The sequence below is a fragment of the Paralichthys olivaceus genome, chromosome 13 (genome assembly GCF_024713975.1).
Source record: "Paralichthys olivaceus isolate ysfri-2021 chromosome 13, ASM2471397v2, whole genome shotgun sequence".
Lineage (NCBI taxonomy): Eukaryota > Metazoa > Chordata > Actinopteri > Pleuronectiformes > Paralichthyidae > Paralichthys > Paralichthys olivaceus.
This window is the reverse complement of record NC_091105.1, coordinates 18,850,655-18,911,602: the sequence shown is the minus strand read 5'-3', so window position 1 is coordinate 18,911,602 and position 60,948 is coordinate 18,850,655. Positions and strand designations below refer to the sequence as shown.

Below are 60,948 nucleotides of genomic sequence, written 5' to 3'. Positions count from 1 at the left end.
TTTCATATAGATGAGTCAGTTCCAGGGCTTTGTATTGTGCATGTCACTGAAATGGTTCTAAAACAGAGTGTTGATATTCACACCTGTGCTTTTTATTACAGACAGGCCACAATATCTGCAGTAAATGGATCACATACTGTTTGATTCTGTTTGTAACATGTTTCACTTCACCAGCATTAAAACACTTACGCTGCCAAATCCTGACCCGGTGCACATGTGCCTTTATTGTGAAGTCAGAGAACTTGTCCTTGAATCCTCTTAGCAGATTAGCCTCTCAGAAGCAAACCCTTCAGTTGCCGTGATGGGAGAGAGACGAACACTGTTTTACACTGTAACTAAAAACTACATCCAGGCTGAGTGAGATGCCTTGTTTGCACAATGTCAGATGAAAACCAGAGAGATTCAGAGGAGGACGACGATGCTGACAGTGACAGTTACTCAAGAAGAAACAGTTCATCTTTCACCGCTTCACTCAGCAGATTCATTTCAGGTGGGAACATCTTTCATGTTTGTTTAAATTAAATTCCTGAGGGACAGCATCACTATTAATGATGGATTTGCTCACTTTAGGTGACTCAATAGACCCTCTTCATCGCAGCAGCCATGTTACATTGTCATGATTGTAAGAACCCATGAGGATCAGAAGCAAAAGCTTCCGTCATTCTTTATGGCAGACCAAGTCTTAAGTGTAGTGAAGAAAGTAAAATATCTGGGTGACACCAGTGGAGATGATTTATGTAATAATGACGATTATCACATAAATCTGCAGTTTAAAGCCTCAGAGCTGTAAACTGCCCAAGCCAACATGTCAGCATTCATTTCTTATTCTCTCACTGTACAGATGATGTTAAAATAGCACTGTTTACAACATACTGTAGAAACCACTGTACTCCACTTTACACAGCACACTCATGGAGCAGCTACAGTCATACACAACTGAAAAAGCATCAGGTGGCAAATATGTTATGATGCTTTTGAAATTTTGCAAGCCGCATGTTTGTGGCTATAGAACTTCCACATTTCATGCCACTGACTCAACAAACATGATCATACGGGCCTCGAGTAAAACAACACTAAGATATGCACTCAGCATGTTATTGGAAACACTGGAACAAAGCCATATGTGTAGTAATCCTCTATGTAATTGTAAAGGGTGATGACTGTGTTCTATGTTTTTGTACTGTACTTTGTGTTTTTGTTCTGTTTTTATCCTGGTTTGAACTCATGAGTCTGACAACAAGCTCAACTAACTAACTATTTATGTAGAGTGCATTTACTACTATGATCTGAGTATATTTATACTGGGGCATACAGGGACAGGCAGAGGTGAATGTAATTAAGCGGCCATTATTACTGTTAACACAACATATGTGCCTCTCTGAAACCTATTGAATATCCAATTCATGTTCTACCTAACGCTCCATGATGAAGTCACATTAATTTACTCATGTTTTGAATCTAATGATCGTTTGTAATGTATCAGTGATGGAACCAAGACGGAGAGGTGGCGGTGCAGCGTCGCAAGATGATGACACAATTTGTTGACGATGACCTCAGACTGCGCGACAGTTGTTGTAGTCCTCACGGAGGCGGAAGCTCTAACGCTGGACGCAGCTCTGCATTTATCTCTGGACTCTACGGAACGAGCGGAGTCTGCTTGTTTATGATCGAACTGACGCTCTAGATATGAACTTTCATCAAAATGTAACATGGCGATGCTTAATTAGCTGTTACAAGTACGGTTGCTCGTTAGCCTAGCTTAGATTAGCCTCCTAGCTAAGCAGCATTGCTAAACACAGTTTTGAAAGTTATGTGTGACATCACAAAGGACGTCTGCGGCAGGAGCTCCTAGCAGCCGGTGTGACTACAGGGTGTCGTTCATGTGTTGCTGTGGTAAACTGGTTAAATAGGGTTTCTCCGACACTGGGACTGTCTCCGAAGCGTTTCCAACATGTTGAACATCCCGACCCAGTCCTTCCCTGCGCCGAGCTCCCAGCAGCGGGTCTCAGCCGCCGGTCAGTCCGGGAGGAGCAAGGTACCCCCACCACAGCAGATTGACATATTCTTACCACACTAACCTGACATATCTGCTATTGAAGACATGAGAATGAAAAGTGACTCTGTCTTTACCTGATCAGGTGGCATTAAAGCCCGGCCACAGTCTCATGGACTGGATCCGGTTTGCCAAGAGTGGGAAAGATCTGACCGGGCTCCGAGGACGTCTGATTGAAGTTACCCAGGAAGAGCTTCTGAAACACAACACGAGAAACGACTGCTGGACGTGCATACGAGGTGAGAACGGGTGGCTCCCACTCTGGAAGACACTTAATGTCAGTGGAATGATCCTTGACGTAGTGTAGAGTGGTGTATTCCAGACAAGATGGCCCATTATTAATGACAGCTAGACAAAACCACTGACTGCACCCTCACAGACTTACACCTCCTTCAGTGTGCAACTGGACTCTGGGATGAACCGATTGAAATGTTTGTGTTTCAAGGTCATAACCTAAATCATAGGATTTACGCTTCATACCTTTTATTGAATTCCTGAAAAATCTTCTTGACAGGAGTTCAGACAAACATGGATGTTAATCATACTGAAGTGGTTGGCAGAGGCATTAAACCCTGAGGCGGTGATTCCCTGTGTTTTCAGGTATGGTGTACAACATCACCCCCTACATGGACTACCACCCTGGTGGAGAAGAGGAGCTTATGAAGGCAGCTGGGATCGATGGCACCGACCTCTTTGATCAGGTATGTAAAGTCAATCAATCAAATTTTCTTTGTATAGCCCATGTTCACAAATCACAATCTTCCTCTTAGGGCTTAACATGCTTAACATTATTCAGTGTGACATCTGCTGTCCTTAACCCTCAACAAGAGTGAGGAAAAACTACCCAAAAAACAGTTTTAACAGAAAAACCAAAAACAGAAATCTCAGAGAGAGTCAGTGATTGATCCCTCCCCCAGGACTGACAGAAGTGTTATAGATGACAAATTCAATAAAGAAAGTTAATCACAAATTTTACTTTTCCAAGTTCAAGGTGCAGTCCTACATCTCCAGGTATTACAGTCACAATTAAAATGACCTTGATGATTGAAATAGATTAACAGTTTATACAGCACTGTAATTAATTGGTATTTATCAAAAGCATTTTGACATATTTTTTTAACTGAGAAAAAGGTAATATCATTAGGTTACAAATATTTCTTTTTGCTCTTTATTGCTCACTGTGGCCAGAGGATGCCTGTAGAAGCAGCGACTATAACATGTTCCTGAAACAGAGTGTAAACAAGACCCAGGACCTTGGGAGGACTGGGACAGGTTTTGTTTTGGTGGCCTTGTGAGTGCTGCCAAGTTTGATGTAGTTCTATAACTTTTTTCTGTAACTCATGGATTACGCGTGTTGCTATAATAATGTGTATGCTTGCTACACAGGTCCATCGTTGGGTGAATTATGAGTCCATGCTGAAAGAGTGCCTGGTGGGCAGGATGGCCACTAAAACAACAACTGCAATTAAAGGTATGTATAGACACACACAAACACACACATATTTACCTTTCATCTAAACTAGTCCTAAAAACACTTGTATCTCAGAAACCATTTTCAGTCATGTCCTGCAGTGTAATATTTAGTCGTAGAAGTGTGACAGTGAGTCTATCCCTAATCTGAACTTAAATCTTTGTTATAGTGATGTTTTCTGTTCTTCTTCTCAGCTATCATGCCTCCTCCACCACTGACTGGCCTCGCCCCACCTATATCAGTGGCCCCTCCCCCTGACAAAGACTCCCGACCTCGGTATAAACACAGTAAATATTATTCACACATTTATACATAAGGACATGATCACATTCATACATGAACTTGATTATTGTCTCCTGTCTGTTGATGTAGGTACGACTGGTTCCAAACTGACACAACTGTTCATCTAGTCATTTATGCCAAAAGAAAGGTAACTACTCCTACACACAACCATGAGGCATCCAGCAAGTAACTGATCACATGAACTGCTTTCTTACCAGCACTGAACTCTGAACAATCTCCTGAAATAGAAATGCCTGAGTCAGTTGCTGCCGAAATTCTCCAGAATTTCTCAAGCCAACCCCTGGTACACTCTGGATAATGTCTGAGTGAGTCCATGTGAGAACACATCAGGAGATTATCCAGACGATTCACTGGGAGGGACTCAGTGTATTGATGACATTTAAACATGTAACAGATGCAAAACTGAAAAACCCCCAAAAAGAATACAAATATCTCAGGGTGAGAAGAGGTGCTATACACGTAGATGACACCAACAAAGATGGCAACTTAGAAAGACAACAAGATTCAGGACTAGACCCCAGTGTGGACATTTTCCAGTGTTCATTTCTGAAAATGGCTGAATGAAGATCTTGTGTTTGGAAACTACAGAACTCACAAATGATCTGTATCCAGGCTAAATCACAAATCAGGTTTAAAGACCCCTCTTGATCTTCACCTTTGTCTCTGCATATGACAGTTGGTAGCACTGAGGGGGAAATAATTGGGCTTCCTTTTTTTTACTATTTATTAAATATTATTCATCAGGATAGTACATCAGACTTTCTAATTTAAGCTTTAAAGTCTGTAACTGTTTCACATCTAGTTTTAATTTACAGAGGTTTGAAGGATCAATTAGTCAAAGATGTGCCTTAGTTAATTGTAAAGGTGACAAATTTATGCATATTGTTTCTGTTCCGTTCCGTCAGATCCCCAGCTCAGGCTGCACTACTGTTGACCTCAAGGCGGCTGTTCTACGACTGGAAGTACTGCTGGGCAAAATGTCCTACATGATACATTTACGTGAGTAGAGATGTGACTTTCTACATTTTGTTTTGTTGTCTTCAGTTACAACATAACTGAGACACAGTGAGGCTCAGCACAACAGTGTGCTCCCTGTGTCTCTTCTCTTTCTCTGCTGAAGCCCTTTGTAACATCTGTTTGTGAAAAAAGGCCACAAGTGATGTATAATCAAAATGAACTTGTTTGTTTGTTACTGCCAGTATTAGCTATTGTTTTAGAAGGTGGTCATTCTGTAGAGTGTGGTTAATAACATACAATTACATTTGTGTATTCCTATTGAGGACAACAGAACAAGTACAGTACATGTGTACAATGAAGTAAATCACATTTCAGAGTTGAAAGCTTTATTACGACCATAGTTGTGACAAACACGATGTGCTATATTGAGGAACATGTGTTCAACAAACATGAACAACTGCTGTTCCGTTAAGATACTATGCAAAACAGTGTGACCAGAAAATTCAAAACTCCTGAGCACTGTAATGTAACTCATGGTTTTCAGTTGTTTACTGAGGTGTCAGTTTGAGCCAGAGGTTGCTTTAAGTAAAAGTACAACTACTTGTGTAAAAAAGACTCTGGTAAAAGTAGAAGTACTGATTCAACTCCTTTGCTCAAGTAAACGTAAGAAAGTACAGGCTCTGAAATGTACTTAAGAACAAAAGTAAAACTGAATTTTTATCTTCAATGATACACGATGCCTCTTATGATAACTCGGCAAAATGAAAAAAGTTGTAGGCAAACAAAATAGCATAGTAGCAATAGCATTTCCTCTTTTGTTAACATCCTGGTACAGAGAGAAAAAAATAACAAAGTATTTGTACTTCGTTATTTCCCACCTCTGGTTGAAGCTCTTTGACATTGTTGTTTCTTGTGTTTATGTTAAAGGTATGACATCAGACGAGGTACTGGCAACAGAGTGATTAAACATGGACACAGACGTGATGTTCAGAATTTGTACATAAAGTTATTGTTTGTTTTCCTCCTCGTTCAGGTCTCACTGATGAAGTAGAGGAAAATGCGTCTGGTAAGACAACAGCTTTACTCTGTTTAACAAAAAAGGTTTGAAAATCTGTGTTGAAGTTCATTTTTAATCTTTACTTTTTTTCAACAGTCCACACTGCTTTCTCAGTGGGAAAGATCCAGGTCACGTTACGTAAACAGGCTAAAGGAAAATGGACAAGTCTCGGTCAATCACTTGAATTCCACAACTCATTTCTATACAAAAAAGACAGAGGTGAGATTCCAAATCAAACAAATCAGAAAGACCGTGTAGGGAGTGGGAGGCAATTCCTCCTTCATGCTCTGTATCTTTTTCAAAGCTAGGGTTATCAGGAACCCAATAAAAAAAGTACAAACTACAACACTGATCTTTTTTCAGCTCCCTTCTATCGGGATTGTGTGTTGGTGTCTAAAACGGAGGTGAACCACAACACCCATGTGTTCAGACTGCAACTCCCACGTGGGACTGTCATGCATGTGCCTGTTGGAAAACATGTCTACCTCAAAGCCCTCATTCAAGGTAAGAACTCAAGTAAACAGGCTACATACACTCTTCTGGATACAATGACAGGAGGTCTGCAATGTCTATCCAACTGTTCACTGAACCATCGGAAAAAAGACCAAACTGCATTACACACAGAGCTTTTTCTGTTATTTATTCGACCATCGTTGATTTTATTTTTGAGATTTTGATCAGTTCACGTCAATAAAACACATTTTTAAACTCTTTGGAATTTGCCGAGTTTATATCTGAAAACATCATCCAATCTTCACATCATCTACATTTATGAACAGAATTTTAATAAAAACACAAATCATCGCTTATGCTCATGAGTTATCGATTTGCATAAAGCTGGAAAGGGTTCAAGGGTCATCTCATAAAGTTTAGATTTTCATCAGTCCACAGACACACACACTGTCTCTACTCAGACTGGACTGGACCTAAGATATTTTACACACTTTTATTTACTATAAAATTTTATTTTTTATTTTTGTCCGTATCCAGACAGCGAGGTGGTGAGGCCGTACACTCCAGTAGATGAGAACCTGGCAGCAGCCTCCCAGCGCTCCTCACAGGAAACCGATCTCTACCTCATGATCAAGGTTTACCCTGATGGAGTGTTTACACAACACCTCAACAACATGCACACTGGTGAGTCACAGCCGGCCGTCACATGACTGTTAGTAGCACTTTATTAGGAACACATGTTACACTAAAAGCTATTGACCTTTTGTATTTTTGGTATTAATGCAATAGAGGGTTTTAAAATGACATAAAACACAATCAGAATATAGCCTGTAAAGAAATATTGATCGTTTTGCATGGTTTGGTTTATGAGTCACTGAAATAACAAGATCAATTCAGCCAAACTATAATAATGTTACAATAACATTACATTTACTGAGCTGCTGTAAAATGATTTGGAAGTGAATTGTGTGTTGAGTTCAGGTGTAATGATATAACTATCCACATCCATTCTTTGTAGGTGTGTTCATTGTTGCTCTTTCACTGGTCATGAATGTGTTTATATTTTTGGATCCATACGTTTGATTGGACTGAGTTTTTGTGTTGCTCTTTGTTTTTGGCCCCTGACATTTCTTTAGTAAAAAGGTTGATTCAGAGTTTCCCATCACATCCTTTTTTAATGTCTTTTGTTAAAAACTATTTACAGCTGCTCTACACATGTTCTCTGTAGCAACATATTTTCTCTTACTACCTGGTAAATTCAAATAGCAAGGCTAACCAGGTTAGCTTTTAAAGGAGATTATTAAAAGTACAAACATTTTGAATCATGCGTCTTGTGCTGTGACCTTTCTGTATCTCTTAAACTTTCCAAAGTGGATTTGGACTCACTTTAAACAGAGCCGTACATCCTCTGAGATTATTCACAAAAAGAAACTGATGCTCTCAAGAGGGAAACTCCCTGCTGGGGTAGTTTTAGATGTCAAGAGGAAATGACCTTGTGTTTTGATGTCATATCTAAAGAGCGTGTTCTGTATCGGCTAAATAAAATAAATCACTTATTCTCAAAGAAGATGCAACATTTGGGACAAACCAAAACAGCATTGTCTCTTCTTTTTCAAACCTTTGAACATAATGTAATGTTTTCACTGTGTCTCTAGGTTTTAACTTTGTGGGGTCTATTGGATTATGTATGGGTTGTTATTCACTTGTGTGTTGTTACTCTGTAGGAGACCATTTATCTATCAGTGGTCCAGAGGGTACCTTCACTGTCCGCCCCCTCCGTGATGTCACACACCTCTACCTGTTAGCAGCAGGCACAGGATTCACACCGATGGCCCGCCTCATCCAACTGGCCCAGGACTTCGACACCATCAGGTGGGAACTGTCAGAAAACTCTGGAGGCAAAACTCTCATAATTGGCGCATTCATAATAACTGTATTTTTAATATTGTTATCACCATTTTAAATATTATATCTTGGTTTTACAATGGTAAAACCACAACTCATGTCTCGTTTGAAAAAAGTATTGCACTTGTACTTGTATTATCGAATCCACAGCACAGTTTAGAGGGAACGGCGGTTGTGTGTTCTGTTTAACTGATCCAAGGCGTTGTTTGATATTCATGTTTGTGTTCTCAGAAAAACCAAGCTTCTCTTTTTTAACCGACGGGAGGATGACATCTTCTGGCGCCGTGAACTGGATGAACTGGCTGCTAACAATGAGAGGTACTGCAGCAGTGTGATTGTGTTTAAAGTCTTCTCATGCTTTTCCCTGTTACAACTTGATATTTCATTAATTAGCATTCAAATAAGTGAGGGGGTGGAGTGCGTAACAAAGTGTGGACTGAGAGAATGATGAGAGGGAAGCTGAAGAGAACTTGCAGAGTTGTGTAAAAGGATAAATTGTGACTCGCTGAGGGACCTGGATGAGTTTCAGTGTGATTGGTTCATACATGTGTGTTTTGTGTGTCAGGTTTCAGGTGGAGTACGTCCTCTCTGATCCCTGTGAGAGCTGGTCTGGCAGGACGGGTCGAGTTGATGAGTCCATGCTTCAGGATTTCCTCAACAGGCCCGATGGCTCCAAAAGCTACGTGTGTGTGTGTGGCCCCTCTGCCTTCACAGAACTCACAATAGGGTGTGTATCATGACCTTTTGACATTATTGAAACAAAGGCAGACATCAGACTGGAGCCTGACCAGACATGTTGTAAAGAAAATAAACTTTATGTTGAAACTATTTTTATTGGAGGAGTTTGATTTAGTTCAGTCCAACAGAAGTTTGATAGCACTTTGACCCCCTGTCCTTTTTGTTCTTCTTCCAGGTTGTTGAAGCAGCAGGGCTTCAGTGAAGCGGAGCTCCACGCCTTCTGCGGCTGATGTGCTCCACCCTGCAAAGACTGTGTGTGTGCCTGTGAGGGAGAAAGAGAGAGATTTAATTTTAATTTATAAACTTGTGTTGAGAGATCTATGCACCAAGGATGTGATGATGCTGACTGAAGTCAAACAGCACTGCCTGGGTTATGTTCGCCTGTAAAGAAAACCTGTCTGAAGCAGTTCATAGATTTCATTACATGAGTGGAAACATTGTAAATATCATTGTAGTAATAAAAGCAGGAGCACAGACAGAAAGAGAAATGAATGGGATCATGTAAATTGGTGATGTGCTGTATATGCAAAGAAAATGAACATGAGCCTGTTTGAGATGCGGACACAGTTACAAACATGCAGTTACAGTTAACACCACTGCAGTGCAATAAAAAAAGTGACATTTTGACTAAGTTTGGTTTCCTATTTGTTCAAACTTTTTATTGAGTTCAATTTTGAATCATCTAAAGTTCAATTAAAAAAGAGTTGTTTTGTTTTATTTTTTTACTACAGGTGTTACACGTGTTTTTCCAATGTTAGCATTAACAGCAGTTTAAATGCCGTTCTAAAAGAAATGTTGTGAGATCATCATCAACATCTCAGCTTCTCCAGCATAAAGAAATATCAACACTTGTTATTTTGTTTTAATCTCTTCTTTGGGGAATTTCTGCATATTTTCTGGGAGGGAGTGCAAATGTGTGAGTATCCAGACTTTTCCCTGACCTAGTAAGAAGTCTGGACATTGTGTTAGAACTGCAGGAGATCCTCCACAGGATTCCCCGCTAGCAAGTGGGTGTGTTGATGACGTTTCTGATGACAAATGCAAAAATGAAAACAACAACAATAATACAAATGTCTCCGGATGAAAATGCGGTGCCATACATGAGGATGAGACCGGCAAAGTTGTCCCAGGTTCTTTGTTTTATAGGGGCCAGTGTTGATGTGCTGTAAACAAAAACCTGTGATCTATGCAGAAGAATTAAAACATAACATCCTGTGGCCCCACGAGTCCGAGCAGAGAGGCAAACCCCCGGAGAAAGTCTGGACCCAACCGTGCCAACACCCTGTCTGTGTGACAGTGGCTTTAGTATTCTGAAGAAGTACCACTGATGCACTGAAAACATCCCATGATAATCATGAGTCTGGATGTTTAGTAATAGAGAGGTTACAGATTTCAGTTTGGATTTTTTTAAATAAATGATATTGCTAAATGTTTTCATTTTGTCATCATGGGTTATTGTGTTTTGAGGTACAGTTTTATCCATTTACAACGAAAATTAATAATAAAACAATAAAATGCAACGGCATGTCGTTTCTGTGTGTTTATGTTAATAAGGCTGTGCAGTCCCGGGTGCAGGATTGGGCCCAACGGTTGGAGGCGTGGCCTGCTTTTACTCAGAAGCACCTGCCGGCGTTTCCGGTCCCTCCTCCTGATTGGCGGATCCCCAGACCGCCGCACCAATCAGCAGAGAGCATCAGCCCTATATAAGCTCCAGCTGCAGCGTCACTCAGGGCTGCTGATTAGCAGCAGGTCATAGAGTGTGTGTGTTGTGTCAGGCATTAGATGTGAATTGATTGTGTGAGTGTTGAAGTGTTTGTGTATCCCTCACTTGTCTCCATGGTGTTGTTTACTTTGTGTTTTAGTCTTTATTAGATGAGTTGATCTTTCAATAAGCATCATTAGCTCCTTCTCTTTTGGTTACTGTGTTTGAACAACACTTGCAGGCCTTGATTCTGTTTCCCTCTTTTCAATTGTTTGAAACCTTATTTGGAACTCTTCCTCTATGAGCTAGAAGTAGTAAGATAAAGAGGGTCACCAACAGGGGATTCTTGTTTTGCTAAACTCGAGCCCCTTATAGAGTCAACATCATCTGATTAAATGAAACGTTTCAGCTGTCATCCAAGAGGCTTCGCCAGAGCTGAGAACCACAAGTTCATGTTTCTCGTTCCTATGCCTTAAAAACATGTGGCCACATGTCACCAGGGAAGCTCTGTTCAAACCAGAGACGATCAGAAGATCACATTCTTCTCTGTGCACTGCTGTCATGTCGGACCACATTGTTTAAGTCCAAACATGATACACAGGTGTAATTTTAGTGGAGTGGGTGGCAGGACAAACTGAATACAATTTTGTTCGACAAAGGTTTAAAAGAGTATTTATTTTTCACTACACCTTCAATAAATTAAGACATACATTAAAAATAGAATGTGGCTACAAACTATACAGGCAGAACGAGTGTCTATTCATATTCTATGTTTTTTCTTCTTTACAAAGCCTCAACTTTAAACATTGTGGCTTTATTTCTAAATGTTCATGTCATCATGATCAGATACTGATCACACTAAACAATATCACACACTGAACAATATCACACCTGATTGAGTCTAATGATGAGATGCTGGTTGTTATTTATGTCTCTTTGTCTTCAGCACACAAGTATCAATGTCTATGAGTCAGTTCTTGTGGGTTGTCATGACGGGGTCAGGAGGGAGGCAACACGTTCTTTTCAGTTGTTTCACCACGTCCAGGATGGAGTCCAACTCCAGATAGAAAGACATCAGCTCTTTTTTCTTGACCTGGAGCAGATTCTTCCAGTGCTCCACCTCTGCCTGCTGCTGAGGCGCTATCTTCTGCCGCGTGCCATTGATCACCTGGAGGCAGAGGGAGTGACCGGTAGAGGTTAGCTAGTATCTGTTCAGTAAACACATCAGACTCTTTAAATGAGTTGGCTATCAGGGGAACTAAACATCTGACAACTCCCAGTGTATATGAAATATCTGATACTGAACTCATTTCAGTATATGTCAGTTTCCTTTTCTGTTTCACCAAGTACTCCAGGTTGAGAGTTTGGGTCTCCCTGGTGGTTTAACTTCAGTTGGGAGCAGCACCAACAAACGCTGCATTGCCAGATTCTTCTTTTGATGACAGAACTGGTCATTACACACTGAAATTGTTTGCCTCCAACAACCAGTGCAGTTTCAGTCTATGGAATTTATTTTCTCATATTAGGTCACGTCACCTTTGACCACTGAAATCGAATGAGTTCATCTTTGAGTAAACTGGTCTGTAACTTGAGATATTGTGTCCAAGAGGCCAAAACATGATCTATGTGAACATTTGTGCCAAATTTAAAAGGATCTGAATGGTCCTTAATATAACATGATTTTTTTTATAAAGGAACAAGAGTTGAAGTAAAAGGATCTGTGGTCCAGAGGGTTTATGTAAATGAGGGTTTATGTAAATGTACAGAGAGATGTCTCCCATCACGTGTACCTGCTGCAGCTCCGTCTCTCTGTGTTGTTGTCTGAGATCCAAGTTGAGGATCTTCCTCTCCAGGCTACAGAGGAGTTTCACCTCTGAGCTCTGAGCTTCTTTAGCTTCCTTCAGCTCCTGCAGCAGTTGGATCAGCTGAACACAAGATGACTTACAATTAAAGGGTTAAAAAGGAACAATATCTAGGTACATTTTTTTCTTGGTTACACTGATGCATGGTGTTATTTTGCCAATTTAATGACATTTTTCCTGAATTACAACTCAGCAGGGTTGGTACTAACTCTGTTACCATATAAATGCTATATTAAACAGGACCACAGCACAGAGTTTTGCATATATTTCTGTAGTGCGTAACGCTAACTTACCGAGGTAAACAGTAACTGTTTTGGGGAATAGCTTTTTGCCCCCAAAAGGATGACTAGTTCCTGTAATAACATGAGTAAAACCTGGAGCACCTGCTCACCTGTCTCTCCAGGATGTTCTCTCTGCTCCTGGACACTCTCAGTGCATCTTTAGTTCCCTGCAGCTCCTCCAGTTGTGCTTGCAGATGTTTTATCTTTATCTGCAGGCAGACGTTTAAATCATCAGAAACATTTCAGGACCATCTGTTGTCATTACACTGGTGTGTTCGTGGCCCTGTACCTCCTGAGTGTTGATCATATTGGCCTGTTCAGCCACCTTTGATGATGAGTGTTCCAGGGCATGGGTGGCCCTCAGCTGGTCTAATACCTGGAGGTGTTCCACCTTCAGAGAGGACAGCTGCTCTGCACAGTGCTCCTGGAGCCTAGAAAGTCACATAACATCCTTTAGTTCAATCTGCAGGAGACGTCTGTTGATGGGTTCACACAAATACACATACCTGCGCAGCTCCTCCTCGGCTTGTACAGCACCTGCCTTCAATTCCTTCTTCTCCTGCTCTGCCTGCAGCTCCAGCAGCTCCAGACGCTGAGTCAGAGCCTGGTTCTCCTGCAGAACTTCCGAGATATGGCTCCCTGTCAAAAGAACACAACAGTAAATTACAAACATCCCAAAAACTCTGGAGGGAACATTTGAAGAAGATTGAAGGCTTTGCTCGTTATAATTATTCCTCCTGTTCAAACTGGCAGTAAAAGGATTCTCAGTGTTAAATGTAAGAGAGCTTTTGAGAACAACAGGACAGTGGACTCTGAACCCTTTACATTTAATGCTCCTCTGAGCAGAGGGTCCTTACGTCTTGGCCACGGTGGCTGCATGTGCAGCACCTTACGGCTGCTTGGCCGATCTGCTGCATCTCACTGTTGTTCTCACAGCCAGTGTGTCTGCTGTGGAGCTGCTACATAAGGTTTCTGGTATGACTATTGTATTTCCTTTAATAACAGTAGCCTATGTACTCTGTGCATCTTCCAGTCCTACAATAACAATCAAAACCTTGATAAAACAGGTTCATTGATTCAATGGTCAACAGAAACGCTGGAGTGCTTTTACTTTGAAACATAGGTACAGGAAGTGTGGCAAATATTTATGTGTGACATAATCATAAGATATAGACATTGAAACTGTTGAAAAATCATTCAGTCTATTTGCTGTGAGCTGCATGCAGCACACAGAGAGGAGCAGCGCAGCTCAAACCCACGTTGTGTGGACACTCCAATCTGTTAATATGGGAGCTGAAAAGAAAACAAGATGATCTGCAATGCAAGATGACAGTGTACGTACATCTGCATTACTTATTTGGTGTGGGTCTGTCCTAAGCAGAGGATAGTGCCAGTTTAAGTCAAAGAAAGAATTGCTTCATTCAGCTAAATTATTATTTGAATATCAGTGCATTCAAAACTTATTTTAGAATTCACTGGGCATGCAGAGGGAGGTCAAAGTTCAGACCTGCATAGACTGTGGGCTGGTAGGTCCTCTCATTGTGAGCAGCTGGAAATAGTTCCTCTTCTCCACGTGTGTCTTTTGCAGTAACAGAGCAGAGGATCTTGGTCTGTTGTAAATGAGGCTGTCGTATATTCTCTGTGGATCGGTCTTTTGCTGTTGGGTTGGGGACAGACAACATGTTCTTCCTCTCCTTCTGCAGTCTCTCCACAGTGCGGGTAAGCTCCTGAATGGTTTGTGTTTTGGTGGCGACCTCGTGTTTCAACCGCTCTATCCGAATTCTAAACGCTTCCTGAGCTTGGCGCTGGTGTCGGCTTGGACTCGGCTGGGCCTGCAAGGTGATGGGAGGGTGGGGGTATAACATCAGTTTGAACAGGCAAGTACATTTCAGTGAGCAGGTCAATTTCTCTGCTGACCTCGTTTTTGAGCTGCTGCTGGAGCGACTCAATCTGGTCATGGAGGGATTTCTCTTTCTCCAGGTGGCTTTCCTTCTCCTGCTGTAGCGCTTTCTCCAGAGTTTGAACCTGTGACATCCACGGCTGGTTCACCGCTGCGGAGCACACTTCTTCAACCTGCTGTTTCTGTTCCAGCTGCTGCTCTAGCGCTGAGATCTGCTGCTCATAGCGGAGCTGAATGGAGCAAACAAACACATTCCATATTTTCCGTGATGTGCAAACATAGTGCTTGAGAGTTTGATGCTTATCTCATCAGACCAGACAATCTCTTTGCTCATGTTCTGAGAGTCCGATTTAAATTGTTAAATAAGCGCTGATTGATCATTACATTCGAGATCAGTTATCACAATATGAACAAAATGTAGCATTGAATCAGCTCTACCTTGACGCTGAGGAACTGTTGCTCCATGGCCTTCAGGCTACGTTTAGCCTCCTCATCGTGACTCTCCAGCTCTGCTTCCAGACGCTGAATCCTGGCCTCCTGCAGGACGACGATGCTATTGGGCGTCTTCGCAGTGTCTACATCCTCCTCAGCACCAGCGCTGGCTGCAGCGTATATAAGAGCAGGCAGGGAGTTTGGGTTCCTGTGTTTTAGTATCTGCTCCAGGTCCTTCACCTGGTGAATTGAGACAGACTCTTGAGCAATGGAGAGACAGAGCCTAATAAGTTTGATTCGTTTGTTTGATTGTGGGAGAAACCTGTCGCTGCAGGTCCTGCATCCTCTTTGTGTCCACAGTTTTCTCTTTTGCCTTTCTCTGCTGCACGCTGCTTCTTTTGCCCACTTCTTCTTTCAGTTTCTCTACCTGAAACAAAATCAACCTGTTATTTCACCTCAAGCAATGTCCACATGATAAACTGTTACTGACTTTCTAGAGCCTTCAGCCTCTCTGCTACAAGCCTCTGGAACTCTCTACCACCAGACATTCATAACAATGACTCTCTCTCCATTTTTAAATTCCATCTAAAAACTCATCTTTTCGACAGGCATATTCAGTTTGACTGTCTTCCAAATTCTGACAAAACTACATGTTTTATTCACTGTTCATTTTTTATATTTCTATTGATGTTTTTAAATAAATTGTTTTTGTTGTTGTGGTTTCATCTCTGTCTTGTAAGGTGACCTTGAGTGCTCTGAAATATATAAATGTATTATCATACAGGGCTTCTATACGAAGTACACTGTCAGCACAGTTGTTCATCTTCTCCAAGGACACTTCGGAATGCAGACTGGTAGTACCTGTCGCTATACACATAACATATGACAGCATGTAACCTGCTCTGTGAGTTGATGGATCTGAGCTGAAGCAGCCTGCAGTCTGTCACCATCTCTGTCCAGCAGCCCCTGGTTCTCAGAAAACCACTGCAGCTTCTTCTTCAGGCCTGACACTTCCTCTTTGTGCTTCTCCTCCAGTACACGCATCTCTAACGTCTTATCACCTATAGGACACAGATAGAATGGATATGTTGTCCAAAGATCACTTGTACATATACAGAATCAAGGTCTTGTAAAAACAGGGAGCCGTTTCTAATAAGTCTCTAATCTTTCAGTGGTCTTTGGATTTAAAATACACAGATGTTTTTTGTTTCCCTTAGTGTGCATGTAAAAGTTCTGCTAAGTAACAAAGGCCAAAGTGAGTCTTTCTCTTCCACAGAAAGTTCTGCTCCTATATATATATATATATATATATATATAAGCATCTACATCACCATGTAACATTCAACCTGCCCACCTAATGGCTATAATGGCAGTGCTTTACAGCTGATCAGGAGGCCTTTAGGTAAGGGGTGTGACATTTCCAACAAGAGGCTGACCAATAACAAAAGAGGCAAGCCAACCAAAGAGAGACGTACCCAGTGCTAAAACAGAGTGTTTGAGACAGGGTGAAAAGCGAAGCTGCAGCACTGAATGCTTTGAGACAAATGTGTATTTTAAACATAGCAGCAGGTAAACATGTTCTAGTAGATCATCAAATTCATATTATGAACATGTAAATTGACAAATATGGACACTACATCTCCACAACTCACCTGAGGTGGAGATGGCCTGAGCTTTAGCCAAGTCTCTCTCTTTCTTCATCAGCTGCAGGTCTTCCTCCAGAGCATGCTTTTCTTTCTTCAGTCTGTGAATGTCCCCAGTCAGATTCACTTCATTCCTCTGGACAGACACATTGTGATGAGAATGAAACAGATCTTCTGTCTAACAGTATTTCAGTAACCTTGGTACTTACCTGGAATGTGTTTATTTGACTTAACAAGTCTGTAATGCGTTGAGCGTGATCCATTAAACAGACATTTCCCACAGGCCTTGAGGTTTTACTCAGCTGCTTCCTGGTGAATATGGAAAAGAACCACAGAATATATAAAAATATGCGACACATGTTTTGAAAAAATTATCTCTTTCTGGAGATGTGACATTCAAGAGGACAACAATGTATCGTTAGGCCACCGTGACTTTGCCCTTTGACCACCGAAATCAATTAATCTTTGAGTCCAAGTGAATTCCCTTGAGTTGTTCCTGAGATATCACATTCACGAATCGATGTTTCAGGTTTCAAGTTTCAGCTCTCACCTTGTGAAAGTCAGTTCATTCAGCAGCGTCTGGTTTTCAGTAAACATAGACTCCTCATAGGCTTTGCTCTTGGCCTGCTGAGCCTTCATCTGCAAGTAGAGTTTCTCATTCTCCTGCAAAAAAATGGTTTAATAGCACAAATATTAAAACCAGGAAAAGGAAGAAAAAGAAAGAACGAACAACTACACAACATGCAATAGGTTTGTATTTAAAATGACATCATTCTTCAGGTTTTGCATGTGGTGCTTCACAGCTGTGTGTTGTTCTGATAGGGTGTTGCTTTTTATTGAACTTTTAACACGTTGCTCATTAATTAACAGTTGCGTGGTAATGGCAGTGGTCTTGCTGCACTTAATTTGGGAATGGCCTGAAATGGCTGTGAAAATTAAGCTTCTTAAAACAGGTGTAATTTTTACATCCAAGTAAAACTTTGAAATTTGATTTTTGACTGAAGGCTGTCATGTAATTTCTGGCAGTTTGAATAATGAGTCTGACTCTGGATGGTTCCAACAACGTCCACACAACCATATTTTGTTTTAAAATAGGGAAACTGCAGCTGTGTTGATTTGGACAAATTAATCAATTCCATTCTAAATTAAGCTCTGATTCTGTCCATGTCTTATAATGACTAACAGGAGGCTCCTTAACTCAGTGAGAATGGACTGTATCACTTAAATAAAGAAGGACAACTCAACCTAATTACAACAGGTAAAAATTATCAGATTTATTATGTATTTCCACTCATTTAATAATATTGTGAGATTAGTTTTTAACTTATATTTGAGAGCTTGTAGTGCTATGGTACATTTAATAACAATAGTTTTGGTAGCATCTAGGGAACATAAACATAGTGTATTTGAAAGGGAAACTGTGGAAATAAAACCTATTTGGTGTATTTCCATGTATCAGTAGCAGCACTCATGTTCACAAAATAAAAACTCAAATTTGTTTCTATTGAACCCTATTTGGATGCAACAAAGTGTCTGCTCCGAGCAGCAGGAGAGTCACATGACAGAGTATTTGACCATGTGACAAGAGGAGATTTTACCAACAAATCAGAGGTCAAAGCGAAAAACAAAAGCACCTATTTGGCTACTAACTATGTCTGATCAGATGCTCTAAGAGACAAACCTGCTGGTAACCTTTAATGAGCAGCTCCTGCTCTTTCAGTTCTTTATCCATCCTTTGGAGCTTTTCCTCTGCTGCAGGATCTGTGCCCTCGGCTTGTTTCTTCCTTTGATTGGCTTCTTCTGCACTTCGCAGCTGAGGAATACAAAAAAAAAGATGTACTTTTACCATCAATATAGTCCAGCTACTTTTTTTTATTTGAAGTTGTAGTGTGTGTGTAGATTGAATATGGAGCTTCACAGTACACATGAAGCCTATATTAAAATCCCTAATGTAATATGAAAAATAAAGAGGCCATCCTGCAGCTCAGCTCCTTTGTTTTTGACCTATAGGGTTAGTAGAGCATCCACAGAGAGGAGTGTCAATGTAGAGCTGTATGAACAGTATTTAGGTTTACTCTTTCTTCTGCAGTCACAAAACAATAAAGTAACTATTTATTTTTTGTGACTCACTTTGTCATGTCATACAATTATACACCTGGCTCTACCAATACATCAGGGTTTTATCTATAACCATGTTTCTGGTCTTTCTTTTTTCTCAACCTGCATTATTCTGAAAAATACAGACATTCACAATTCAGTTTTATTTGTATAGCACCAAATCATATTAAACATTACCTCAAGGCACTTTACATAGAAGGTTAAGACCTTAAAATTTATAGAGAAACCTAACAGCTCCCACAATTAACAAGCACCCAAGAACAGTTAGGGACTTACTAAAGCTTTACTAGAAAATGAGGCGTCAACACATCACATAAAGTGTAGTAAACACAGAATGGGAGAACTTTGTAAATTTCAGTGCATTTTCACACCTTGCTCTGCAGTAGGAAGATCTGCTTTCTGAGTGAGCTGAGCTCCTCTGCTCCTTCATTCATCTTCTGCAGCTCCCTCTCCCTCTGAGCCAGGTCAACTCTTAGCTCCGTCACCAGAGAGCTGCTCTCATCCCCCTGCAAGTCAGACATCAACACCAATATCAGATGAATGATGATCTGTGGTGAACCAAATCTGACCTAACGCCATGATGACAAATTGTCTGAGAGTCTGATAGTCTGTCCCATCGGCTAACAATTTGGCTCTACAATAAATTAGTGCAATTTGATTTATTTGAATAAATCTACCACGTGATGATCACATTACTACAATTCGCACCAAAAGGTTAGTAAGTTAAAACATACAATGATAATTGGCTAGATTAGTTGTCATGTGTTACTAGTCTCACAAACAGTGATGTGCAACTCCAGATGTCCAGATACCAGGTGTTGAGTACAGAAAAAACACAAGCAATGAAAGCAGGTGAGTTAAGCTGCTTCATGTGTTCTCGACAGAGGTATCAATACGTAACGTCCTGCCTCTGTCTGTCCTGCCTCTGTCTCCCTTGCCTGAAATCTCCACAGATATCTGTATTGTTGTGAACATGTGGATAATCTCCTGCTGCCTTATGCATGTGTGAAAAGCAATCTACAATTTTCTGGACATCATCCAGAGGTGATGTCTGAAAACTGCTTAACAAGCATGATGAAGACAGCTTTGGAAGAGACTCGGGTCTTATCGTTGTTGCTCGGTTGTATTTCGTATTAAATCCTTTAAAAAGTGATGTGCAAACAAGTATGAGTCCTTTCACATTTTTCCACATTAAAACTATCTGATTATAATATTGCGGCTGACCACTATCTCTACCCAGCAGAACCGCATATAATGCAAAATACACGCTGAAGATCTTTATTCAGGGTTTTCAGTGTCTGGATGTCCGTTGTTGTCTTACATTGTTGTTTGGAAGATGATATGTCGGTCTGGTCTCCTGGTCACTACTTGTGTTGATCTGCTGTTGGAGGACAGCCACTAAGGACTGAACGGATGCCACCAGCTCATTGCTCACTTTGAGACCTGACTCTGCTAATCAAACATACAGAAGTTGTTCAGTACCTTTTACATTCGAACAAACAGATAGAAACATGACACACTGATTCCACACCTCCACACAATCCTCCTGCGTTATAAAATGATTTGTGTGTGAGTGTCACTAAGTAATAACCTGTGTTGTCGTCTCTTTCTGGGCCCCTAATGAATGTAGCGCTTGATGGACGCTGTGGTGAATGGGTTTTGGCTGCAGCAGCAGTTTTACTGATCTCTGATGACCTAGAGGTCACTGCTGTTCTCTCCTCCATCTTCCTGCCTCTCGAAGGAGGCAAGGTTGGTTTCCTCACTGAAGACTTAGAAGGTTGAGAAATGGTGGAGCTACGGGAGGCCTGGGGGAAAATGTCATGGTTATTAAAAGCTTAAAAGACAACGATGCTCACCAGAGGAACGTGGTGGAGCTGTTTTTTGCTAAAAAAAAATATATCCAGTTTGTATGTTCTGAAGCGTTACTGCTAGAAACTGGGTTTTCAGGCAATACCAATCTTTAGGTTAACTGTATATAAAGACAACCACAAATCCACGCACTGCTGAAATGGAGCAAAGTTTGCCTCACCGGTTGTTTCTTAATTTTGCCAGCCTGAGAGGGTTTGTGAGAACTCATCTCGTTGTGATCCTTCATCAGCCTTTGTACTTCCTCCCTGATGCTCCACGTCAGGTCAGGGTTGGGATGGTCTGGGGAGCTGCAGCGGTGGCTCAAGAGTTCATTAGCTCCCTTTATCTTCGTAGCGGCTCTTTTTGGTCTCTTCAGTTGTGACTCTGCATAAGACACGTCAGGGAAAGTCCTTTCCAAGGAGCAGGATGTTTTTTCTTGGACACGTTGCAAACCACTGTGATGAGGAATTGTAAAAAAAAAAAAATGTATTAAGTGCAAGTTGTTTTAACTAAATTCAGGTTGAGTTGGGAGAATTTGTTCTTTTGGGACAATGGAATCAACAGTAAGTCGTAACAGTATACACCCTGTTTTACCTTTGTTCTGTTCATCTGAAACATAGATTTCAAATAAAGTAGGATATGACATCGAAAACGTACGTATTCTGGAGTAATTTGAAATGGGTGTGACAAAATAACTAAAATGTTTTCTTTCACTGGTCTTTCTGAAATTTGGTGTGTGTGTGTATGTATATATATATATGTATCTTGTTCAAATTTGCATCTATTCTTCTGCACTCAGAAACACCATCATTTGCACAAATGTCTTGTGCTTCAGTGTGAATCCTTCTCCTCACACTCTGGCTGCTTCTGTCACTAAACCTGTGCTCTCAGATTTCTGATCGCCATCTTGGATTTTTGCAGCGCTAACCTGACAGGTTGAAGGCTGAACCCTCTAGTATGATCGTCCTCTATTCGGATGGGCCTCATCAGTTCCTCTGCAGTGGGAAGATCTGAATATTAAAAACACAAAGTAATTATATTAACTGCTTACATCAGTTTGTTCCTTAAAACTGATCTTGACACATGTAAACACCTCATTACAGTCTCATTTCACAGACTGTCTCATGGCCCATAAAACAGTAAGTTTACTGAACATGTGCCGTCTCCTCAAGTTTACCACTTTCAACTCACAGGACAATTTAGAAAACAACTAGCAGAGCTAGCAATGATGCAACAGCTGGTAACTCTGTTATAAAATACAAAAAGAGTCTCTGCCTGTTGTCTAAATTAGTGTTTACGGTAGGGCAGTGTTTGACCTGACTCATTGGTAGAAGCAGGTTGAAGAGATTGTCTGTCATGTTGAGGAGCGAAGGTTGAAGACACAGATCTGTGGAGCCTCTCTCCTTCCTCAGTTGAATGCAGGTGATCATGGTTATGGTCATCTGAACCCTCCACAACCTGGATCTGTCTGTAGGCCTCATGAAGAGCCTCCATCTCTGAGGCTCCACTCTTCACATATGAGTGGCCTGCACAGAAAATATATAATGCAGTCAATTAGCTATTGTGAAAAAAACAATTGCCCACACGTTATTGTGTGTGAATAAATACAGCTTATAGTACAGGAGGCTCGATACTGCACATGCATGAGAGGGTTTACACGTGGCAGGATTCTATGCATCTCTCCCTCTGTGAAATAAGTGGCAAAAACTATTGTCTTGTGTGTTGTATCTGCGGTTGTCACGTTATAAAAATTTAAGTTTGGATAGTGACAGTGAAAAGTGGTAATGACACGTTTGAGGTACACTGCAGGCATCCACCTGCTAAACACCATCTCTGACTCTCTTAATGGGAAGCTGGACTGGGGTCAAACATCCTGGGAATCAGCTTGTGATCAGAGCCTCTGGGGTGAACACAGCCACAGGGGGGCAGACCTTCTCCACTCTCCACATCTCAGGGGGTTTTCAGGTCAGACATTTCCTCCTCCTTACCCCGTGGGTATAGGTCAGGGGACTTTGTGCAGGTGGGGTTTCTGAGGGAGAAACCTTTCTTGCCCTGAGCCTTTAGGAGACAGTATTGTTAGTCGGGCCTGGGGGCTTCTTGAGGCTTCAGCCTGGGGTGGTGGCTGTGCTGCAGCCTCAGTGATGATTTGGCCGTTATTACCCAAAATAGGTGAACTGATACATTGGTGCAGCTGAACTGCATAACATTGTCTGGTGCTTATTTTAAGCAACATATTATTCTACTGAATAACACATTTCTATTACTTGATCCTTTGTGTCTGTGTTACTTACCTCTGTCCAGTGATCCTGCTGTGTCCTTCTTTCTGTCTTCTCCACCAGTGTCGTCCAAAGAATCAAACAGGCAAACTGAGAGAAAATTCAAGTTAGAGAGATCACATTTATTTATTATTTATTATTTATCATTTACTTTACAGTAATCTACGGGTACAGATTCATTTCTACAGTGAAGAAATTAATAATAAATGCTGTTTATTGACAGGCAACCTTTAATTTGAACAAATACAACTGGAGACATTTGAATGAGTTTACATAAATATATACATTGTTGGTAGTGAGGTCAGTATTAGTACTATAAACATAGTTTTTACTGTAGTGTAGTGTTATATGCTGTCTATAGCCATCAAACCATATTCCACTTTCTCTTTCAATGAAAGATTTTAGTCTTTTCCAAAATCCAACAGTGAAATATTTTGTTTTCTCTTACCTTTGGCAATACTTGGGGGCATCTCAGACTTCTGAAAACAGATAACACAATAATGAACCACGTAGCATTATCAACCTGTCTGACGGAGACTGTTCCAGTCAAAGTTGTTGATCTTGAATAAACTGGACCGTTAACGTCTATTTAGCTCAGGAGGCAGCTCGGCCACTCCTGTGTCATTGTGGTGCTGTGTGACTAGTTGCTGATCATTTAATATCCCAGACATGTTTTATTGTTATGGCTGCGTACACTGTGTGCCATGTTGTGCAAAATAATTTTTTCTTCTTTTCCTAAGTCACACAAATCAATGCGTTCAATCAAATACAGTAAACAAGATAGGAAATATATTTTCAGATAACTCTTCAGCCTTTGCTTGCAGGTTGGACTAGAAGAACTGAGAAGATGCTTACTGTAGTTGAGATGGTACTTAAATTGTGTCTTGTACAGAAAAGATAATAACCTGCATACGACATATTGTTTTGTTTTCACAAGCTCCACATCCTGACACAACAAGAATTATGTGTTGCATGCAGGTTATTATCTTGTCTGTCATCTTATACCACAAGGTTAAACAAAAATCATGTTCTTCCAGAGAACAGAGAAAGCATATGTTATATATTATATGCGATTTCACTGTGTCTCACAGAAACAGTATTGGTCAATATTAGCTTATTGCACATAAATGTATATATATGTGTATGATGGTATCCTATTTTATACGTAAAGTCTTTAGTGAATAGTAAAATGGTCTCAGATGTTTGGGCTCGACATTGTATTGACCGACAAGTAACAAAAAATTACAGAACACAAATGTCCAACCATGTGTAGTACAGTATACATGGTTGGACAGTATTACAGAATTACATACTGTTTCCACCAGAGGGCAGTAACAGGTTCATTTTTCAGCTGTAGCATGTCCTCCGCATGTACAATATCTAGGTGAAATTTGTAAAATGAAGGAAGTCATATCAAGATTGTTTATTTATGCTAAAAAATATTACCAGCTGGTACATCAGATTTTTCAAACTCGCAATTAAAAAGGAATTTTCAAGCTTAGATATGGATGAGCGTTCAGGTGACTAAGGTTCTTACTTTATTATTTTGAATTTAATTACTAACCTCCTGCAGAGGATCTTTCCCATTCTCTTCATCCTCAAAATCCTCACTGTAGTGTGGAGAGCCTGTAAAAGCAGAAAGAGAAAAGACATCATTAAGATGCACTAAGAGACAAAGATTGATTTTTTTTTTTTTTTTTTTTTTTTTTTTTCAAAAAGCAAACATTTGCAGAAGGGTTCATGACTGTTACCCAGAGAGATGGTCTCTGTGACTCTGGCCTTCCTCTGACCAACATCATTCTGCTCCACTGCCTCCTCAGCATTCCTGAAGGGAGATTAGTCATCATCATTACATCACAGTGACAACCCTGAGCTTCAAGGACAGTAGCAGCAAAGAGTGCTGAATATAATCAAGGGCAGTTTGTTTTTACGTATATATATATATATATGTGTGTGTGTGTGTGTGTGTGTATATATATATATATATATATATACACACAATATGTCCAGAGAAAGCTCATACATGACACTTTGCAGACTGGTATTTTTCCTATTTCAACCAAAATGAAGTACTTGACAGTCAGATCCCTTGTTTTATGTTGTGTAGGATAACCTACTATTCACTGTAAAACTGGCCTTTATACGCATGTTAGAAAACAGAGTGACATCCTACTTTTACTTTATCCTTTGTGGAATTAATCACTCAGATTATCTTGGTTAACTCTTCTTCTGCACAGACACCTGACAAACTTTTTGGTAATGTGATGGACCTGATTCTCAATTCCATTTAAAAGAGTACGATATGCATAAAGCCATCCGAACTTCTGTCATCAACTGTCAATCAGCTTCTAAGAGAAAAACCTGTACTGTCCGCTGGTCAAGAACACAACATATAGAAACAACAAGCAAATGAAGTATGACAGAAAATAAACTTGATCAGTGGGCATATAAGTTTTTAAAAGCCCCTCCATAGAATGTCCGTAGATTATCCAGAGTTCAGTGCATGTCTGAAAACAACCTTATTGTCATTGTGCAGTGGGAGACCCCACTACAAGTATCTGTTTCAGTCTTGTGGGCGTAACATTTGACCAAAGCCACTTCCATACCTGAGATTCGAACCGATGGTAGAACTCATTGAGTCAAACTCTCTGTTCAGCTTGGAGTAATCTATAGTTGATGAGGCTTCTGCTTCTAGTTGGGCAAAAAAACAGGCTTTCTCTTCTTCTTCCTCCAGGGTGTCCAAGCCCATCGTGTTTATGTTCACAGCTGGTACCTTCATTGATTCTACACCTGCACACACATGTGGAAATCTACTGAAAACCTGACATCTGGAGAAATATGAGATGCAGGATCATACAGGATGTGGAACATCAGAGGGACAATTCAGAATGCTACTTCCACAACTTCGACAATAGATAGAAACATTTGAACAACTTAGAAGTGGGATGTTGTCAGAAATAACTGGCTGACGTGAAACATGTTTCTGTGCCTTGTGCACTCACCCTCTGTCTCCGTGTCATCTCTGCTGAAAACAGCAGCCCCTTCCTTTACACCTGTGTCTCTTGGATCATCGTCCTCCTCTTGAATAGCGTGAGACTTCCTCAAAGACTTCCTGAAAGACTTCCCAGACCCCGACAGTTCTGGACAAGAAAGCCAATGAAATGTGTAATCCCTCATCAGTTTCCGTAGCAAAGAAAGATCACAATTTACAACTTTAAATACAAAAACATTAGATTTTTTTACATGTGTGTTTATTACTCTTGTGCCAACTTACATTCAACACCATGGACTGTCTAGTTTTCATGTACACACTGCTCAAACAGGTTAAGGACCTTAATACACATCAAATCAATCGAAGACAAAAAGGCAGCTTTTGTTATAATAATAAAATAATGCAAGCCCTTCATTAGGAATAACAATCCAGCATTGCTTTGTGGGGTTAAAATGACATCATTGGAAGTACTGCTTTGTGGGGTTAAAATGACATCATTGGAAGTACTGCTTTGTGGGGTTAAAATGACATCATTGGAAGGACATCATACCAGCTGTTGCTAATCAATATTAACTTTGTGAGTAAACTGGTGGTCTTAATTAAACTCGGCAGTCCGCAATCTCTATTTGTGAACTCTTGAAAGAAGCGATTAAAGAAGATCCGCAGCAGGTCCCAAATGCATTGCAGACTCTGACCAGATATCCAACCTGCTGGAAATCTAGTCTGAGTTGGTGACCACTTCAGCTGTTCAGAACACAGGACAGGATGAAGTTGGTGATGAGGTGTACAGGTTTCTTACTTTAGGCGTACAGCTGCTTTCAAAGTTTTAGAACACAATATTAAATATTCATCACTGAACAAGCAACAATCAACATTTAATAAACATAATCAATTATTTAAAAAAAGAAAGAAAAAACTCTTTTCAGGACTGTGTGTTTGCATTAATCAGATTGTTATTCAAATGTTGCTAAAGCCTGATTGGTGCAGAAAAGGACTTGACATCACTTTCTTCCAACAGAGTCCCGCCCACTTTAAACGAGGGACAAGAGGTTTGAAAAACCCCCCCACCAAGAGATAAAATTCTCAGGTGAACCCATAGAAAATAGACAGAATACAATTATTTCAGATACAGTTAAAATAAAAATAATAATGCTGCTCCCTCTGTTTTCCCTCCCTCCCTCTGTCTCTCTCAGGATACCCCAGTGAGTCAGTGACCTCGATTATTATTTTTTTTTCTTCCACTAAAGTCTACCTTTAAGGGCAATTGTTGTAGCCACAGCTATTACACATCCTCATCATAATAAGTGCCAAAGGCAAACATGCCCAGTGTGATAGATGTTATATCACCTCTCCTCATTATTACCTCTTTCTGCTCCACCACCGCTGTCTTCGTCATCTTGCCACCAAGACGCTGCTGGTTTCCAGGTGGATTTCTGACTGCTTTTAGCACAAGGCTGCTTCTCAGAGCCACCCAAATCCACGGAGTCATCTGAAACAGACTGACAGAGATGCCTTCAGGATAAGGTGTGTTTTTAAGCCATGACATCTTTTTTCTTTTTTTCTTGCTCCTTTCAAATTAAAGTTGTTGTGGATTACACAGACGTGTCAACATCAGCTGAGTGACCCTGATTTGTTTCATGCTGTGTGTTTCATGCAATGCTTATAGGATGAAATGATAATCATTGAGCAGTACGAGAGTAGCACATAAAGAAAGTTGAGTTACCTCCTTCAAAAACAGCTCAAACTGTTCATCCAACTCCTCCTTGTTCAGTCTCTGAGACATAGTGAATCTGTCCCATCCATCAGCCAATGGGAGCCCAGACAACTGAGAAAAACAATGTGGAGAAAGACATTTGTACACCTCATGTGCAGCATATCTGACTTAAAATGTCAAAACGTGAAAGATGACATATTTTAAGCATTAAAACATGTAAATATGATATTGTAATACCAGGTACCTCATGTTATCATGTATAAAATACTTTAAGAGAGACTGAAAACAGATTCTTTGATGAAATTAAAAATAATTTTAGTTACTTTTTTTATTTCAAGTAACAATTCACTTACTTTTTCTTAGAACAAAAATAATCATACACAACAGCAATAACTAGATGGCCCAAACAAGAGCTGGACAGGACCTGGATCAGGTGATACCAGAGGAGAAGGACATCCTGTTTGATGAGGAATGGGCTAAATTCATTAATCAGATGCTCGATTATGAAGGTTTGATGATACTCACTTGATAATGTGTGTTTGGGCCAGGTGATAATTAGTTTTTCAAATGTGTTATGTTTTTGGTTTTTTTCATTGAGTGTCTGGCTAATTATGACTTTTATTGCTGGACAGAAGAAAATATCTTTCAGATCTAGAGATGTATGTCATTCTTGAAATTTTAAAAATACAACTGTTGTGTTTGTAAATGTTTCAACACAAATATAAATAAAGAAGAGAATCACTGCCTAGCTGTTATATGCCTATGTTGATCAGTACAGTTGCAGTTTGGTGTTGTGGTTGATTCCAACTCATTTAATATATGTTGTGAAGACTTTGAAGGAATTCAATAAAAAGGTACTAAGTGTATGCTGTCAAAATGAATATTAAGTTATGACTAAAATCACGTTTAGAGGTGTCACAGTAAACTTTCACCAGCATCCAATCACTTTATCTTTGAATCCAAATGAACATTTGTGCCAAATGTATACACATTTTAAAATAACAGGTCTGTTCATGAACAGCTGTAAATCAATACAAAGAGTAGGACAAAAGTTTATTTCACAGAAAAACCAGGTTGACAAAAACACTTGCCCTTTGAATAATTGATTTCAGTGAATTGAATGCTGAATATCTGCCCTCCTTATATCAATATTTTACCTTTATTTCTCAGAAACCGATTCACCTACCCAAAGTTAGGATCAAGCTTAGAAGCACCAATATGCATCTCCCATATAAAGCTGCGGTCAAGTGAGCAGACGTTCGTCTTTTCCTGATTTCAAGTGCGCCCGCCCCGTATTACAGAATGTATGGCAAATGCATGAAGTCCATGATCGGAGCGAGCAAACCTATTACGCCACTGTAAAATCCCTCTGATCCATAATTTCTGACGAAGGCTGACACAGTTGTCCTCAGGACCATCCTGACTGTTCACTCACTCAGTATCAAGCATCTTTACTGTATCATTTCGGAGAAAGTCAGCCTCAATGCCTTTTTCAATTCAAAATAATGAACTTTATGTGCAATATTTACTCTACTGTAAAATCTCTTTGATCCACAATTTCTGACAAAGAATGATACACTTGAATTCAGTTGGAAAATAATAACCCAGTATGCTCCACAACATTGTAGGCAGTGGAATTTTAAACCACTAAGAATAGAGACCATTAACAAGGAACTGTGTCAGTTAAGCGTCAAAACAAAGGACGAAAGGGTATCACTTCCTGTCACAGCTGTCAAAATAAAGCTGTTCCGCCGATCGTCAACTACATTTAAATTGTGGACGTGAAGCTTTGGCTAAATCAGTTTTCATGAATTGGAAGAGAAGAGACCAGGCACAACTTTTACTACTTTTACTTGAGGAATACTGAAGGAAAACCTATGAACTGACACACTGTCGACCAAAGGTAAAGGTGGTGCTACTGGAACAGAATGCTGCATGTATGCACTGCCGGAACTTTACAAAGCAAACAGCTAACAGCTAGCGTTCATCTGTAGCTAGTACCGTTAGCTGACTCCAGCAGCAAGCTAACTTCTTAATCTACCTCCAAGCGGGATATTATTTACTTCTTTGGACGGAACTCACGTGAATCACTGGACCGCAGCTTCTCTGACACTGGATGGATCCGACACTTCCGTGTTTGGATTAGGAGTACGGTTCCCGCGACAGCACCCGGGTGTAAACATCGAGCTGATTGGTTAGAATCGAATGCGTCATAAGAAATGAAAACTCAGGCAGCTTTTCCCCTCGAAACCCCGCCTCTAACCCTGTCTCTGATTGGTCAGCGCCCGGCATGGAGAGTGACCATTGGTCCTTAAAGGGAATTCTTTATTTAATTTTGGGATAACCCAATCACAGACAGGGTGGGGGCGGGTCTTCTTTCAGCTGCGGTGGAGTCTAAAACGTTTTGGGACATTTTGCTCATGAGCTTGTTTCATCTGTTCTTATGGAGGCCTGCATTTTAATTCAACACTGACAAAAACTGTGTGGAATGTTTGTTTTGTTTTTCATTTACCATATAATGTTCAATATCATGTGCAATATCTCTTTTATTTTCATTGCTTTATTTCATTTCACTATTGTTACTTCTATTAGACATTGGTTCTGCATTTACTCTGTGTACACTATATTTTATTTGCACTTATAGTTGTTTAGACTCTATTGTTTAATTGTCAGTACTCTGTTATGTTATTGTAATCTGGAGCAATAGAAAGAGATAAACAAGTCTTATCTGATCTCACCACTCAAACACATAAATGCTCCAACTTGTTTCACTGAGTGAGGCACAACGGAACCAGTTCACAGATTTTAAATACACAAAATTATTGAACAACATAGAATTGTATTTCAATATTGCCTTAGTTATCCACATTAATCTGACATCCAGTAAGTCATCCAGTAAGTCAGACCAGAACTAAAATCAGAAACGAAGATGATGTAGTAAGACATAAGATAAATAAGAATAAAGTGACAGCACTAAGGCACATACCGATACAGAAATGACTGAATCTGTAGGTATTGCAGTGCAAAAACAGCTGAGGTTATGAAAACAGTAGTGCAATCAACATTGGTGCAATAAATAAAGAGCTTATTGACTGATTAAGTGACCAGTCATTCGGAATCACTGATTAGACACACATTATTGCACAATGAATACACACAGGGACATACAATCATTTATGAAAGCAGCCCATGAGCCATGCTTAGTGAAAAATGAATTACCCTGCACACATCCTGTATCAGAGATTGTTACTGAGACTAAATTCTTTTGCTGCTAAGGGACCTTAAGCCTCTGTCAGAGGAAGCTAATCCTCATCGTAATTCAAACTCTGTTTTAAATATATTAATTTCTGTTTTTGGAACTTGTAATGGCCATTGTATACCACTTTAATGAACAAGAAATGATTCATCTAGGCTGATTCTTCATATTTACATATATGCGATTACCCAAGTGATAGATGATGTGTGACTTGTATACAGGTGCACTCACAGCTTCACCTCACAGGAGACCATGTGTGGTCACGTTTGTTCATCATGCCCATGTGTATATGTATAAATGTGTTTGTGACTTTGAGTGATTGCCTGAACTGTAAAAACTGTTCCAAGAGGCTCACACCTATGATCCAAATGTAAAGCAAGTGGTCGCCCCACGTCTCAAAAAGTGAGACACTGCTGTCACCTTCCAATTGATTTACAGGGACTACATCACCTGATAACAACAAATCTTAGTAATTTGTTTCTCTTTTAAATTCCTTGTAGAACCATAAAGTTCCAATAAAGCTGTGTTCCTTGATCCTGAAGTGTTGTATTAAACAAGTTATTGATTAAAACATTGATTTTGCTAGGGGAAAAAAAATCTCCAAGTCCTATTGTTATTTTGCAGTAGATCAGAGCCATTGACTGCAGTTGAGTCTGAAATAACTTGTCCACTTGGTGGCACTACTGAGCTGGAAATCAGTCTGTGTCTCCCCTATGTTTGTATACCTGGAAGGACAGTTTGTCACCAGAGATCAGTGGTAATCTAATAAACTCTTCCGTGCTTGCTTTTCTCTCTCTTTCAGAGGTCAGGACGGATCCATATAAACTCTGTTTTCACCTGCCTCTCTATAAGGCTCTGTCCCTCATAACCTCCACACACACACACACACACACACACACCCCCAACACTCACACTGTGTCTCAATGATACAGACAAAGGGGCATCATATGGGTTGTTTTTTATTCTGTCCTAATCAGGTTTATGAGCCTTAAACACATCACACAACAAACATTATGCTCTGCTGCCACACCCACATGATGTCTGCGTCATCTTTGGAAACAAAGCTCAGAAGCAATTTAAGGAGCAATAATATGTTGAATGCTTATTCTGATCACGTCAATGTTTTTTGTTTTTTTTATATATATATTTTTAAGCAACAATCGTTCACGTCAGAATTAATAGTGTTCCAACTCTGTCACTGATACACTAACAGATATCAGTCCACTGAATGTGCCAGATCTTGTTTCATAGAGATACAAGAATTATTCCCCAGGAAAATGTTGAAAAACTCCCGAACTTGCAATAAAAACAAAGTAAAAAAAAAAAAAAATCCTGGATCTGCACCAAATATTGGGTTGGCCAATATAATCTGCTTGGCAGATAGAGAAAAAAAAATTTTTAAAAAATAAATAAATCAGGTAAAATAATAAAAACAATTTAAATATAAACATAACTAAAAATTCATACCTGGGCACAGATGAGAAAATGCATGTTGTGTTCCCCTTTAAGTATCCATTAATCCAATATTTTACATTCAATTGATGATAGCATTTTTAATTTATTTTTAAACATCTCCTGACTTTTCATCTATGAGGTCAAAATGACACTGAGATTAAGGTTTAGCAGCAAATGTTTGCATGCTAACACACCTTACTGTGATGGTGAACATAACACACATTATACCCACTTAACACCAGCATGATAGCACTACCATTGTGAGCATAGTAGCAAAGTTTGTTTTCAGCTCCAAAGCACAAAAAGGTAGAGTCTCATTAAAAACAGTATTATTAGTGCCACATGTTTCCATCTGGTTTCATAGGCTGGTGATGGTGGTTGTCATTAATATAAATGACAAATACACAGATCTGTGTTTTGTGATCCAAAGTTTACAGACTTTACTTTTCATCAGAGCCAAAGAAGGCCATTTATGTGTTCTGAGAAAAAAAAAGATAAATAATATAAATCATATAATCCCGACCTTTTATTTCCCAGATGCAAACAGTAAATATTACATTTGCTCTACTTTCTGTGTCATTTCTGCTGTTTTACTCCTAAATAAGAGAAAGGAGTTGGATAATAACCCGAAATTATAGCAATAAGAGGAGGAAGCTAACAATGATGAATGCTGTTTCCCGTTATCTGAATAAATGTCTAACATCAGGGCCAGAGCTGGGCCAATTTTCAGTCCAGGAGTTTCATGCCCAAGACCAGAGCACACTGAAAATGGCAAGGACTTTCCAACCCTGCCACTGATGCTTATGATGTCTGCATCATAAGATGGTCCTCCTTGGGTGGTAGCATTCATCTTATCTATTGCTTTCCCCTGCAGAAGATAGTGGCACTTTAGATACTTTTAGAGCAGGTTAACCAACAAATGAGTTTCTTTTCGATGATCTCAACATCTAAATGAACCAAAGTGATTCTGATTAGTCTATTAAGATGGCCAGGGATAGCACCGTCAGTGTTGTATCCGCCCATGTTGCTCCATGCTCAGCTGACTGATTAAGATGGGAATGCTGCTCAGCAAGCTTCTTTCTGCATGTGCACGTCTGATGTAAATGCACCATATCCCCTGCCTTAATGAAAGCTTTGTCCTCTCCTGCCATGCTGACATTGGGATCAGTGCCTCCACTGTGAAAACTGGACAGCTACCTCCATCCCTCAACCCACCAGCTCCATGTTCTGATTCATATTCATGGGGAGATGCATCCTATAGAAAAGTGGTTTATGAGGATGTACTTCCATCTCAGATGATTGGAGCGACCTTCAATGGAGCAATTTAAGTGCACATTCCATTCATCTGTGTGGATGATGGGTGTTTGAACTCTGAACTAAGGCTACATTCTGACACATCAGATGGAAATGTACTGTACAATAACAAATGCTTTAAGTAAACCTTTTTCGCAAGTCATGACACAACAAAAAGCGGAATAGTTTGAAACTGAAATAACACAGTGGAAAATTTAAAAACACATGAAAAGGGGAAGTGAGAACAAATGTAGCTGTGAAAATTGTGAAGAGGTTGAATTGAAAGACTAAAGACATGTTGACCTCTGAGAGAAAATCTTACAGGGAAGTAAAGGCAATGTCACATTATGCAATTTTACATAACATTACATGGGTGGAATACAAAACCAGCAAAGATGAGATGCAGTGTGGTTTGCAGTGAGTCATGAGGCACCTAATGAGAATTTTGGGAGCCTTAAACAGAATCTGCCAGGCCCCCTTCCCTAACCACATTCTATAGTACACTGAATATTTGCACACAGTATATGTAAATGTATTTGTGTATTGAGTATGCACACGCAGATTTCAGGAAGATTTCGGGAAATGATTGTCATGATGTCTAACACTTACAGGAAAACTTCAGCTTCTTATGATTTGATTGTATTATCTAATTGTATTTACTCTTTTGCTCTGGCCATTGGTCATTGTAGAGGCAGCCGGATGACTCCCTGGCCTGAATGTGGTGATGGGGGCATGTGGAGGTGAGGGGGGCTGGGCGATTACCTTCACCTGTACCAGAGGATCGATCAGGGCAGGTGAGAGCTGTTAGCTGATTGAGCCTTTAGAAACAAGTCAGCAGCCAACCCAGAATGTTTTCCACTATCATCATGCAGAAAAGTACAATAGATTTGAAGATCTTGGTTTTCAGTCTTAATGGCCTCACCTGCTAAACAATGTGTTGGAATGATTCAGATAGAGCTGGTGCAACTATGAGAAGAGAAGTTCATATATAGATTACTGCAACTGTGGTGTGTGATCCTGAGCGGTTTGATTCCTGTCACCACTACTGATTATTGATAAAACGTACTGATCTTTGGGGTGAAGGATGGAATTAAGATGAATGAACCATTCAGTAGATAAATGGGTGTAGAAGTGTGTCACACTGCAGAACTAACAATCTGTCAAGACCTCATCTAGCTGAAGTTCATTCCAGTGATTGATCAGTTCTGTCGGCACTCTTTGCTTTGATGGGAAAAGTCTGTTGAACCCTCTCCTTTGCTTTCCTCTTCAGCAAACCTCACAATGTCTGCCGAGAGCAAAAAAAAAAAGGTAATCGTGGGGAAGCTATATCCTCACTTTCCTCTCTGGAGACAGATCTCCTCTGTGCTGTCTGTTCCTCCTCTGGGCTGAATGTTTGAAATGACAGCTCACCCGATGGCCACTGACGACGATGACATACCCTCAGATATCCTTGTGTGCTGTCTCAGCTCTTGTTGTCGTGTGGAGAAATCTGTCACTCACACTTTTTGTGCTGTGCCCACACAGATAAAGCTATGCCAAATAGGTCAGATTTTTAAATTCAATTTAATCCTCACCAATCTGCGCTGTATGTCAAGATCCCCATCTCGTTTGGGTGTACCAAGAAATTACTATTTGGAATTTTATCAAAAGTAGATAAAAAAAAAAAATTCTCCCTCACTATCTCTGTGTAATTTATATTGATGCCTGCCAATGCCATGTGGGAGAGGGTTTAGCTTTATTTCCCAAGGGGAGAGTAGTGTGATTTCAAGTGGTGGAGAAGTAGTACAATTTATCTCATGTTTCCAAAAAAAGCATTGCTCATGTGACCATATATTTTAAAGAGAATCATTGAATCTTATTGAATTGTTTTTTTTTTTAGACTGTTTTTGTTTCCACCTGATGAATCCATGTCCAAAATTCACTCTCCTGTTTTTTTATTTTCATTTCTTCAGATATCTGGCTGTTAAATGCTGCTTACTGTTCACCAGCTCTGTGTTTCTGCTGTCTGGTGCTGGGCAGGTACATTGGTATCATCGGAGCTTCTTTGCCCAAAAATAACAACAGCCTGCTGTGACTTGAGACGGGCTTGATTCTAAGCCAGAGAACAATAACTGAAGCACCATAAAGCTGAGGGGAAGTGCAGAGTTGGTCATAACTCTTTGTGGGTTTGTCATTGCACCTTTCATGTTACACTTATTTGATTCATTGTTCACATAAAACATTGTGATTGTGCAGCTTTGAATAAATAGTATAGTGCAGTACAACAATATGCTGTGTGACTTTAGCTATGAATTACTGGAGGATGCATTCCTGTTGTATTATGCTTATTTGCATGAACATTTTTTTTTTTAATCAAATGTAATATAATACCATTATTACTGTGATAGTCCTTTGACTGCTTGACCCCAACATTCAAAGCTCTGGTCCAGTCTCAGCCTGGTGTTGATGCTGATGTATCAGGTGCAGACATTGCTCAACTCTGGTTGGTTTTGCTGAGTCAGCTGTCACTGCTGCTCTATCATATCCGACAGTAGTGTCCAAATAGGTGAACTCATCCACTGATGGTAGGTTAGTTCCTTCTCCTTGGTTCAGTGTTGGGTATGAAAGGTTTAGCATCATCAAGGATAAGACAAATGATAATAAATTCATTCATGTTCTACTGGTTGATCTTCAGGCATACTTGCTGTAAAGATTTGCACAAGAGAGACCAAGATAAAGGGAAGATTTTTATTCAGCATATCTGCAATTTTAGCTGGCAGTGTTTTTCAATGTTCTCCTCTTCATATTGGATGTTGAGAGGTTGAGGTGAAGATGCGTCTCATAGGCTGCTCTGGGAGTAGGTGGTCGGGCGGAGGGTTCTGTCTCATGAAACATGCTAGAGGTATGCACCAAACTGAATAATAAGTTAGAGCAGGAGAGAAGAAGAATGTAGGGATGAGGTAGAGTACTGAATGGTTGAAAGGAGGGGAAACAGTGGGTAGGAAACTCTGAGACAAACAGATCATGGGTTGAAAGCATATACAGTATGTTGGATTTACAGGTGTGGCCCTGCTCCTGAAAAGTTATTTGTAGTTAACTTCACTTTTGGTAGCCTAACCCAACCACAATGTCCATACTGTATCAGACAAAGCAAATTAGTTGTACAAAAATATGTTTTGCCAGAAGAAAGGATTTGATGAAGATTCAAATAAGCAAGGTGTGTACTCAAGTAGGCCATGTATGATCCAAAGTTTATGTTGTCAAAAAGCAAGAAAAATATCAAAGCAATCAGCTGGTGCTCAAAGCTTGAACCTGAGTGTGAAAACAGGAAGTTTTCAAAGTGACAGGAAGGAACCAGGCTAAAGGGCAGGTATCTTGGGTAATGTCACAGTAGGCGCAGTTCGAATACATGATGATTGAATTTCATCCATCCAGCCATCATCTATACTGTAAATCCTCTTGAGGTTTGCACAGAGAGCTGGAGCCAATCCCAGGTGACATTAGACGAGAGGCGGTGTACACCCTGGACAGGTCGCCAGTGTATCACAGAGCCAACATACAGAGACAAACCATCATTCACTCTCACACTCACGCCTACAGTCAATGTCTCTAGTTAACCCTGTACATGTTAAAAACTTAATACGCATCACCTGAGGCCTCAATAAAATGACTGATCTGATCCCACTCCCCCCCTCACACCATTTCAACCCAGAGGAACACAATTCTTAACTCCAGTGCCAAACCCAGTGCTGCCACGACACAATATTTTCAGTCTGTCTGTCCTAGTTTGTGCTTTTCTTGCTCTGAGGATGTACATATGTATGCTGTCCGCGTCATATTTACTCCCTAAGTCAATATGGAAGGTGTATAGACTGATGTTTGAGAATACTATACCCCCACTTAGCTCTGTATTTATATTAAAAATTAAATCCAATTTAAATATAAAATTACCACATGAAATATTAAGTGAAAGTGTAAATATTTAATGCGAGCCCTTTACCATAGGCCTGGTATTCATTACCATGCAGTGTTGGATTTTAATGGGCAATTTCCCCGGAGACCGTGTGTGGGTTACGTCTTTGCCTCACAGCTACAACAGGGGGCGCTGTGGCTCTTTGGTGGTCTTTTCCAAAATTAAAAACATTAAAAGACAGGAGGAGGTAAACGGAGGAGGATGTTTTGAGAAAATAAAAGATGCAGCTTTTATAAAGCAATTATTGCGCATTTTATTCTGTCTGGTCAATTCATAAGTCAAATTGTTTTGAGGTAATTATATAGCTGTATGTTTAGAGAATACCAGGGGGGGGGACTGTTTAATGGAACATGCACTGTGATGTGGGAGGCAGCTGCTCAGCATGTTCGCATGTTGTCCATTTTAATGCATGCTGGGATAAATTCAAATACTGACAGGAGGAAGAAAAAAAAGGCATTATTGATTGATCCTTTGCATATTACACAAACAATAAATAATCATATTAATAATAACAATCACAATAAATAATTGCATTCTTACTCCAGCCAATAGGGGTCAGGCTTACACCACTGGACAAATGTTTTTGAGGTTTAAAATTACAGTTTCTATTTGTCTCTGTCTCTGACTGACACACAGCATCACCATCACAGTCACATCACAAAGGGGTTCCCATTAAAAACCTTTGAATAGGACTTTATGTGATGCTTCTCAGTCTCACGTTATTGACTGAAAACAAAACAGAAAATGTACCACTTCCTTTTAATTTTACACAAAAACAATACACAAGACATATACCAGAAATTGAGGTTTCGACAGGGAGAGAAGTTATAAGAGGAGAAAGAGTCGAGATGAAACCAGAGAAGACAGAGAAAGGTTCGAGTTAAAGAAATTAGTTTTATAGAGTGCTGGGGAGGAGGTGGGTGTAGGGTTAGAGATGCATGGGCACGCAGCTCCTCTGAGGCAAGGCAGGGGGAACATTAATCATTGGGAGACATCTGTTCATTCTGCCGCTTTACAATTCTGTCAAAGAGTTAGGACCCCTCCCTACCCCCCACCTCAACCTCAACACACACACACACACACACACACACACTCTGAGCCATCTACTCAGAGAAAACCTGTCTTCTGTTAAGCATGGACAGGCAGAGAGAAACTTCAGAGCCACTTTCTGCTAAGAGCTGCCTTCAGTTTGATTTCCATTGAAGGATGTTTAAGATGAACAGAGTGTGTGTGTGTGTGTGGGGGGGGGGGGGCGCAGTTTGTAAATCTGCTCTATTATCTGCGTATGGACGGTTTTATGGTGCGAGAGATTTGCATGTCATGAGCATGTCAGGGTAACGGCTGTAATAGTTGCACATGTCATAAGCTGACATACCCGCACTCACAAGCATTTGCATGTGTCATTTTTCGGGACATTCCATTGACTAACAATGGAGGATTATAAGCTTAACTGTAATTGATGCAAGTTTACCCCAGACCTTACCAGAACATGAAAATAACATAATTCATTTGGACTAATGATGAGTACAGTTATGGTAAAAACAAAATGGTAACACATACACAGTACTAAATGCAAAACCTAAACATTGGAACCCTGAAGCCACGACTGCTGCACAAAGAGCTGTTCATCGGTTTATTCAAAGGTCAGTGAACTCTCAGCAGGACTGGACAATCAGTTGTCCTTGTCGTGATCATCAATTTTACTTAGATTGACGAATCCCAGCCGAGTCCCAGGGCACCGGTTAGCTGTTTCTTAAAATGTGATAAATATTGAATGTATGACTAACATTGATCAAACCAACACTGCATTTTCCTGTGCCCTTTACAATACACATGCATGTGCAAAGCCGCATGAAGCAGAAAATACAAACAGTTTTCAAGATGTCAGGGATTTGTGGAATTGTTAAATAGATGCCATAAGTCTCAAAGCAGCAGCGAATAAAACATGCAAGGTGCTGGTCATATGAAAAAAGCCGACACAAGACATTTCAAACATGACCTGCAGATCCGGAGAATTGAGTCCAGACTTTATTCACTGTTTGCCTTTCACACATGCAGAACGCAGCAGGAGGATCTCTGCACAGGCGCATTAACAAGAACAATAAATTCTCTGCATTATTCAGGAGAGAGGTGGTACAGCAGGCAGAGGCAGTAGGAAACGTATTAATTCTGCTGCGGAGGTCACATGATTTTGTTTACAGCACATTCACACTGTCGTCGGCTCTTATCACCACAAAACACATTTGTTTAGTTTATATTTTTTCATTTTTGCACCTGTCACATGTTAGAAACGCCATCAACCCCCCGACTCACATCGTAGTTCAGTGCATGTCTGAAAGCAGTCTACAGTCTACCTTTTGGTTGCCTGTAGTTGGTGTATTTTACATCGATAAGATAATTAGTCCCAAAGTGCAAAATACTGCAATCCTTGAAAGTTTCACATTAGGGCCAAAGAAAAAAAAACACTTTATTTTTGGATTTAACATTGACGGCAACATTGTGCCCTTTATGAATAGTAATGTACACAAAATCATGTTGAAGGGCAGCTTCTACATCAGAAGCCCTGTTTTTTTAATGCTCTGCTATCTCTGTGGGACAGTTGCCTACTCTCCTGCAAGTTGTGTTTCCCAAAGACAACATAACCACACAAATTCTTTTCCTGTTGCATTTTTAACTGTGCAGCTGCTCAAGGTGTGCTTGCTGCAACCAATGGTTTGCGCACGTCATTTCAAATAGAACTCTAAATCAGTTTTATTCAAATGCATTCCACCAGAGATGGCATCTCGAGCTTTATAACTTTAATTGCTAATGTAGTAGTAGCTCAGTGTTTTAACATATTGACAGTGAGAGGTCTCTGAAGGATTTTGAGGCACCTTTGGGTCCTGTTACAAAATCAGGCAGTAATGTTTCACATACTTCTGCACAGAAAGGATCCTATAAATCTCTCTTACCTACTAAGATTGGTCCTCCCTGTTCATGGGTCCTTTCAGGAGGCCTGTAATATTTTCAGTGGGAGTATCAAATCAAATGTGAATTCAACCTGTGAACGAACAGCGATTCGAGCGGTGTCCTCTCATCGGCAACAGAGGGGAGCACAAGATGAATGAGGCCCTTCTGTGGGTTTTGAGGACTGCAGGCGTGAGGGTGCTTTGTCATCATAATATTGAGAGTGAGTTTTGTGAGAGTTTGTGCCTTTCGGTCATGAAGGTGTGTGCTGCCTTGTTTCACAAGTCATTAGAGTCAACACTTTGATTGACTGCCTGCTATTCAAGCTGATATTGGGGTTCGTACACATTACTAAAGCTCTGCAGAACTTTCATATCCAGAGTTTTTAAATGTTTGTCTGTACTTTTTGACAGTAGGTTATAAGATCTAAGAAGAAAGTACTAAACAACCCATTCCCCTTCTATCTATCTATCTATCTATCTATCTATCTATCTATCTACCCATCCATCCATATGTATTATTTAATATAAATTATATATCTACCCATTAAGGATTATATTAAGTATGTTTAAGAAAAGTTACAAAAGCCCAACAGTCCCCTTTTGAAACAAATTTTTAATTTAATAGATCTGGATTCTTAAACAAAGCTGCACCAAATTACACTGAATAAAAATTGATCGAAAAACATTATACTTTGCAAAAACAATAAAACGAAAACATTCCTGGATCTGCCCCCTGATCTAGAACCACATAAACATTTAATGTGTTCTTCACTGACCCATACCACATCCTTCCACCAAGTTTAATGGAATATTAGCTTTAGAGAAACATACATTTAATAAGAACTGATTAAAGCAAGCAAAGCCTGTTCACATTTTCAACTGCTATTTCCAGACAAAACTGTAAAACTATCCTTTAACTTTGCTGAAGCTTTTCTAGCTTTGTAAATTTAACAGAGAAAGGGAAGACAAATGTTAGAATTATCATCCAAACTCTTCATACATAACAACTCATTGTTTTTGTACACACACATTTCCCTGTAGCTTAGAATGACAGATATTCACCAACACTGCAGGTGCACTCACTCTCAGTGTTACATCCATAAAAGTGGTGATTCATTGGGAAAAATCCGATTGTCTGACTGCTCATATCTCGCAACCCATTGGATTTTGTTATCTTAATGGATAAATACGACGTTATCGCTAAAAGACTATTTATGAAAATACTCTGCAGTAAGAGAATTTGAGATTAAACAGTGAAGACCACACATAAGGATGGAACTGTCCTCACACACACAGAAACATCCATGTCTCTCGATACTGAGCAAAATAATAATCCACAGTGTGGACACACATTTGAACAGTTTCCATACTGTTCAAACACACTTTCATGCTAAGTGTTAAGCAGGCTTATCAAAAAACTTTCCACAAAACTGTACTTCAAATATTCAAATTCAAAGAGACTTTATTAACATGACCATAGTGAATTACAATATTGTCAAAGCACACTGCACTTGGCAGAATCAACTGGGGAAAAAAGTACTTTCTCAGCAATTAACAGAACATAGTTAAACCACAGTTTGAATATCAATGTCAAAAAAGCCTAAGAATAAGCTCGTCAAATTATTTATTTAAGTTTACAGAGAAGCAGCAGCCAAATACAGTATATAAGCCAAGATTGTTTAAAATGTTTGAAGCATCACAGAACTATTAAAGTTGTCTCAGATTGGATTACCATATTATTACAATAGCGGTCGATGGGTGTCGGAGAGAAGCAATCAGATTGGGCCCAATTCTGTATGTCTCTTTTGCATCATAATGTGCAGACGCGTAGATCTGGTCGATGTGCTTGTTGTTGTTGTTGTATTTGACCAGAACTCTGTCCATGTTGCTTTCAGGGTTGCTGCGGTTGTAGTACTTCCTGACTTCATACGGCAGATCCTCAGCATGATGAGCGTGGAGGTTCCCGACAGTGTGGTACCCGTACTGCCGTTCATCCTTTATCACTGGAAGCAGGGGCTTGGGTCCTCGGTTCTGAAACTTATGGAACCCATACACTCCCTTTGTGGGATCACACAGAGCCACCATGTTGTTGTCCAGGCAGCTCTGAACGTACCACACCAGCAGCTTGAGTCCGTGCCGAGGCGGTGGTTGGCCAAATCCACTGTTTTGCAGCTCTTGGTCTGAGTCCAGGGTTTTTAGGGATAAGGTCAGAATGAGCGACAACAGCAACGTGAAATAAAACAAGAGCTGCATCTTGTTACCGTGGCCACGTCAAGGTCAACTATGAAAAAAGACACATCGTTATATCTTAAACTTAAAAAAAGCCTCTTTATGTCATAACAGTCTCACAGTGAACACAGAGCAGCCTCTCACATCTTACCTGCTAGTTGGTAATATCAGGAACAAATTTGACTGTAACAGCCTCGTGCTTTCTGCTGCAGATGAAAGAGCGACTTGGCCCTGTGGGTGACTTCTATCTGTCTTGTCTGTGTAGGATTAAAGCAGCCTACTTGTCAATTTGACCAGAGGTAAAGCTCCTTTCACTCTCTATTTGTGATGAAAGAGGAAGCGGTGTGTTTGCTGCACAGCTGGGCTCTGCAGTGGGTATGGTTTAAATTTAGAAGAGTTAACCCTCAGCTTGAAATATCCACACGTGTAATTTTGACAGATGCAAAGTAGATGCATAAGGTTGGTGTGTGAATGTAGATTGGCATATTTTATTAATTCTGTGTTGTTGTCAAACATGACACTGCAACATGATAAGAGATCAGACAACTGTCAAGGTTTAGGATAAAAAGATTGTGAAGGTCATGTGGAACTAAAGTTTTCACTTCTGCTTTCACACTTACATGTGAATAACACCAGAGGCTCTGTGGTGAGTGAACTTGTAGCTGAACAACATGAAAATAAGCTGTCTGAATGTTTTCTCACATTAAGTGTTGATGTCAAGTTCTTGTATTGACTTCTGGGGGGCGTTACAAATGAAACATTGGTCTGTATTTATACAGTGCTTTTCTAGTCTTGATGTATAATAGGTTCAGTATCTTGTTGAAGGACCCTTCCGCATTTCGATGGGCGAAACAGGGGTCGAGCCTTTGACCTTCTAGTTAGTGGACAACCCGCTCAATCTCCTGAGCCACAGCAGCCGCCAAACTGGACACGTGTTCTGTATAATTAGCAGCAATAACAACATTGATTTATTATCATTTTATGTAGTTGTGGTGAATAGTTTCCTATTTAAAGCTGAGGCTGGTAATCCTGGAAAAGTTAGCAAGGCAGGTTACACTTCCTCCCATCAGCCCTCTTGTCAAAGCTCCGCCCCCAAAACACATGAACGTGCACTGGCTGGCAACTTCTAGAAGACAACTTTCATGACTCGCTCACTAACTCCTGACTGTCCTCTCTGCTTCAGCAGCTGAAGACTCATGCACAGCAACAGCATGGGTAGGCGGGTCGGATAAAGACAGCCATGTACTTCAGCCAATCATTTAATTCTGTCTGAATAACATGGCTGTGATTACAGTCCCGCGAGGGCCACAGACACCAGCTTTTTTTTCTTCCCCCCCACATAATTATTATTATTGGCTGTCAAGATGTGAAGATGATGTCAACAAATATGATAACAAGTGTTTCAGAAACAGCTCTCAAACCCTCCCTTTAAACATCAAGCAAACATGGATCATTAATTTGTGGTTATGTCACTGGTCAGTCCAATGTTTATGCTCATTTGACTCTGGTCTCCACTAACTCCTGAGAAAGGTATTTGGATCTTTAGCTGCTAAATTCTTAACGATGTTCAAATGCTCGTGTCTAGCTGTCATTTGGTTTCTGGGCAGGCAGTGCAGAGTGGGTTTAAAAAAGCTTTGTCTGCTTCTGGTGGAAACCACATTAAGCACAGAGTCTGAATTAGAAGTTATGTTATGTTGTGTGTCATAAAAACAACACAATGAGCTGCACGATGATCAGCTGCTATGTAGAGCTACTGCAAAAACACCATACCACTGAAACCCTAATCACTACTTGAGAAGGTACACTCAGATATCTTGCACTGCTCTGTAGCTGCACTGTAATTTGTGTTCTCTTATTTTAAATGGAATGGTAAATAGGCTGTATTTATTTAGAGCTTTTCCAGCCGTTACACCTTCACCCATTTACACACACATTCATACAGCGCTCTTATATGTAGCACTTTTACTATCACACACCATTCATGGACTGTAGGCACAGCAGTCAGGGGAAATTCAGGTTTCAGTGTCTTGCCCAAGGACACTTCTGAATGTGTAATGGAGGAGCTGGGGATCGAACAAGTGAAAATCAAGTGAGTAGATGACCCTGCTCTGTACCTCCTGAACCACAGCCACTCCACATGCTCTGCTTTTGCTTATTGTATTCTTCAATGTTACTTGTATTAATGCTTTTGAATCCTGTTTGTCTTGTTATATAGTCTTTTTGGCTGCAACAGTGAACTGCAACCAACCCTGGGAATGCAAATGTCACTGAGAGACTGACAGCATGATTAAGTTTCCTCGTGGGCCGTGACTCCTTAAAAATAAATGATCTTTTTTCCATTTCTCTTTTAAGGTAAATTTAATAAGTGTATCTATGGCCTCCGGGAGCTGTGTTAACAACATATTTCATGTCACCGTGGTGCTTTGTAGATTTTCTGTGTAAGTTAAGAAAGGTTGCATTCGAGCAACAGAACAAAATAACAATGTGTTAGGGAGCTACATTTTTTTCACATCTTCACAATTTCACTGTTTTCTTGCCCAATGTTTTCAGCAGGTGATTTAGTGAGTATGATGTTATTACAGTGAGAAATGACAGCCAGAGCTTTGGAGAAACTGTCTCTTGAAAGTTGTCAAATTCAAGGAGTTGTTGCCAAGCCATTCCATGTCCTTGTGTTTTTTTCTTTTGTTCTCAGTGATGCCATAGACTGAGACAGCCCTCTTACCCTCTACATGAGTGTTAATATTTTGTGTGTAGTGTCTTCATGCCTGCGAGGTCACACTTTGGCTCAGCCCTCTTGTGCGAACACCTTCCTGAGGCCTAAGTAAGGACCATGAAATTACTTTGGCCTTGTCGCGCTTGATTTCAACAGTCTGGCCAAAGCTTTAGTCCAGGTACCGAAAAATCTTCACTAATTTAAAAAACACATTTTATGGCATAGAAACAGACTTTGCCCATTATTGTTAAATATGAATTACTTTTTAAATTGTGGGGGACAGTACTTGTATTGAGTTTTTCTAGTTCAGCCAGTGTTTTCCACAACATCCCACACACACACTAATTTTGGAACTTAATGTAACTACCATCAGGGGGAATTATCTTGCCCACAGCAACTTTTTCATCCAAACAGGGGAAGCCAGGGATTGAACCACAGACCTTCCAGTTAGTGGACAATTTATTCACATTCCAGAGCCATTACATGAAGAAAACCAGACAGAAGGATTTTATTTCACTCTTTGTGATATAGTAGCACTGCAAAGGGTCACATTTAATGAGGGATTTTCTATCGTGTTGAGTTGATGTGAATAAATCAAATAACTTGAAATTGATTTGATTGAATACAATTAAACTAGTTATTATTATATTATAATATTTTACACAAATTTGGATACATTTTATATTTTCACATGATAACACAGTATTACGTTTGAACAATGAGCTATCTCATTATGATGTGATACGTTCACATTATAATGTATCGTGTTTAACGTTGTTACATGATACTTATCCACTGTCTCCAATTGATCTCCAATTGTCTTAATCATGGTGAAACGGTAACAAGCTGGAGGCCAGACTCCAGCAGAACAATGTGAGGGATGTGTGGACTGGAATGAGAGAAATAACTGGGTTCAAGGCGAGACAGACGGCCATGAGGGAGCCTGGAGAGGCCAAATTAGCTGAATTTGGCCTCTCCGGTGTGTTCCTTGGGCATAAACCCCCACCTGCGAAGTGCTGCTCCTCCCCTGAAGTATTTAACACCCTCCCCCTCCCCCTCCCCACTAGTCTGTGACAACTGGCCAGGTGGAGATACTTCATCAACGCAAGGCCCCCGGGACCAGACAGCATCAGCTCCAAGGTTCTGAGGACCTGTGCAAGCCAGCTAGCAGCTATTCTTCAGCATCTCTTCAATCTGAGCTTTCTTCTGGATCATACCAGTTGCACTTATGAGGTAGTGCTTATATGGTAGAAGCTGCAAGGGATGGGATAGACACATCCACCATCTCCTGGATTACAGGCAGACCTCAGTTTGTCCGGCTGGGCAGTGTTTTGTCTGAAATGGTGGTGAGTAATACAGGAGCTCCGCAGGGGACTGTACCTTCGTCTTTACACTGTACACCTCTGACTTTCAGTACAACTCTGAGTCATACCACTTGCAGAAGTTCTCTAATGACTCTGGGGTGGTTGGGGGTATAAGTAATGAGGGCTGGTGGACGGTTTTGCTTTTGACTGTGGCCAAGACCAGAGAGATGGTGATCAACTCCAGGAGGAAGAGGACGGTGTCACAGCCACTGCGTATTATGGGATGTTGCCACAGTGGGAGATTACAAGTACCTGGGCATCCACATCAACAACAGACTGAAGTGGAAAACCAACACTGACGCTATTTTCAAGAAAGGGATTAACAGACTCTATTTCCTGAGGAAGCTGAGATCTTTTAATGTGTGCAGCAAGATGTTGGAAAAATCTTCATTCTTTCGTAGCCAGTGCATTGTACCTTGCTGTGGTTCTGCTGGGGGAGCAGCATCAGAGCTGGTGACACCAACTGACTTAAACTGATTAAGAAGGCTGACCATCATTGCAAACCACAAATAGGACTAATACAACTTCTCACCTCCGTCAAAAGGTGGACCCTTACAACCATAAGCCTTATAGTTTCTTTCCACACCAAAACTCTCAGATTACTCCTGTAATTACTGAAGTTATTTTTTGCACATCTTATATTCATATTCATATTTATTTATTTAGTTCGTAACTTTACCTTTGCAAACAACTACTGCAATTGTGCACTCTTGTCTATTTTGGCATCTTGTGCAATGTCCTTGACATGCTGCTGTAACACAATAATTTCCCAATTTGGGATTATTAAAGTACATCTATCTATCTATCTAATATGGACATATACTATAGTATATAGTATATTTTAAGTACTTTATTGTTAAGTACTTTATTTGATCTACCCCTGTTCCCCCCCCGTTGTCCTTTCCTAATCTCCTTTCCTTCGTCTTGCCCCCTTTCAGCTCCACACATTTATCCCTCCACTGAAAGAAGAAAATATAAAACTAAAAGTTATGAGGCTTTCTGATCATACTTAATAAGTAAAAAAGAGTAAATGCATATTTTATATCTGCTCCTGACACCTCGACTCTATTTTTCTCCTCATCACTCCTTTCTTGTCAACACATATTCATCTCTTATCGCTCTTCACCTTCACCTGCTTTCTTCTCAAGTTTTCACATCTCATTTCGCATTCTCTCCTTCATTCTTCTCCTCATTTTCTCTTTTACTCCTCTCTTGACTAGAAGAAACTGGATGCAGGATGGTGCAGTGTCCCTGGCAGGATGGTACATCATTGCATCCTGATTTTTGTGTGACCCCATCTGGTTTGATTCTGGTTTGGTCGTTTATAAAGCATGAAGTATACAACTGTATAAGTAGTATACAACTGTACAACTGTTTGTTGTTGTCTTGCCCACATGTAGGGAAAGACTCATCAATGGTTTGCATGTCGTTATCGCATACCAGGAATTTATGATCTCAATCTCTAGTTTCCAGTCTTTTCATTATATCATAATGTTAATTATTTCAACTATGGTCCAAAGAGTCAATAGACCAAAAAGCACAGTATGCATTGGGGCGTGTGATTGACAGCTAACACTGTCCAATGGTTGAAGGTGGCAGATGTAGGTGGGCATGCAGTGTCTTCAAGCTCGCAGTCAGGGTCCACTCCACTCCAAAATATGGTTACTTCTGTTTTTAAAGAACCAGAATGGTGCTGGATAATTTGTAAAACTCGAGACTCCAAAGCGGCAGCTCACAAACCAAGAGGGGCCATCACAGTGGGTTGTGTACTTGCTGCAGCCTGCCAATCACTCTTCAGGAGGCCTGAGCTAATTCTGCCTGTTTCAGTCAAAGGCTCTACTGAGGGGCTGCAGAACACATAATTGGAGAAACATAAGTACTACTTTGGAGCTGGGAATCATGTAAAGATACTCTGGTGGAGTCTCACAATAAAAATAAAGAACTTTAAATAAGCATCAATATGCCCAATTTAAATTTTACAACCAAAATGTCAGAGTGAGAGGAAGACACAATACCTCACTAGTAGGATGATGCATTTTAAAGTGTAAATATTTAGGATCATGGATAAATAATTGGAGTGGTGTGTGTGTGTGTGTGTGTGTGTGCGCTTGTGTGTATGAGAAAGAATTTCATGGCAGACCTAAGTACATCTGTGCTTTCTGTGCTTCCTTGATGGGGCATTGACACTGACTGAGTCAGAGTGGCAGTAAAACCTTCGCTTTAAGCCACTCTGACACTTAGTATAGAGGAGCTGCCTGCAGGCACCCCGGGGCTCGCTCTATACCTCATCCCTTTACTGCAGCGTCAGCCTGCTCCCACACTGCCACCTCTAAAATGAACACACACACTCCACATACACTACACATTTTCCCCCCACACAAAATTGACCCCTATTATATCTGCAGCACTCCTATGCCCTGATAATAAAGCCAAAGCATTTAATAACCCTGTACATGATGGCTTACATAGTAAATGACTTTGTGCTGTAATCCATCTATGGAATGGTGTAAGTTAATGCTTTTGTGTATTTCAGGCCTCAGGCAAAATTTAGGACTTTTTAAAATCCTGCAGCAACCTGGAAGTTCATTTACAACAAACTGCTATATCAATTTAAAATAAAACTAGATGCTGAAACCATGTATTGTGTGACTGAATATGGCCAATGTATGCTGTAGTAATAGGAGTCAAATACTTAATATGATGCCTTAGTGATTTTGTGCACCACAGAGCCGTTTTACCAAAACACATAGGATGTTTAATATTTTATTGACTTTTAGTCTGAATTACTAGAATACTCTGCATGCTCACAGAGATATTTTGGGGTGAAAATTAATTTATTAACAATGTCCCAATATTCAGTTAATACGATTGATTTCATCGAGAAAAATGTTGTCCATCTACATAAACATGAGATCATGTTGGACGCTGAGAAGTTATAGTTTACGTGCACACTTTAATTACACTATTATTCCAAATATAACATTATTCACAAGTTGACAAGCTATTTAAACATCATATACTTTGTGCATTCCAAAATTAGCATTCTCAGAGTGAGACATGAGATGTGCTGAGTATTTATTGGGAACATGCTATTCAACTGAGATTTCTACAGCGGTTCATGATGCACAGCTTCTTGCCTGTTCATGTCCAGCTATGTGCATTATGCTCAAACCAGCTAGAAACCCTGGTTGTGAAGCTGCAGTACAGATGCTTACTTAAATGTGAAGCCCATATTTCTGGACACTTGGTATTAAACACTATAAAAGACTTTCGTATCAGCAGTTATGGGATATGTGCAAATAGTGTATGGGTAACCTTTTCAATATCATGTCATAAATGTCTTTAATTTAATAAAGATGTACATCATGAGGCTGTTTTACATTAATCTAGTATTTATAGCTATATGTAAACAGGAATATTAATGGAAGTAAACCTGTCTGGCCTCATGTTCAACATCCTGACGACCATTTGTGTGTCAATGACCTTTGACTTTTTTATCATTCTGATTATATATAGCACTAATACAAATGTATACTAACAGATACATCTAAGTCAGGGCTTGGGATGTAAATCAAGCTGTGTTTTGTCACAGTCCATGTGAGTCCCTGCAGTACATCAACACAAAGTGTCTTAAAGCCTCGAGACTGCAGAGTGAGTTAATGCTAAGAGACAATATATAACATATACATAGTATACAAAGCTGAGTTTCATATCTTTACTTTGTAGCACCCTCTATGTTTCAATATCTCTGAGCTGACAACTAGACATGAATTAAAGCCACTTCATAGCCACACATTTTTTTTGTCCTGCAAAGAGCTGACTAGGAAAAAACCAAACACCTGCCCAACGCTAACTCTCAAACTTGTCAGGCTACACATGAAGAAAGATTCAAATGAGCTGAATATAGTAAAGCAGCACAATGATAATTATAATAGCAGCCAATCCAAGTCCAGATGTTTATTGACTTAAACACAAGTCCCATATTTGACTCACAGATATGATTAAAAGATAAATTCATGCCAGTGCTGTATTTGGGGGAATTGGACAATATTTTACATTTTTATTATACACAGATTAATGTCTATAAATAATAACTATCACCTAAATGCAAAGGACAAAGGTCACTTTGTAAAAGAGCTGGTTCAGTTGTTATCAAGGGATTTAAGTATGGGATTTCAGTCACATAAACATCGATGAAACATTAAGGGGAACATTAGACCAAAACCACAGCATCCGCAGGGAAGAGGTCAAAGGTCATCAACTATTGAGTCTGTCTTTATCTTAACCACTCAAAGTGCTTTACACTACAGGGCACACACACATTCATACAACTGTTACCATGAGATAAGAACTGAAAAAATCCATCTGCTGAGAGAGAGACACACACATATTTAACTATTCAAATGTATTTATTGTCTAATCTCAGGCAGCTTTAAAACATTGTCTCTAGGCAAAGGATTGCTGCATTTCTCTCAGCCCTGTCATTTAAAAAAAACTCAACAATTGTATTAATTGATTGATTAATTATATTAATAAAACCTCTCCATATATTGAGGGGAGTTGTATGTATCAGTCATTCATACATTTGAAGGAGACCAAAACTTATTTAACACAGCGAGTTAAACACACAACAACCTAATGGTTGGAAGTTGTTCAATGCTTCGACTACTCGTCAGTGATAATGGAAAAGTAGGTTTCGTTTATTTTAACTTCTTGATCTCAGGATAGATATCATTGTCGATATCTCTCATTAACAGCTGATATATTGTTAGCACAATATTTCAAAAGAATTGTGTATATTTTCCTTTATATGTACAGTCCATGGTACCTTTTCAGATGATTTGTATTAGTGAGCTTATGTTGAAGTAAGGCTAGTTTCATATTTGAATCAACTGATTACTAAATTAGAATAACCCCCCCCCGTAAAAAAAAGAACCTTTGAGGATGTTGTGGTGGACAGACACCAGATAAGAACTGGGACTGAGCAGACACAGGCTTAGACTTAAGTTTAGCTGACATTCTTTATACAGGTTTGATGGACAACAATTCATTGTTATGATGGTGAATGATTTATTGACAATATGCTGCAAGGTTCAGAGCTGCTGCAGCAGACAGTTAAAGATGACACAGGGATGCTTTCAATAACAACTATATAAATCTGTGAGAGGAGTTCTTGTGTCACTTCAGCTTTTTCATGCTGTCTGAGAGAAAACTATCTCTGCTGGGCTCTTTTGGTGAAGTTGCCTGCATTTGTATTCAATCTGATTGTGTGCCAATAAAGTGAAGTGAGTCTGATGAGGATGATGGCTGCACCTGAGATGTGTATGAGAGTTACAGGTGGAGCTCTGTGTCTGATGTCATGATGAGCTCCTGGATGATCTGCTCACAGAATCTGTGTCTTTGTTAATTTATATATAACTTTACATTTTAGGTAAATAACTTAAATAACACAGGATGTTTACATGTGAAGCACAATGCTCCACTCCAATTTTCCATTATAGGGTTCAGAAGTTAAAGCTGCAGTCAGTAGGTTTTCAAAAATAGAAGGGAAAGGTTAGCTGCTTTCAGGCATGCGCTAAACTCTGGAGATCGTCTGGACCAGAGGGGCTGTATGTGTAAACACAGGTGTCCAAGTGAGAGCCTCCAGTCTTTCTGTGGACTTTCTCCGGCCAGTCCCAGCCAAATATCTTTGAATGAAAAACAGGTTTGATGCACAAGGTAGACACCAACTAAGATGTCAGTTTTTGGTGATAAGGGCCAATGCAGGTGTTGATGTGCTCTAAACAGAAATATGGGATTTCCTCAGCAGAATTAATATGTTAAATCTTGCCTCTGCCTGCTGCTCCAACCCTCACCTGAACAATAAGATCATTTTAGCAACAATTACTACATTGGCCCTCATCCTCACGTAAGATTTTATTTCAAGATTTATTTTTACCATGAACATAATCCTCCTGTTACCTTGTGGTAATTGAGCTGAAGAATAAAATGATTGTCAAAAGATTCCATAATGATGTGCTGTGTTTATCTCACACATGCCTGTGCAGACCATGTGCTTTCTGTTTGCAACATAGTGCTGTCTTCAGTCTGAGCATGTGGTAAAGCTAATACATAGCTCATGTTTTGTAGTTCAACAACAAACAGCAGAGCATCCAACATTGACATCTTCTGAGTAGTCTGAAAATAACTATGGAGGTAACAGGAAGGGACTGCTGTTACTCAGAAAACATGGTAAAACTCCTCCAGAGAAATTTTGAAGGGTAAAGCATTCTGACACAAGATCAGGGGGGACGTGAGGTGACAACACATTTTTTAATGATGTTGTGCAATGGCTTATTTGATTAACACGACTGAAAACATGGCTGGACATTCAGGAGTTGTGTGCCAAAATGAAGCTGCTAACAGCTAGTGTTACTCACCGAAAGACAACTGACTGACTGGCAACTGTTAAAGGTCTCGCCTCAGCAAGGGTGACAACTCCTGTCATGTTAACAGGCAATGAGTTGCCCAAATTGTGAATGTTGTGCTCCATCATCTTCACTCACTGTGGAATATGTGCTCAAGGCACGCAACTGTAATGTTGACAACTTCATTGACAACAAGTCTGATAAATCAATGAAAGGATTGCTATGCTCCTGGTAATGTTGTCTATTTTGTTTTTATAAATATAGGACAAGATGGTGAATAAGCCTTGTACTGACATTGTTCTAACCCCAGTGAGAACCCTGTAGTCACACAAGGTAAATATTCTTAATTAACCCTGTTTGATTTGATACAAGTGAAACCAGATTCAATCAGTGTTTAGTGCTAATGTAGACTAACACGTGGTGGTGTCTTTAACCTTTTATCAACCTTTGTTGGCGTCTCAATGATCGATCCGTTTTTTCAGCTGGTGGCATCCAACCATTAAAAAACTTGGAGATTGACATGGTTAACTACAATAGGGTGGCAGGATGGTGCTCTATCACCTCTGAGCGAGAAGGTTTCGGTTCGAACCTGATGGCCGAGCAGGGTCTTTCTGTGTGGAGTTTACATGTTACTTGGGTTTTCTTTAGGTAGGCAACTCTGATTAACGCCCACAGACCAAAGACATCCAAGGCTTTCATCCAATGTCAGGTGGGATTTTCCCCAAGCACGCGACAGTCAAAGGACCTGAGAACTCTAAATCATCGCTGTACACGCCACAAACGTTTATAGTTTCCTATGCGGATGCATGTACCCTGCATGGAAGTGGTTTACCATAGCTTAAATTGTTTGCAGTGTTGCATATATGGAGACACATGCAGGCCAGCATCAAGTCTGATTGCTGATGTCAATCCTATTTCACGCAATATAACTACACACACACATCACCAGCGGGTGCTGCCCTCCGTCTGTCTGGATGATTAGCTGTGCATTAACTAGGTAATTTATGTATGAGGGCACTTATTATGACCTGAGCCTCTTACCACAGATTGCCATGCCACATCTCATTTATTGTGAGCGGCTGGTGGACTCCCTTCAGAGCAGCTAGTCCACAGGCTGAAAAAACAGGGCTCAAACACAACGATTGCATCTCTCCAACAAATAAAGCCATAATGAAGAGCGTTGGAGGGAAAAAAGGGAACGCAGTGGAAACAATAAGTGACATTTACTCCTGTAACCTCTCTCCATCTGTGCAGAGTATACGAGGGCATAATGAAAAATACAGTTTCAATTTAAGATCCATTTCTCATTTCGTCTTGGACGTTGTGTCAGACGTGAGGAATTAAGTTATGACAAAGAAAACATTATGTTGGACAGAAGAGGTTTTAAGTTATGCAAATGTGTCTCAGAGTGGTTCTAAAATGACACAGAGACAAGAATAACAAAAATGTCTCAAAGGCTGTGATAAACCCCAAGGGTAGAGCCACACAAATCAAAGCACAAGCAGACTAAATAAATGAAGAATAATACACAGCAATGATTTATTTGTTCATTCATTTACAACTGTGACAGTATCATACATTTGTAAGGTCATCAAGACTGTAAACTTAACTTTGTTGGACTCCCCGACAAACACTTTCAGTCAGCTTTGACTTGTTCTGAGACACTTGGGACGTCTGATATATATAGCAGTGAAATCCTTTGATTGTGTCCCATGTGTAAGGGGACTGTGCTCTGTGTTCTAAAGGAGACACCGACAATGATGCTGCTGTGACTGAACTAAGCACTAACTGATATAATTTGGTTTTGCCATTTTTAATGTATTATGTGTAATAAAGAAGGAGTTGCTAGTGGAAACAAATAAGCTGAGAGCTTTCAGCCCCTCAGCTCTATGAAGCATTTTAGCTTATTTCAACTCTTAGCTTTGGTTTTACGGCTGTAACTTTACTGAGTTTTCCTGTAAAATCCAGAATTTAATTCAGAATCCCTCTCCTAATTACAAGCCCTTATAGACTAAGCCCTGCACCATGTCACTGCAGTGTGTTAACTCAATTACCCCTATCTCTGACTCCAGAGCTGTAGGATTCAGATCTGTCACAACCACCAAACTATAATAGTAATAATAATAATAACAATGATAATATTAATGATGTGTGTAAAGAGATATATTAAAGATACAAAATTGATTGTAGTTCATAGTAAATGACATGGTGGAGAAGCATAGCCTAGTACACAGAGACTTACAGACTTCATAAAAAAGGGAAATTCTAATGTTAATCTGGTATGACCATATTACCTATTAATTTATTATGGCTTATAAAGTATGAGTCAGATCATGTGACTGACTCTGCTCATGTTACTGTTACACTACATTAAAACATGCAACCTGACATATCCCATTCAACTCACTCAGTCGGTTCACCTAACTTTTATGTCTTTAAAGCCACGAGAATCTTGGGAACTTAAGATACATTTCAAGATCTTATCGAGACATTGCTGTAGAAAAACCTTATAAATGTAAGTATGTACCACGCATATATGTGGCTTTGTCATCTTTAGACATAACTTACTAAAATACTGTTGTTGGCTCCAACCTGAGTGTTTCGGCCAAACAGATAAGGGCTACCTTCACCACAGCTGTTGCCTCCAAAATGTGGAACTAAAACTACAAAGGTCAATTATCACAAGAATAATATTAAGCAAGTTTTATTTTACTAATCAGGTGGACAATCTTGAAACTACCAAACCTGTATGGATATATATATCTGTATGAGTGTGTGTGCTTGTGTGAGCGTGTGTTATTAGATCTCAGTAAGTGATAGGGAAGTGTCTGACTGGAGGGCTGCCAGCTCTGTTGATGCTGTTGCTAAAACCAATGTGAAGAAAATGAGAGCAGGAACTGATTGGACCGAGCGGGTCCCGGCCATAAAAGGAGAAATGAAGACTAATGGGCGTATGATTGGCCGGGGAGATGGGACACAAATGAGAGGCTGCTGGAGAGGGAGACGGCCGGGACAATGACTAATGACAACTCTGTCCCACCATTAGGACATCCACTAGCTGAGAGGATCATTGGCCTTTTGGTCTGGACAGCAGGCTCATCGACCACACTCCCATTCAGTAAGGCACTAAAACACACACACAGCAGATGGACACAGCATGAAGGAGGGACCGAACACATGCAGACTAAGCTCTCTCTTTCAATAATGTCTTTTATACACCAATCAACCACAGCATTAAAGCTGAATGAACAGTGTATATTTTCCACTTCTTATTGTTTCCTGACTTCACTTTGACTTCCTCATGACATCACACCACACGACGTCATGTGATGGCAAAACAATTTCTTATCATTACAACCTTTAGATTGTTCATTATTTGTGACGATATCTTATTTTTCAGATGGCATTGCACAAGTTAACTACATTTTCATTGTTTTTAACTTTAACAGAATAACTCATCCTCACTAAATCCACACATGAAAGTGTCGTGAAGTGCAAGGTAACTAAACTTCTCTACTGTGATGAGATGTGAGCTTGATGAAGTTTGGACGTTCATCACTTAAATCCACCCACCAGACCTCCACATACTGCCCTCTCCTCCCACATTCTTGCTGTATGTTGGCACTGAAGTTATAACATGAGATGCGTTACTGTGAATGCTGATACTTGGCTGCCATGATGATACACACATACAAACCCTGCAGCAGTATGCACAGTAGTGTCAAAATACATATGAAACATTTATGTTTTGGTGATGTCATGGTGACTTGTTTTAGAAAAGCTGGAACACTGCGTCCTAAAAAACTGAGATGGATTTACCAACACAGGGAACAAACAAACAAAAATCACTGTCCTTGCTTTCTTTCCAGCAAATGCATCAGACAGACTGTAGCTCAGATCTTTTTCATGCTAAAGGCAAACGCTCACATGATGTCCAGAGGGACTGATTTAGTTCCAGCTTCAGTTTCTCTCCTTTCATTCCTTATTTGTAAACTTGCAACAGACCACACTCACTGTCAAATCAAAATGAATGATGAAATATCAATAAATGAATACATGGATACATTTTGTATGTGCACCGATTGCCAAAGTATGTTGGATTTGTAACAGGGGATCATTGGTTGCATCGGACCTTCCTTAGGATTTTATGCGGCAATACTTGAGACAGCTACTTTCTTTCATTTTTACTATATATATAGATAATGAAGGTCATTGGTTCAATTCCCGGCTCCTACAGTCTGCATTTTGGAAAGTCCTCCTGCAAGATACTGATGCCCCCTGACAACTGTGCCCACAGTGTATGAATGGCATAGAAGAAGAAAATTCTAAATATAGATGCACTGCCTGAAAGTGTGTGTGAATTTGTCAATGTGATCTGGACAGTAAAGTGATTTGAGTGGTATGATAATAAAAGCGCTAGGCTTTTAAAAAGCAGGGCAGGGTTGTTCTGGCACCAACAGATCTACCTCCATGACGGGCCATGGATCATATGCTTTATATTTATTGGTTGTGTCCAGTTGAAATGTATGATCAGCATACCCCTTCTGAGCAAATCGATAGACTGGACTAATGCCTGCAGGATATGTGATGTGGAACTTTGACCGATCAGTTCTTTGTGTCCAAACTGCTATAGAAGAAATATGTAATCTTTGTCCTGCAAGACGCCTGACTGACTTTATCATCTCCATATATTGTAATGCAATATAGTTGAACCCTTTCTGTGTTTTGTGCCTGTGTCTGCAATTATTGAGTGTTTCAATTTCCAGTACAATGATCTTTGAATTTGAGTTCCTATTATGCAATGCTTTCTTTCCAAATTCTGCTCAAAGCTGTTTGTCTGTGCAGATATATTCTGTTGCGTTGCTTTAGTGTGAGTCCTTCTCCTTATGCTCAAGCTGCACATGTTCACCCGCCAAACTTCTTTTCCAACAGAACCTGCTTAGAAGTCACAACTTGGTGGACTGTGGTCAATACGTGGTCAGCCATCCTGACTCATGTCAGGCGAACTATCTTCGCTTCATGTGTTCTCATGAATTAATCCTAACTGACGCACTGGCAGAGCAGATGGAGTCACTGGTGAATAAATGCCCTCAGAGAGCTGTGCTACCTGGTTAGCTGTCAGGTCCAAAGCAAGCAATGAGTTGAGAATAAATATAGGTACACATATATTCTTCTTCATAATTAATGTAAAAGAAAAACCTGTGAATTTTTCTGGGGTATTTTCTCATTTTTATAACATGTGCACGTCCCTGACAGGTCGCTAGTCTATTACAGTCAACATACATACAAACAACCATTCACATTTTCACCGAAGAATTTTGAATTTCCAATTAGCCAAACCTAAAGATCAATGCTGTTGAGTGAACCTGGTTAAACAATAACTAACTCTATGAAAATTGTCATACCTGTAATTCTGTTGGTTTGGGGATAGAGCAGAAATCTGGAAACAGAAATTTGGCAAATGCAAGGGAGCAGCCAGAGCACAAGGACTCAAACTGAAGCAGCAGTATATCTGAGTGCAGGAGCAGAGCAAATTTGCACATGAACAGTGGCCATTTGAGAGAGCGAGCTCTGAGGGACAGCCTTGCAAAAAAACCCCTGAATGTTAAATGAAAAAATAATTATCTCAAAATGAGAGTCCAATACTCTTGAATAAGGAGAGGCAAGAAACTCCTGGTTAGTATGATTTCAAACAGCATGTTAACAGTTGCGTTCTTTTATTCACAGGTGACGTTTTGACTGAAAGTTCAGTAAAAAAACAACAACAACAGCGATATATGCTTTGCATTGTAGAGAGAGAGGAACGCTACCAAGCCTGATGATTACCATTTCAAGGATGAACTCAATCATACATATTCTGGTTGTCACAATGCACAACACGGCACACAAGCAATCTGCCACTGTAGATTGCTGCTGCCACTGTATTTAACTGTTCCTGTTTGTTTCCCGGCTTTAAAGACGCTTCCTGTTTACTGAAACCAGAGTGACGGAGAGCAGAGAGCAGACAGGAGTGTTTGCAGAACCAATAGAGACACTCTGCTCTCTCTGCTTCATTCATTTCAAAGCTTTTACATTCAGCGTGGCCCTCTCCCTCAAAGAGAGCCATCTGAATGTGCAAAGCCTGTAATGCTGTCTGATTAATTGGCTGGGCTTGTGCAGCACTTTGGCCTGATCGCAGCAGTGGGAGCCCAGTAATGGCTGTGTTTATTACAGGAAATAAAGTGGTCGGTAGAGTTGTAAAGTGGCTGAGTGAGGGGAGTGGCATTCTGATCTTAGAATTCAGGGTTATATAGATCAGAGCTGGGGCACATTTCTTTTCTCCTGCTGTCAATGGAGACGACATCTCCTGGAGCAGGGGTGGCACACACAGTTTAGCTTTAGTGAATAATAACGGGAGAGAGCTCTGAAAAGGCTAATTGACTGCACTGAAAGACATTTTAATAGGGGGAATGAGTGGATAACTTCACACGTATAAAAGCATTACAATCGCTTTGGCAATCACGTATCATTCACGATGAGAATCCTACAAGCGGATCTGTGAGAACACTATATGGTCTCATCACTACCATTGACCCTATCGACAGACCACAAAGCCATGCAGACATCACTGCTGCACCACAGAGTTCTCTCCACTGACTATGAGGTTAACGCCTGACTGAAGGTAAAAGCAGGCAGAAAAAGAGAATACCAAATCATGGAGGCACTGTACAATCAGGTTGATAACCTCAGAATCAATAGAGATCTCTGCCCAAATGGTTTTTCCTCTTCACCGCAGCGAGGCTCTTCATGACCCTGTTAAAGTGCTAGTCACAAACCAGAGAGACCCCATTGCCTGCAGCTCTTTTCATCTAACTGTTTGTTCTCTCAAATATCAAATTATCTGTCCACAACTTGTGGATCAGACCTGTTTTTACCGAAGAATTATTCCAGGAATAAAGCTCTGTGAACTCAAATATGTTATTGATTTCCTATTATTTCCTGTAACTTCATCTACTAACCTCTTTATTAACAAGCATATAACCAGTGGAAAGCTTTTAATGTGAGGCAGCATCATTGAACAGGGTTACAAGTATTTGCTCGTCACTCCCATTATATCTGTGTAATCATATCGGGGGAGTGATTAAGTCGGAGCCTAGACGCCAAACACAAACCTGTTGTACTGCTGCAATAAACATTTGAACGTGAGTTGTCTGACAGAACTACAACAACAGAGCTACCTCTGAAATCACAGCACGGACTAATGAGTTTAGCCACTAAAGATACAGTTTGTTGCCGAATAGGACTAAAGTAACAATCACCCAGAGACTATATATAATGTAAATATAAGATGTTGTCCATCTTAATATACATTTAAAGATGGATGACATGACGGCTCGCAAAAGTGAATCCTAAACATTGTGATCGCCCTCTAGTGGCTTACAACAGTATAGGTCATGAACCCTGGCTACAAAGTGTCAGCAGATGGACCAAACTAAAGGGTCAAAGGCCCCATACACACCTTTCACGTTCACACTGTTGTAAGAATGTGGAAAATGTGGCCCAGACCTCCTCTGAATGTGGTCTGGCGTGATCGTATTGCTATCTGCTCTGAATGTGCTCACACCTGTATTTAGAGTCCACTTGTGA

At 40.1% G+C, this 60,948-nt stretch overlaps 3 protein-coding genes across 4 annotated transcripts; 1 reads left to right on the top strand and 2 right to left on the bottom strand.

Moving 5' to 3' along the window:
- Positions 1-294: 294 nt before the first annotated feature.
- cyb5r4 (cytochrome b5 reductase 4) lies at positions 295-9,564 on the top strand. The gene is made up of 16 exons (XM_020091027.2): positions 295-490; positions 1,911-2,035; positions 2,139-2,292; positions 2,654-2,754; positions 3,440-3,524; positions 3,719-3,800; positions 3,897-3,954; positions 4,733-4,826; positions 5,818-5,850; positions 5,938-6,060; positions 6,205-6,345; positions 6,832-6,978; positions 8,019-8,166; positions 8,431-8,517; positions 8,765-8,926; positions 9,113-9,564. Exons 1-16 carry the CDS (start codon positions 379-381, stop codon positions 9,165-9,167), a joined length of 1,707 nt encoding a protein of 568 aa, XP_019946586.2. The 5' UTR covers positions 295-378; the 3' UTR covers positions 9,168-9,564.
- Positions 9,565-11,283: 1,719 nt separating this feature from the next.
- On the bottom strand, positions 11,284-29,907 carry cep162 (centrosomal protein 162). 2 transcript variants are annotated; one of them, XM_069537640.1, is made up of 29 exons: positions 29,788-29,907; positions 27,715-27,816; positions 27,355-27,490; positions 26,002-26,139; positions 25,606-25,789; positions 24,751-24,824; positions 24,564-24,625; positions 23,448-23,478; positions 23,015-23,089; positions 22,040-22,249; positions 21,652-21,733; positions 20,905-21,178; positions 20,467-20,680; positions 20,197-20,327; positions 19,247-19,381; positions 18,439-18,570; positions 17,308-17,420; positions 16,967-17,066; positions 16,767-16,893; positions 16,012-16,175; positions 15,437-15,541; positions 15,121-15,354; positions 14,700-14,912; positions 14,290-14,614; positions 13,289-13,421; positions 13,072-13,213; positions 12,893-12,991; positions 12,430-12,564; positions 11,284-11,807 (listed from the first exon to the last, which is right to left on the bottom strand). In XM_069537640.1, the coding sequence occupies exons 2-29, from the start codon at positions 27,772-27,774 to the stop codon at positions 11,610-11,612; spliced, it is 4,026 nt and encodes a 1,341-aa protein (XP_069393741.1). In that variant the 5' UTR covers positions 27,775-27,816; positions 29,788-29,907; the 3' UTR covers positions 11,284-11,609. The 2 variants fall into 2 exon arrangements, with proteins under 2 accessions (XP_069393741.1, XP_069393742.1); XM_069537641.1 differs by having other exon boundaries at positions 20,197-20,324.
- A 12,146-nt stretch (positions 29,908-42,053) lies between these two features.
- On the bottom strand, positions 42,054-43,378 carry LOC138413519 (uncharacterized). Its single transcript, XM_069537395.1, has 2 exons — positions 42,990-43,378; positions 42,054-42,890 (listed from the first exon to the last, which is right to left on the bottom strand). Exon 2 carries the CDS (start codon positions 42,860-42,862, stop codon positions 42,338-42,340), a length of 525 nt encoding a protein of 174 aa, XP_069393496.1. The 5' UTR covers positions 42,863-42,890; positions 42,990-43,378; the 3' UTR covers positions 42,054-42,337.
- Positions 43,379-60,948: the final 17,570 nt, after the last annotated feature.

Coding starts and splice junctions, on each gene's coding strand:
- cyb5r4 (XM_020091027.2), top strand. CDS start 379: ATGTCAGATGAAAACCAGAGAGATTCAGAGGAGGACGACGATGCTGAC. Junction 3,525..3,718: donor AACAACAACTGCAATTAAAG/GTATGTATAGAC, acceptor TCTTCTTCTCAG/CTATCATGCCTCCTCCACCA. Junction 3,955..4,732: donor TCATTTATGCCAAAAGAAAG/GTAACTACTCCT, acceptor CCGTTCCGTCAG/ATCCCCAGCTCAGGCTGCAC.
- cep162 (XM_069537640.1), bottom strand. CDS start 27,774: ATGTCTCAGAGACTGAACAAGGAGGAGTTGGATGAACAGTTTGAGCTG. Junction 18,571..19,246: donor TCTTCCTACTGCAGAGCAAG/GTGTGAAAATGC, acceptor TGTATTCCTCAG/CTGCGAAGTGCAGAAGAAGC. Junction 16,894..16,966: donor GTCAAATAAACACATTCCAG/GTAAGTACCAAG, acceptor GTGTCTGTCCAG/AGGAATGAAGTGAATCTGAC.
- LOC138413519 (XM_069537395.1), bottom strand. CDS start 42,862: ATGCAGCTCTTGTTTTATTTCACGTTGCTGTTGTCGCTCATTCTGACC.